The sequence below is a fragment of the Sarcophilus harrisii genome, chromosome 5, assembly GCF_902635505.1.
Source record: "Sarcophilus harrisii chromosome 5, mSarHar1.11, whole genome shotgun sequence".
Taxonomy (NCBI): domain Eukaryota; kingdom Metazoa; phylum Chordata; class Mammalia; order Dasyuromorphia; family Dasyuridae; genus Sarcophilus; species Sarcophilus harrisii.
In genome coordinates, this window is record NC_045430.1 from 99,141,341 (window position 1) to 99,213,429 (window position 72,089).

The 72,089-nt window shown below is 34.5% G+C and overlaps 1 protein-coding gene across 2 annotated transcripts; it reads right to left on the reverse strand.

Moving 5' to 3' along the window:
• Positions 1-5,134: 5,134 nt before the first annotated feature.
• Positions 5,135-46,673, reverse strand: AMN1 (antagonist of mitotic exit network 1 homolog). Of its 2 annotated transcripts, none has more exons than XM_003772368.4 (7): positions 46,482-46,673; positions 28,853-28,985; positions 25,557-25,701; positions 18,566-18,783; positions 17,971-18,027; positions 8,309-8,420; positions 5,135-7,175 (listed from the first exon to the last, which is right to left on the reverse strand). In XM_003772368.4, the coding sequence occupies exons 2-7, from the start codon at positions 28,967-28,969 to the stop codon at positions 7,102-7,104; spliced, it is 723 nt and encodes a 240-aa protein (XP_003772416.2). In that variant the 5' UTR covers positions 28,970-28,985; positions 46,482-46,673; the 3' UTR covers positions 5,135-7,101. The 2 variants fall into 2 exon arrangements, with proteins under 2 accessions (XP_003772416.2, XP_012407058.1); XM_012551604.3 differs by having other exon boundaries at positions 46,462-46,672.
• Between the last annotated feature and the right edge of the window lie 25,416 nt (positions 46,674-72,089).

Genomic DNA, 72,089 nt, shown 5'->3' on the forward strand with positions numbered 1-72,089 from the left:
AAAGAGTTAAGCTGGAATCCTCTCTTTGCAGAGGTTCCAAAGATGCCAGCCTTATGCCTGGCATGCCAGGACCCTCTGTCCACTGGAATTCTGTTTCTGGTGACCTTCTTATCTCTTTATCTTTACCTATTTCCTTAACTATACTTTAACCTTACTTCCAAACCCCATAATAAACCTCTTTTATCAATCTAGCTTTTCAGGCCTATAAATTCCTTTATTGGGAACTCACGCTGCTTCTAGACCTCATTTAACTCCGTATCCTTGTGCCGAATCCAAAGGGGTTGCAGGGGAGCTCTATTTAACTCTCTGTACCCCAAACCTGCCACTAGACTTCAATTAAACCCTAATTTCATTTAGGTACCCCATATCTAGACCCCATCAATTACATAATTGGCAATGAATTTTTGATGTAAATAAAATAAAAAAATCTGATTCGACTTATTCAATAGGTGTGGTACAAAGAATTGCCACAGCCCAAATAAAATTTGTAGTTTCTAATATATATCAGTTTTATAAAGAACTTCAAGAGCAAGTGAGGAAGCATTCAGGTAAGTATAATATCTTGCATGTCCACTTTCATAGAGGACTTTCAGGTCCTACTTTTTATCATCAGGCTGCTGAAGCTTTATATTTGCAATTTGGGATAACAAAAGAGGAAGCTAGGAACATAGTAAAAGCCTGTACAGCTTGCCTTCCTTTCTACGCTCCTACACTACCTCCAGAGAAAAATCCTCATGGTTTGAGACCCAATGCTTTATGGCAAATGGATGTCATTCATGTTAAGAAGCAGAGCATCCATGTAAGCATGGATATGCATTCTCAATTCCTCATGGCTTCACTCCAATATAGGGAAGCAGTTAGGCATGTGATCAGCCATCTTTATCATTGTTTTTTCATTGTAGGAATCCCACATGCACTTAAAATAGGTAATGGACCAAATTATACATCTTCTGCCTTTAGTCACTCTGCCTTGAATTTGTCATTGCTCATTCCATCGGCATCCCATATAATTGTACTGGCCAAGCCATTATTGGACAGGCTATTTGTACCCTCAAGATGCTCCCATCTAAACAAGAGAAGGGAATGTTGGGATTTGCATGACTCTTTACACGACTCAAGTAGGCTTGCTTAGATGTGCCAATACATACATGTAATTGCCTGCAATTTTCATATTCTTTGGATCTTAATCCAGCAATGTGCTTCTGGTATATGCAGAAATTATGGCTAACAGATTGGCTGACAAGGACATGAGTCCTCTCTCCACAGTGATGTGGAAAGGCTTAGATGGCATCTGGAAAGGCCTGGGTTGGGTCAAGGTTTGGGGTCTGAGGTATGCTCTTGTCATTCCAGATGCAGACCCAACAGCAGAGGAATGGATCCCAACCAGAAACATCTGGGACCTGGAGAACCAAAAAGAGAAGGACCAGACAACGAAGGTGTCATTGCTGCCGCTGGTGCAGAAGGATTGGCCAGATGTCAGCAGCCTTTCAGATGCTGAAGACAGCCATGTCCCTCCTAATCATTGTGGCACATGCAACACCAGTGTAGCAACTGAATTGGACTTCCCTGGTTGATGTGCAACATCTAGAGATTGACAGAACTGGACAATGGGCTTGTGCGCTTCTCCCATGGCTACCCAATTCATATGGTGCTCTAGGGAGAAGTTTCATCCTGTTTTCCACTTGTAGACAATGACACTAAATTAGTGGGTGAAAAACCAACACACCCACCTGTCAAAGTTAGTGAGGCAGAGCTACAGGATATGACTTTTCTTGTATACACTTTCCTCTGTGCTTTTCTTTATTAGATAACAAAGGGTGTATACAACTGAAACCACAGATTTATGTCTTGAAGTCCTTGAACATGACTTTCGTGAGTGGGTTGAACACCACGTTATCCTTTTTTGGTTTTGGCCCGTTGGGCCTGGTTCTTACTATTTTACTTTTGTTTGCCTTGTTCTGTTATATATACTCTGTAATCTCATTGATTAAGCAAACTATTGTTGATGTTATAGTTTGATGGGATGAGCGGTGCCCACTATACAAGAAAAGGGAATTGTAAGGGTCCAGAGAGGAAACTCGCACACCACAATCACAGAGCAAACTGCTTCTCCAGATTGGAGGGAAGCCATGAGGAATTGAAGTAAAGAGACCTTAATGTCATGTCTGAGACACCTGGATATGGTTTCTGTGAACAATGTGGACCACCTTGTGAGTGGAAGCTCTGGTTGCATTGAGAGAGCATCATCAACGGGAGACAAGCCCCTCTTAGGGGCTGTGTGTGTGACTTCATAGACCATATATAAACAGCGGGGACCAGGAGGAAGTAGGTAGAGTTCAATGGGAGTTCAACAGGAGTTAGTGGGAGGTCAGTAAGAGTGTAGGCGGGGCAGGATGTGAACATGTGGAAGAAAGATCTTGAGCTTGTGAGCCGCTGTTTTTGGGTGTTCTGTTGGACATGAGAACCCCTGCTTGGAGAAGCGGTAGCCAGAGATTTCTGAAGACCTTTGACTGGGGTAAGATTGGTAAAGAATCACTGTACGAGACAGTGGCCAGGGATTTTCTGAAGATCTGGGAACTAGGCCAGACTAATAACTAGTAATCTCTGGATGAGAGGTTACAAGCCCCAATTTGATGGGCATCTCCTCAATTTCCAATTCCTTGCCACACAGAAAGACCTACTACAAATGTTTTTTGCACATATGTATCCTTTCCCTTTTTTTGTGTGGGTGGGATTTCTTAATCCCTCAGTGTATTTCTTCTGTTCATTATTTCCAGGTTTGTTTTTTTTTTGCACATAACTTGTTTGTACAAGTTTGTGTTTTCATATTGTCTCCCTTGTTAGACTGTGTTAGTTCCTTGAAAGCAGAGCTTATTTTGTTTTGTTGTCTTTTTTTGTGTTATCAGTAATTAGCACAGTGTTAGCACATAGTAAGGGATTAAACAATATTTACTGACTTTTTATTTTTATTTAAACTCAGTTCAAACGCCATCTTCAACAAGGATCCTTTCTTGAGAACTAGACAGCACTCGACCTAAAGTCAATGCGTCGAGACTTCAAACAAGCCAGAGATACTAGTGTTTTTTTGTTTTGCCTTTCGATCTTCACACAGCACCTGGCACATAATAGGCACTCAATAGTGTTTACTTATGGATCATGATAAAATCTGCAACAAAAGAGTTCATGCAATCATATTAACATATTACAGTGTTCCTGATGACAAAGGAATATTGGAGGTGAAAGGAATCATTTGAGTTGGCATCTTTGAAAAATATGGTAAGTTTTGATGTTTCTGGTAGTAGGAAAAGAAGTACTGTTGAGTAAGGGTCAATAATTCTTCATAGTGTTTTCCCTACCCCAAAAGATCTGGCTTTATTAACTATAAGGTACTTTTTATCTTCCAGCCTATGAAGGGAATTATAATTTTTATATATATTGATATATGTGTAATGAATATACTAGTGATTTAGATTTTTTGGAGTTACCAGTTTCTCGGCAGATTCTGACTTGGGAGTTAGAGTATCAATAATGTAACTTAAAATTATCAATCAATTCTTGACAATACTCTTAGAACCACTACATTCTAATGCCTCTGTATGTTAAGTGAAATGAATCAAAGACTGTAGTATCTGTTCCTGTCACAGAAAGAGCTCTGATCCTGTGCCCCACTAAGTAACAACCCTCAAGATTTGAAACAATCATTTAAAATTGTTTCCACAGCACTTGAGAACACCTGTTGTCATGTACTTGTGGGCTTGGTAGGAAACCGCTCAGGCCCTGGAAATGACTTCAACTTTTGAAGATTGGTTCTCTACTCTGAAAGTAATTAATTAAACCACTAACTTGTTTCCCTGTCTCTGGGACTTTATGCGACTCCAGCTATTCCTAGGTTAGAGTCCTGTCCAGATTGCATTTAAAATTCTATTAACAACACTAACTATATAATTCTCTCAATTAAATACAATTTTTTTCATGTTAAATATATGTATACATATTTATACAGTATGCTCCTGTACAAGAAAAAATGGATTTAGAAAGAAGGCAAAAATAACCTGAAAAGGAAAACAAAAATGCAAGCAGACAATAATAGAAAGAGTGGAAATGCTCTTGTGGTCCACACTCATTTTCATAGTTCTTTCAATGGGTATAGCTGGTTCTCTTCATTACTGAACAATTGGAACTGATTTAGATCATCTCACTGTTGAAGAAAAACCATGTCTATCAGAATTGATCATCATATAGTATTGTTGTTGAAGTATATAATGATCTCCTGGTTCTGCTCATTTCACTTAGCATCAGTTCATGTAAATCTCTCCAGGTCTCTCTGAAATCATCCTGCTGGTCATTTCTTACAGAACAATAATATTCCATAATATTCATATACCACAATTTATTCAGCCATTCTCCAATTGATGAGCATCCACTCAATTTCCAGTTTCTAGCCACTACAAAGAGGGCTGCCACAAATATTTTGGCACATACAGGTCCCTTTCTCTTCTTTATGATCTCTTTGGGATATAAGCCCAGTAGTAACACTGCTGGATCAAAGGATATGCACTTTTTTGAGCATAGTTCCAAATTGCTCTCCAGAATGATTGGATTCATTCATAATTCCACCAACAGTGTTGATAATCAATGCCCCAGTTTTCCCGCATCCCCTCCAACATTCATCATTATCTTTTCCTGTCATGTTAGCCAATCTTGAGAGGTATGTAGCAGTATCTCAGAGTTGTCTTAATTTGCATTTCTCTGATTAATAATGACTTAGAGCATCTTTTCATATGGCTAGAAATAGTTTCAATTTCTTCATCTGAAAATTGTCTGTTCATATCCTTTGACCATTTATCAATTGGAGAATGGCTTGATTTCTTATAAATTAGAGTCAATTCTCTATATACAAAATATTTTTTCAATCAATAAAAATGATCATTAACTTTCCTGGAAAATAAGAAACAAAACAGTAGAACTCAGACAAGTTTATGAAAAAAATTGCAAAATAAAACCCAAATATCTTGTATGTTCCTTTTAAAAAATAAGTATCTTATAAATTATTTTAATTGCTTGGAAATTGCTTGGAATTTAATTGCATAATTTGGATTATGCAAATTATCTAAAATAAAATGTAGACTTATTGTATATTTGGCATTTAATTTTATTGTTTTAACTTTCAGAACAATATCAAGCTCAAGAAAAAATCCAACCCTATCCATTTTAAACATTTGTACAAAGACATTATTTTTGTAATAACAATGTCAACTAATATGATTTGTAAAGTAACCAGTGGTGACTATATAAAATAAAAAATAATGCTGAATACAAATCTCTTCAATCAAAACATTTATAACAACTTGTACCATATATTGCCATTCTCTCTACTCATCCTTCCCTTCCCCCCCCAATCTTTTATATTTTATGCTTAAATGAAACAGGGAAGAGCTTGACGTAGTACAGAAGTTTTATGTTTAAAGAAGACAATTCCATAAAGTTTCCTCCTTAAGGAAAAATGCTTATCTAAACATGTACAAATAAAAAGAATCCTACTTTCAGATCATTGGGATAAATTAGTAGTTCATAATGCCCTTTCAATCCCTGAATAACTGAAAAAAAGATTTGTGATGACATTTGATCTAGATACTTCAATTTAAAGAAATATAAGGTTAACATTTTATTTGGAAACTACATATTGTCAGTATATAATCACATGGCTCCTTTTTCTCTGGAAAGAAAAAGTTCCTTTCTGAATGTGAAGAAGTAAAAAATAAATTTCAAAGTAACAGAAAATCACCCTTCCAACCTCTTAAATTTTAGTTCTGTAGTTAAAATATAGTAAATTCAGTTCACCTTCCTCTCAGTAGCTTAGTTTAGTGACTTCACTTCTCATCTATATTTATGGAGGGGAAAAAAAAAGGTCATCATGAGTCATAATTTTAGAAACTTAAATTGTGGCATTGATGATACTGAAAAACAAGTCAACCCTAAAGTTCAAATTTCCTCCTAACTCATGGTGGCTTTTTCCTTCCTAGTTGGTTGTTTTTGGTAAATTATGTTTAGGAACCAAAATAGCAGTTCATCTATTGAATAGTGCTCAAATTCCTATAGGATAAAGTAGGTCATGGAAAGTCAATCACCACTGTTCCTGGATTTCCTCAGACATTAGTTTTGATGAAGGCTTACCTTCCTGTACTCTGGTAGTTGCTTCAAATGTTAAAAATAGCATCAATTTTTTCCCTAAAATATTCTTATAAAGCTCTACCTTAATTCTTTCCAAAAAAGAATCTAAAATATCTTCCAGTAAGAAGACAAAACAAACAACAGGGTATTTTCTGCTTTCTACTAAATATGAAGCAGACCAGAAATCTTTGAGGTATTACTTCATTCAGTCTTTCTGAGTCTAATCATAATGATTTTCTTTCAAGTATCCCCAATTTTTTTTTAACAAGTTCATCAGTTCTAAGAAAATAAACTGCAAATATTTGAGGAAGAAAGCCAAGAAAGACTGAATAAATCAAATCATAGGATGGTGATAGAACCAAATTGATACCACACTTCTCTGCTGAATGATAGGTTAAATTCCCTATTACTAAAATGTTTGTTTTCTGTTTGGCTGAAAGACCAATTCAAAAGAAAATGTTCAGGGTTTATGATCAGATTTGCTATTTGGCAGATGGGCCCTTAACCATTAAAAAGGTGGGAATAAGAAGAGATTTAATTAATTAAATTACTTTATTTTCCTAATGGTCATTCATCAATTATTTAGGAATGAAAGAGAAGCAGCAGGGAAAATTGATCATTTTTAACCTGTATATATTTCACATGGGGTTTTACTGTGTAAAAAAATATAAAAACCCAAAGAATGAGAAAGGTCATAGTCACAATAGTAATACCTTTTAAAAAGTAGTGACTCCCTAAAGAAAAAGAAATGGCAACAGTATTGTTTGAATTTTGGAAGAGTTTAGTTTTACCATCAAAGCAAAATTTTAGCAGATCCACAGTTTAAAAACCCCAATAAATCAATATGGCATGCTTGGAATAAAAATGGAAAGTCAATCTCCAAAGTCATTTCCAGAAAAAATTGCAAAATCATTGTAATTTTAATAAGCATCAATAAACAGTCCACGTTACTTGTTTGATTTTGTTCGGGCCCACTAACCGCTCCAGGACTTCTCTGGAATGATCTATAAAAGAAAATCACAATGAATAACCCATAGTAAATGAAGATACATGAAGATGATACAGAGCCTATTTCATGGCAGATTTGTAGAAAAGCTAAACTGATAAAAAGAAGTTTATTATTAGCATTGGGAAGTCAGCCTTTGCTATGCTTGAATAGAAAGACTAAATTCCTTACTGGCAAGGTCCTGGTAGAGGGTTATAAAGTTTCTAATGGAGGAGTCCTGGCAGAGAGATAGAGAATTTCTAGCAGAGAAATCCCAACAGAGAGGTATAAAGTCTTGGTAAGGAAATAAGTAAGAAAGATAAAGAGAGGGTAATGCTGAAAGAGAATATCATTTCAGTGGGCAGAGGTTTGTGGCAATGCCAGAGAAAAAGTTTCCTTGGCATGACATATTAGGTCCTCTGCAAGGACTGAGCTTAAAATTGCCATTTTTATAAGGAAATCTGAGACAGAAGTTTCAACCAAATAAGATTCCCTCAATGTTGTCACTGCCCCCAGGCCTAGATGAGACCACTTATTGGGAATGGTTTTGAGCCAACAATAGGAGTCAATATAAATCTAGATCTCCAGCTAAATGAGATTACTTCAACTGGTCCCACCAAGATAAACCACTTTATCTTGGTTCCCCTGGGGTGGGTCTCACAGTGGCAGGGTTCAAGGAGAATTTCTCCTTCAGGGAGTTTCTCAAGTGCTCTTCCTCATGGCTCATTTCCAAAGTCAGAGAGAAAAAGAAAGAGTTTCAGGGCTCCCCTCATCAACATGACACTGACCTACACAGTTTACCCTTGATAACTAAATTGTAATAACAGTGAGACCAAAACAAACAAAATAAAGTTAACCTAGAGACTCTATAGAACAGATATGAAATAACTGTAGTTAGAATTAAGCAGTTAAATATGGTAACTGTCCATCTCCAAGATCATATAAGACCGATGAAATATATTGGAAAGTGACTTACAAAAGTTTTCAAACACCATTTATTCCAATTTATTTATTTTATAGGACACAAATATTGGGTTTCAATCCTAATGTTACATGTAAACTTGACAAATATTTATTACAAAACTTGAAAAATGAAAATAAATAATTCCTGAAGGCCAACAAAAAGAAGCGTTCATGCAATAGCAAACTAACCTGTTATTAAAGGGCATTCATGAAAGAGTAAAATATGTATCTGAGGGCAGCAAGTAAGAACAGCTTCAACGGCACCATCAGTCAGATTTACACAATGCCCCATGTGAATCTCCTATAAGGAATAAAAATATTAAGAATAATGACAAAATTAGAAAAATGAAGTATAATCCAATGTAGTAATTTGTGGGAAAAGATAACTCTTCAATAAAAGCTAAGGTATATTAGCATTTTTTATTTTACCTATATTTTTTATTTAATAAAAGTTAAGACTAAATAAGTGTAAATGCAGCAATAGGTAATTCTTCCTATATGTGTACATACAGGATTTATAGACTTAATTCCAATGAAATATTCAGTCAGCAATAATGTTTACAGTCATTACTGACTTCATTCAAAAATATTTTTACAATCATACAAACTGATAATCTAATTATATATTCTTTTCATGACCAGTAATTCATAAATAAATAGATACTCGGTACTAAGAAGATCATGAGTGTGTAAATAACCTTTTTACAGATGAAAAAAAAAAAAAACCCAAAACATAATGGTTAACAAATACTCAGTTGTTAATAACCAGATGTGCTACAAAGGGAATATTTGTACATCTTCAGTACCATACAAATTAACCTACTAAAGGATTATTTTATTGAACTAGGAAAAAAAAATCATGAAATTTAGTCTAAAGAACAAAAAGAATCTCAATGGAAAAATGAAAAAAAGTGAAAAAGAAGGAAACCTCAATTTTTAACCGAATTTGTTTTTCAGTTGTTTCAAGTCATGTTTGACTCTTCATGACACTATATGAGATTCTCTTGGCAAAGAAATGAAGTGGTTTGCCATTTTCTCCTTAAATTCATTTTACAAATGAGGAAACTGAGGCAAACAGAGTAAAATGACTTGCCTAGGGTTACAAAGCTGGTAAGTGTCAGAGGCTGGATTTGAACTAAGCTCTTCCTGACTCCTGACTTGATATTATTAGTCAACAATCCCTCAAACTATATTACAAGGCAGAAATCATCAAAACAATTAAACACCCACTAAAGATAGAGGTTAATTTGTGCAACAGATGAAATACACAACATTTATAAGCAAATGAGTTCAGCATTATACTTTTCAATAAACTGAAAGACTATAGCTAGTGAAGTAAGGACTGAGAAAAAAATTCTGAGAAAACCTGGAAAAGTCTGGCAGAAATTAAGAATAAACCAACATCTCATACCATACATACATACAGATACATGAATGGATACACAGATACATGATAGATATAAAAAGTGGCATAAATAAATTAAGAGGATAAGGCAAGAAATTACCTTTCATATTTATGGGTAAAGAAAGAGTTTATAATCAAAAATAAAGACCAACATAGAAGACAAAATGGACAACTTTTCTTGCATAAAATTTAAAAGCTTTCATATAAATAAAATTAACACAGTTAAAATTAGATTAGATATTCATGCTATATCAGTAAAACAATCAAAAATTATTTTATAGAGCTGGAAAAATTAATAAAATTCATCTGGAAGAACAAAAGATCAAAGATATCAAAGGAATCAATGAAAAGCAACTATGAAAGAATGTGGTCTAGCCATACCAGATCTGAAATTCTATTATAAAGTGGTGATTATCAAAACTAGTACTAAGAAATAGAGTGGTGGATCAATGAAAAAGATTAGGTACACAATATTCAATAGTAAACAACCATAATAATTTAGTGTTTAATAAACCCAAAAATCCAAGCTTTAAGAATTAAAAACTCATTATTTTATAAAAATTGCTTGGAAAACTGGATAAGGAAATTAGGTGAACATCAAATAGTTTTATCTATCAGATACATAGATCTGGATAGATTAGGAAAGAATTTAGTATCAAAGAAAATACAGAGTGTGTAACAAAATGTAAAATATATAATTTTGATTGTATAAAATTTAAGTTTTTGCACAAACAAAACCAATGTAACCAAAATTAAAAAGAAAACAGAATATATCTGGGGGAGGGAATTTGCAAAAAGTATCTCTGATAAAGCCCTCATTTTTCAAATATATAGCTGTATGGCTCAGAATGGTGAGTGTTCACCATTTAATAAAAAGTTTATTGTACATTTTCATGAGAAGCAGGCGGCCCTCCTGTAGAACAAGCAATCAAAAGGAGGAGGCACCTTTTGGGACAGGTTTTACACTTTAAATAGTCCCTAATGCAAACACCCCTCCCACTACTGACCATCATCCTCATTGACTGAAGCTCTTACATTCTAAACGAGGGAACTACCCAAGAAATTGAACTTGGCCAATAAGTACATAGTTGCCCATATTTGATTGAAGTAGGGAGAAAATTATGTCATGGGAGGATAGCAGGAAGGGGAGTCAGTGCTCAAGGACTTTCAAGCCTATTCCAACGCTGAAGTAGATGAAGCCTTACTCGATTTTCACAACTGTCTTGAGAGATCTCACCCTCATCTCATTCATAGGTAAGTAAGTCAAATTTTTAAAAGTACAAGTCATTCTGAAATTGAGAAATGGTCAAAGAATATGAACAAGTAGTTCAAAAATAAATCAAAGTTACCTATCGTTATATTAAAAAAAAATCAATCACTTTTGATTAGAGAAATGTTCATTAAAATCAATAATATATCATCTCTCAACTCTTAGATTGGCTAATATGACAAAAAAGGAAAATGACAAATATTAGAGGTAATGTGGGAAAACTGGGACACTAATGCACTGTTGGTGAAGTTGTAAACTGACCCAACCATTCTGGAAAGCAATTTAGAAATACACTCAGTGGATTATAAAACTATGCATACCTTTAATCCAGTAAAATTACTTTTAAGTCTATATCCTAAAGACATAAAAAAAGGGGGGAGGGGGGAGGAGAAAAGGATCTATTTGACTAAAAATATTTAAAGCAGCTCTTTTTTATGCTTGCTAAGAATTGGAAATTAAAGGGATAACCATCAATTGGGGAATGGCTAAACAAGCTATGATAAATCACTGTGATGGACTATTATTGTGCTGTAAGAAAAAAAAATAATTTAAAAAAAAAAGATTTTTTTTCAAATACAATATTCAACAAGAAGCCTTTTCTAATTCTCCAACCAGTTAAATGACCACTCTGCATATAACTACTTTGTATATACTGTCAAATGAATATATACATATATATATATATACTTTGTATTTATGCTTTATATTTTTTATGTGCACTTATTATCTTTCATATTAGAGCATATTTTTTATGTGCACTTATTATCTTTCATATATACTGTCAAATGAATATATACATATATATATATATACTTTGTATTTATGCTTTATATTTTTTATGTGCACATATTATCTTTCATATCTTTCATATGAGCTCTTTATCAGTAGGAATTACTTCATTCTATTTGTATCCTCAGTGAGTAACACAGTACTTGGAACATAGAAAACACTTAAGAAGTATTGGTTTATTGTTGAATAGGAACAGTATGCATTGAAATTTACATAATTACCATCATTCTTTTTTGTATATCATTCTAAAGGAATGAAACAATGAATGAAAAAGAATTTGTTAAGCACTTGTGGCAACTCAAATAGAAAATCATTCAATTTCCTCATCGTTTCTTACAGCACAAAAGCAGGGGTAGCCATCCTTATCTCAGATCAAACAAAAGCAAAAATTGATCTAATTAAAAGAGATAAGGAAGGAAACTATATCTTGCTAAAGGGTAATATAGACAATGAAGCAATATCAGTATTAAACATATATGCACCAAGTGATATAGCATCTAACTTCCTAAAGGAGAAATTAAGAGAGTTGTGAGAAGAAATAGACAGCAGAACTATAATAGCGGGAGATCTCAATCTTGCACTCTCAGATTTAGATAAATCAAATCACAAAACAAATAAGAAAGAAATTAAAGAGGTAAATAGATTATTAGAAAAATTAGGTATGATAGCTCTCTGGAGAAAACTGAATGGTGACAGAAAGGAGTATACTTTCTTCTCAGCAGTTCATGGAACCTACACAAAAATTGACCAAATATTAGGATATAAAGACCTCAAAATTAAATGCACAAGGCAGAAATAGTAAATGCTTTCTTTTCAGATCACAATGCAATAAAAACTACATTCAACAAAAAGTTAGGTGTAAATAGACCAAAAAGTAATTGGAAACTAAATAATCTCATCTTAAAGAATGATTGGGTGAAACAGCAAATTATAGGCACAATTAATAATTTCAATCAAGATAATGACAATGGTGAGACATCATACCAAAATTTGTGGGATGCAGCCAAAGCAGTAATAAGGGGAAATTTTATATCCTTAGAGGTTTACTTGAATAAAATAGAGAAAGAGAAGATCAGTGAATTGGGCTTGCAACTTAAAAAGCTAGAAAAAGATTAAATTAAAAAAACCCCAATCAATTACTAAACTTGAAATTCTAAAATTAAAAGAAGAAATTAATAATATTGAAAGTAAAAAAACTATTGAACTAATAAATAAAACTAAGAGTTGATTTTATGAAAAAACCAATAAAATTGATAAACCTTTGGCAAATCTGATTAGAAAAAGGAGAGAGGAAAATCAAATTAGTAGTCTTAAAAATGAAAAGGGAGAACTTTCCACCAATGAAGAGGAAATTAAAGAAATAATAAGAGGTTACTTTGTCTAACTTTATGCCAATAAATTTGATAACCTAAGCAAAGTGGATGACTACCTCCAAAAATATAGGCTTCCTAGCTTATCAGAGGAGGAAGTAAATTGCTTAAATAGTCCCATTTCAGAAAAAGAAATAGAACAAGCTATTAATCAACTCCCTAAAAAAAAATCCCCAGGACCAGATGGATTTACATGTGAATTCTACCAAACATTCAAAGAACAATTAGTCCCAGTGCTTTATAAATTATTTGAAAAAATAGGGAATGAAGGAGTCCTACCAAATTCCTTTTATGACACAGATGTGGTACTGATACCTAAACCAGGTAGGTTGAAAACAGAGAAAGAAAATTATAGAACAACCTCCCTAATGAATATTGATGCTAAAATCTTAAATAAAATATTAGCAAAAAGACTACAGAAAATCATCCCCAGGATAATACACCACGATAAAGTAGGATTTATACCAGGAATACAGGGCTGGTTCAATATTAGGAAAATTATCAGTATAATTGGCCATATTAATAACCAAAGTAACAAAAACCATATGATCATCTCAATAGATGCAGAAAAAGCATTTGATAAAATCCAACATCCATTCCTATTAAAAACACTTGAGAATATAGGAATAAATGGACTTTTCCTTAAAATAATTAATAGCATCTATTTAAAACCAGCAGTAAGCATCATATGTAATGGGGACAAACTGCAGCCATTTCAATAAGATCAGGAGTGAAACAAGGTTGCCCACTATCACCGTTACTATTTAATATTGTATTAGAAATGGTAGCTTTGGCAATAAGAGTTGAGAAAGAGATTAAAGGAATAAGGATAGGCAATGAGGAAACCAAATTATTATTCTCTGCTGATGATATGAAGGTATACTTAGAGAACCTCAGAGATTCTACTAATAAGTTATTAGAAATAACCTTTAGCAAAGTTGCTGGATACAAAATAAACCCACATAAGTCATCAGCATTCTTATAACACTAACAAAACCCAACAGTTAGAGTTACAAAGAGAAATTCCATTTAAAGTAACTACTGATTATATAAAATATTTAGGAATCTATCTGCCAAGGGAAAATCAGAAACTTTATGAGCAAAACTACAAAACACTTTCCACACAAATTAAGTCTGATCTAACCAACTGGAAAAATATTAAATGCTCTTGGATTGGGCAAGCAAATATAATAAAGATGACAATACTACCTAAACTAATCTATTTATTTAGTGCTATACCAATCAGACTCCCAAAAAACTATTTTGATGACCTAGAAAAAAATAACAAGGAAATCCATATAAAAGAACAAAAGGTCAAGAATTTCAAGGGAATTAATGAAAAAAATCAAATGAAGGTGGCCTAGCTCTACCAGAGCTAAAATTATATTATAAAGCAGCAGTTACTAAAACCATCTGGTATTGGCTAAGAAACAGACCAGTTGATCAATGGAATAGGTTAGGTTCAAAGGACAAAACAGCCAATAACTTTAATTATCTAGTGTTTGACAAACTCTGAGACCCCAGTTTTGGGGATAAGAATGCATTATTTGACAAAAATTGGTGGGAAAATTGGAAATTAGTATGGCAGAAACTAGGCATAGACCCACATTTAACACCATACACGAAGATAAAGTCAAAATGGTTTCATGACCTAGGCATAAAGAATGAGATTATAAATAAATTGGAAGAGCATAGGATAGTTTACCTCTCAGACCTATAGAAGAGGAAGGAATTCATGACCAAAGAAGAACTAGAGATCACTAGTGACTACAAAATAGAAAATTTTGATTATATCAAATTGAAAAGTTTTTGTACAAACAAAACTAATGCAGGCAAGATTAGAAGGGAAACAATAAACTGGGAAAACATTTTTACAGTCAAAGGTTCTGATAAAGGCCTCATTTCCAAAATATATAGAGAATTGACTCTAATTTATAAGAAATCAAGCCATTCTCGAATTGATAAATGGTCAAAGGATATGAACAGACAATTTTCAGATGGTGAAATTGAAACTATTACCACTCATATGAAAGAGTGTTCCAAATCACTACTGATCAGAGAAATGCAAATTAAGACAACTCTGAGATACTACTACACACCTGTCAGATTGGCTAGAATAGGGAAAGATAATGTAGAATGTTGGAGGGGATATGGGAAAACAGGGACACTGATACATTGTTGGTGGAATTGTGAACATATCCAGCCATTCTGGAGAGCAATTTGGAACTATGCTCAAAAAGTTATCAAACTGTGCATACCCTTTGATCCAGCAGTGTTTCTACTGGGCTTATACCCCAAAGAGATCCTAAAGAAGGGAAAGGGAGCTGTATGTGCCAAAATGTTTGTGGCAGCCCTGTTTGTAGTGGCTAGAAGCTGGAAAATGAATGGATGCCCATCAATTGGAGAATGGTTGAGTAAATTGTGGTATATGAATGTTTTGGAATATTATTGTTCTGTAAGAAACCACCAGCATGATGAATACAGAGAGGATTGGCGAGACTTACATGAACTGATGCTGAGTGAAATGAGCAGAACCGGATCATTATATACCTCAACAACAATACTGTATGAGGATATATTCCATCAGAGATGGAAGTGGATTTCTTCGACAAAGAGAAGATCTAACTCAGTTTTAATTGATCAAGGATGGACAGAAGCAGCTATACCCCAAAAAAAAAAAAACCCACTGGGAAATGAATGTAAACTGCTTGCATTTTTGTTTTTCTTCTTGGGTTATTTATACCTTCTAAATCCAATTCTCCCTGAGCAACAAGAGAACTGTTCGGTTCTGCACACATATATTGTATCTAAGATCTATTGTAACCTATTTAACATGTATAGGACTGCTTGCCATCTGGGGGAGGGGGTGGAGGGAGGGAGGGGAAAATCGGAACAGAAGTGAGTGCAAGGGATAATGTAAAAAAATTACCCTGGCATGGGTTCTGTCAATAAAAAGTTATTAAAAAAAATTCAATGTAATGAACTGATGCTGAGTGAAATGAGTAGGAGCAGGAGATCATTATATACTTCAACAACAATACTATATAATGATCAATTCTGATGGACGTGGCCCTCTTCAATAATGTGATGAACCAAATCAGTTCCAATAAAGCAGTAATGAATTGAACCAGCTATACCCAGCGAAAGAACTCTGGGAGATGACTATGAATCACTACATAGAATTCCCAATCCTTCTGTTTTTGTCTGCCTGCATTTTTGATCTCCTTCACAGGTTAATTGAATACTATTTCAAAGTCTGATTCTTTTTATACAACAAAATAGCTGTATGGACATGTATACATATATTATATTTAACTTATATTTTAACATATTTAACATGTATTGGTCAACCTGCCATCTGGGGGAAGGGGTGGGGGGAAGAAGGGGAAAAGTTGGAACAAAAAGTTTTGCAACTGTCAGTGCTGAAAAATTACCCATGCATACATCTTATAAATTAAAAGCTATATAATAATTTTTTAAAAAAGGAAAAAACATTCATTGTAAATGTGTGGAATGGAGATAAGGTAAAGAACTTCCAGGAATGTTTAAATTCCTTTTCTGTATTTTATTTTTCATTATTTCTATGTCTCTGTGACCTGCATAAGCATGTTGAATATTAGCCAATATTTACTTAAACTTTAGATATATTTACTTAACCTAAAATGATGACATTTATCATTGTTCAATGTTATCAATTTTTAAACTACTAGGTAAATGCTGTTAGCTTGGTAATCTGAATTTGAAGGTCTGATGTATGGTTCCTCTCGGAACCAGGGAATCTGAAAGAATTCTGTTCTAATCTGTTTTTGGCACCAATATTTAACATTCAAGTAGGGGAGAGGGCACCTATTTCTTAATGCTCCCCAACCTATAATGTAATCCTTTGAAATCAAACCTATAAAAACTGTATATCTTTCCTAAATCTTTAGCCCTTCTACTGTGAGCTTTCTCTCTCTCCTCATGGTGGAACTGCTCATTCTCATGAGAATCTATCAATAAACAACAACTTTTCTGCTTTTTACTTCAAGAAGTCTCTGAGTAGTTATTTTTGGATAAGTATTCTATCCCTCACATAAGTATCACTTGTATAAAGCCCTTGTTGATCATCTTACTTGCTGGTGTTTTCTCTCCAAAAATAATCTGGCATTCATTTTGTATCTATTCTGTATATATTTCCATCCATAAATGTTGTCTCCCTTATTAAAATATAAAGTCTTGGAGAGCAAGGAATGTTTCACTTTTGTCCAAGTATCCTAAGAGTTTTAGCAGATTACATGGCACATAATGAATGCTTAATAAATGCTTATTGTTTGACTAACTGGGTGGATCATGAGGAATTATGCGATCTATATCTTTCAGCTGATAATTGAACTGATATCAAATATTAGTTGATAATAACTGATCAAGTTATTAACTTGATAATCAGTTATTAACTTGATAACTGATTATAAGTTAATCAAGCTATGATTAACTTGATAAAGTTAATCAAATTAACTTTAATTGAGTTAATTGAAATTAACTTTACTTCAGTTAAAACCTGAATTCTAATTTTTTAATGCCTTCCTAAATTACTTCTGCTAAGTGGCTATCAATAGAAAGAAAATTAAGGAATCTCATGATAGAAAACATAACACCAATAAACTAGAACAATACTCAAAAATTATACTTGGTATTTCCCACCTCCCACATACTCCAGTCTCTCTGTAGTCAGTCTCTCTCAAACCTGAATATTAAATTTCATTGATCATAACTTCCTTTGGCAATAAACTGGACTTTCCCCCCCACCCCCAGTTTATTCCATAGTAATTATAAATTCTATGAATTAATTGTGCTCAAGGAAGACAGAGGTAGGTTAACTGAAGAAATATCCATAGTGTATTATGAATTGCCATATTTCTTATATTTGGCTAGGAAGATATTTAGCTTATAATCAACTCTCAAAAATCATTTTTCAAGTACCACAATTCATATAAATTTTGCTATTAGGCATTGTTTTATCAGCATATTTTAAAATTACCTCTAATTTCTTAGCACATAGTCCACTAACAAGTGAAACCACACCACTGTCAGTTACCTAGAGAGATTGAAAGAAAATGATGTTATAAATAAAGAACATGGAAATAAACTCAGCCATATCTTAAGCCATATCTTTTCTTTAAAAAAGGAAAGAAGGGAAAAGGGAACAAGCATGCATACAGCATCTATTATGTGCCAGGAACTGCATTAACCACTTAAAAAATATCTTCTATGATTGCACAACAACCCTGACAGAAAGCTTCTGTTATTATTCCCATTTTACAATAGGAGAAACTGAAGCAAACAAGCCACTTGGCTTGGACAAAGCACATACAGCTAATAAGTGCTTTACCCACTGTCTCACTTAGCTGTCCAGAAATCATTCTGGAAAGTTTTATTTCACTTTACTGAGAAAACGTATCATCTAAATACATTCTCTTTGTTTAAATTTATTTTAGAGGTTAAATTATAAGCACAATTACTTTTAAAGCTTAAAACTAGAGAAAAATTAGAAATAAAAGAATAATATATAAATCTTAAAAACTGGATCAAATGATTACGTATAAAATATACTACATAGTTATATTATTATTTACCTGAGTAGCAGAAAAGTCAATACTCTGTAAAAATGAACAATTCTCTCCAAGGGCTTGTAGGGACACATCAGTAATACCTGAGCAACCACCTAAGTCAACTATCTTCAGTAAGCGACAATTGAAGGCAAGAGCAAGGACACCTTCATCTGTGAGATTACAGCATCTTTTCAAAGAGGCTTCAGAAAGGAATGAACAAGATGAGGCAACAGCTTTTATTCCTAATGGGAAAAAAAGTATATAAGGTATGACTATAAAATAATATGACTGAATTTTAAAAATTCAAACATTATAATTTAGATATCCAAATAAATGTAATCCCTTTCAATGAAATTACCTAAGAGGTTATCCATTTATTCAAAGGAAGATGCCACAACTAAAAACATTAAAAAAAAAATTAAAACCTTTACTTAGGGGAATATTGCAGATACTGAAGCATTCTTTTGAATATCTTCAATATTCAAATGAAGTAACAAATTTTAATTTTTTAAAGAGTGGAAATGATTTTTTTTTGAATAACCAAAGCTTATTTTAAGTTAAATTTGGTGAATAAGGTGGTTGGTCATAGTGAGTAACATTTCCTGGTTAAAAAAAAATTAAGAATGATATAATAAAGTAACTGGATTGATTTTCTTTGATGGTAATTCTAAGAAGGTTATTTTAAAACATTTTTTTTGTTTTGTTTTGTTTTAGCACTGTAATAAATAAACAGTTTTCCAAGGTGACAAGTATGAACAGGACAACAATAAATCAGATGCTCAAGTTCTTATAGGTTTCTTTAAAAACAAAAGCAAATAAAACCCATTTATTTTAGTAGTTTACAGTCATATTTCTAATACATAGAAGTGATAGATTTTAAATGGAGAATGAGAAATATATTTTTGTACACAGTCTCTGAATCTGTTTTCCTCGACTATGCATATTTCTTACAAGAAATTTGTTTTTCTTTTTTTCCATTGGAGCAGGGAGTGGGAAGGAGAGAATAGATATCTATTATTTTTTTTCAAATGGGGTGGGGGAAGATACAAATGTGAAATACTGCATATACTTTCAGAAGATGTCATTGCATTGAATGTGTGTTGGAGACAGCTCAAACTGAAAGCTAATTGTTAAATTTTCAATGTATTTACAGAGGAAATCATGAAATGCTACAAATCATGATTTAATTTACTGTTTTCTTGACTGTCCTTGATGGAGAAAATGTTAATAATGCAAGTTAAACAATGCAAGTTAAAGTTCAAAGTGTGTCAGTACAATTTTTTTTTTGGTCCAGAGAACCAGTTGTTAAACATTATTAGACTTCCTTACCTATTTTACTTAGCTACAAGAAATCTCTTATATGATGGGAATAATCTAAATGTTTATATTGTAAAAGGAAATATGTAACAATAAAACTTTAAAAAAATAAAGTATATTTCAAATTTAGTATGTTAGTTCAAATATTGCTCTACTTTGCATAGTGCAAAGAATGATGACTCTAGAGTAAAAAAACAAAAACCTGGGTTTAAATTTTTTTTTTGCTAACATTTACCACCTACACATGATTTTGAACAACTCACTTAACCAATTTGGGTTTTGTTATGAAACTTCAGATTAGATGGTTTCTGAGGTATCTTCCCTTAGAGATTTATGATCCTATAATCCTATGAGTGTCACTTTATTATAAGAATCCTTAATAATAATTCTAATTGTCCTACATGGGTTATTAAAAACTTAAAATTTGTCCATACTTTAATCTTTGAAAAATAGACAAAAGACCTGTTTAAATTCAAGTTCAAAGTTATTTATAAAAAAGGTAAGTACCATTGTATTCATATTATTTATTTACTGACTTTTCCAACCCCACACTCTTGCTTGCATTTGATGAGAGTAAAACTCTTTATGACCTGAGTGAGCCCTGTAAAATTATGCAAAATAACCAAAAAAAAGTCTCCTTTGATCTACAAACCCCAAAAGTCTTGCATCCTCTCGGAGCAAGATAAGTTTTCTTGAGGGAAGTCACAATGCCAGGCAAGATTTCACATTCACCTGAGATTTCTCTTAAGACTCATGCATAAAATGGGTCTTCAGAAAATGACTCTTTGCAGATCACTTCTTTCTTGACAATGATATGTCTGCCCATTAGAATCCCTCTTGATGTTTCTTTAACAATAAAACTTTTTACCATAGTCTTTGGGTTTAGTAAATTCCTTCTCTCCGAACTCAAGTCTTGGAGAATGGACCTCTCCCATTCTTCCCTAACCTCTCCATCAGTACCCTCATCCCTCATCACATTCACTGTCAGACTCAATTCTGGGACCTATACTCTCCCTAGTTTTTAACTCTATACTATCATTTCTCTCTGACTCAATTCTAAATGTCTGGTAACTTTAACTACTATATTATATCTCCCTTTCCATGGGTACTCCTCCTGTGGCCTGGAATGGCCCCAGCTTTTTTGAAAATGCCAATTATGTGCCATTAAGGTCTTGGAGTCTGGTTGATGTGAGGAATTGAATACACTGTTGTGCCACAGTTCTCTTTAATTGTCCTGACTCAGTTTACCTAACTGGTTCTGCCTCTGTTTGCCTAAATTGTTCTGCCTCAGTTTCCTTAAATGTTCTGCCTCAATCCCCTTAGTTGCAAAACTCACCTCCAGTTCATTCGGGACCATTTGCTCTAAAGTTATAAATTGTTAATGTAAGACTCAAGATAAGGGGGAGATCAGACTTCCTGGCTCCTAACTCCTTCTTGCCCTCAAGAATTTATGGCACTACTCCCCTCTAAATATTCCAAAAGATAAGACAATCCCAGATGCCTCATTGACATCTTTACTTCTGTTTATTCAGGCATCCAGACTCTGGCTTCCTAGTTTTCCCCCCTTGTCAGAACCATATTGATAGTCTGTTCCCACTCTCAATGTTCTGATTCTGCCCCTGCCTTGGTCTAGCCCTGTAGCTGAGCCATATGTATATATATGTCATTGAGAACTCACATTCACCAATAGATACTTTGAGATGAGAATCCTGTCCAGTCAGTTATATTCTCCAATTAATAAAATATTTAAAACTCTCTAATCTCTATCTTGCCTCAGTTTCTCTAGCATTACAATACATTCAGGTATATAGGTAAGGAAGTGCTACTGCACTTGTATATTATTAACTCATCATATGACTTCCACAAAAAAAAAAAAAAAAAAAAAGGAAAAAGACTATATTTAGTATGCCTGACTATGTTTTGCCATGGACAAAAACTTCTAAAAGGTTTGTCCCAAAACTGACCACAAAAAAAAAGAGAAGGATATATTTAGCAGTGAACATTTTTTTTTTTTGCTTTTATATTTTTGCTTGTTATCTGGATCCAGAAAGACCATATGAAAGTTGGATAAGGTTTTATTTAGATCAGAGGAAATAAAACATATGGAGAAAAAGGAAACTATAAAGTACCTATGACATATTATTTTATATCCATATATACTAGCAAAAGGAATAACAAGCTATAAGGTTGTAAAATTAAAGGAAAGAAAGATAAGAAAAGATTAAGGAAGGATCATAATAATGGGGTGCAGCTTCTAAAAGAAATGTAGCAGCAATCCTGAGGCTCCCTGACCTTATTAGTTCTACTGTTCTAACAATCTGCCAATGATCCTGAAGTCACTTGGCCTTAGGAAGACTGACAGATAACAATTTGTTGGTCAGTGATAGCAGGATTTCTGAGACAAATGATGAGGTACATACCAGACTACTCCTCAAGTCCGTCCACCTTTAAACCATAAAATTCAATATTGAGATGCATACCAGACTACTTCTCAGTTCTACCTCTGTCACAAAATTAGCATATAACTGACATGAAGAACTGAATGTCACTTTCTTTTCCTATAAATTTATCCTTTTGCTCCTAGTTTTTTGCTAAATTCTTTTGGAAATTAGCCTGCTTCAATTGGTGTTACAATATTAATAAACTTTGCCCCTTTACTTGGACATGGGTTCAAGCCTGCAAATTCTTTTGAGGTACCTCATGACACTGGTCTGCAACCCTAACTTTTTGGGGTCTCTTAAACCTCAACAATAATTTTAGGAAGGGGACAAGTAAAAAGCTTTTATAAAAAGACAAATCAGGATGGGAGTTTTCTAGGTGATGCAACAGATAAGAGGTTTTATTGCTCCACACTCCTTAGCTAGATATTCAGTTCTTTTTATTGTTCTAAATCTATCAGACATGCAGTTTTGAGTAGGTCCTGGGTTGTGACTTATCAATAGCATACTCAAATAAGGGTAAAAGAAAATACAGGACTGGATTCCAGAATTATGGGGAATAGGAGATGTAGATAGGAGTGGGGAATCATAATAAGGAAATAAGGCACTTATTAACAGGCTATGTAAACCCAGACAATAGAGAAACAGGGGAGAGAACAGCAAAATGAGAATAGGGGATAAAAAGTGTGTTCTTTGCTTTAAGTAGTGTGCCTATACCTTAGATACCCACTCTTGTAAAAACATGAAATAAAATATTTCCTGACTTTACCAATGCGTGTGTGGAGTTCTTGGTAAGATTTTTTGTTTCTTATAGACCATGAATATCCATGAAAGACCAAGAAACTACCCATAAATAGATAGCTTTATTTTATTAATACCTTTAAAATGTAAAGTCATAGGTCAGAATCACAGAATCTCAGAATTGGAAAATGCTTCTGGGGCCATTTATTCTACCTGTAGCTGTCCAGGAATTTATTCTATAACATAACCAATCAGTGATCATAGTGAAGAATGCCAAGGTCATGATTCATAATTAGTTTTAAAGAATTCAAGGAGATTCTCTTATAGTCACAAAAGATTTTCTTAATGCCATAACTAATGGACTAATCTCTAAGATAGTCTAGAATTAGAAGTTTGGAAGAGCTTTATACACTAAAAATTGGGGGCTTCAGTTTTCAGGCTAATAGCTTACAAGATTGTAAAGTGATAAGGAATAAGCCAAGATGTCTTTTGGCAAGATTTTGTTTTTTAGGGAAGGAGACAGATAAAATGTCAGGATGTAATTTTTTCAAACAAGAAGTCAAGATGGAATTTTTACAAGGAAAAAATAAGGAGCACCACATTTTATTGCTCCACATTCCTTAGCGAGAGCAGTTTTGAGTAGACCCTGGACTTTGACTCATCATTTCTCCCATTTTTGTCTTTTGGGAAGAGGAAATTCTGGTGACAAGGTTGGTGATACATCAATAGAATCTCTGCTTAAAAATCATGTGGATGCACCCATTATATACCAAAAGCAGCTCATTTTTTGATAGCTCTAATTGTTGGTAAATTTTACCTTATATAACTTCCTCTCTTCAACTGCTACCTTTTGCTTTTAATTCAGCCCTCTGGATCCCTTTAGGAAAAAAAAATCTAACCATTTTGGAGGTTATGAGTGTCACTTTATTATGAACTTCCTTGATAATAATTCTAATTGTCCTCCACCAGTTATTCAAAATTTAAGTTTGACTATACTTCAATCTTTGAAAAGTAAACAAGGACTTGTTTAAATTCTAACCTTCCCAACCCATATTCTCCCTTGCAAAATTGAATTCTAGGACCCAAACTCTGTTTAATTTTTATCTGAAGTATCATTTCACATGAGGATAGCATCCTCACAAATCTTCCCTTCCTCAGTTCTTCCTTTTCAAAAATTGAATGTTTATGTACTCTAAACTAATGATTATTTTTATTAATTAATTTCTATTTCTTCATCATCTTCAGTTTTGCTTTAGACTAGGCACTCAACCTGGGGTCCATGAATTTATTTTTTTGAAAATTTGGTAACTGTATTTCAATAAAACTATTTTCCTTCCTAATCCTATGTATTTTATTTTATGTATTTGTCCATGACAATTAAAAAAAAAAGTCAACTGCTCCTCTAAATAGATTCTTCTTTCTTCACTCCATAAAATGTATACCAGTTCTCCTTGGGTCCACTGCAACTTACATACTCAGGGTGAGACATACTCCATTAAGCAGTTGATGTATATCTCTGAAAAATTGGTCAGTAATATTTATATGTAACATTAGACAAAGAGAGAGGGAAAATAGCTGAAGAGAATATTGTCGATAGTTACAGGAGGTAAAAAGGAATGTGTTGGTGAAAGGGGATTATATATCACTTGTGAGATATGATAAAGGAAAGAAGATGCCCTTGGCATGTTGAAGTACTCTTCTTTTTTAAAAATAATTATGTTTGGTATCAGTTCCATTTGTTCAATAATGAAGAGAACCAGCTACACCTAGCAAAAGATCTCTGGGAAATGAGTGTGAACCACTACATAGAATTCCCAATCCCTCTATTTTTGTCCGCCTGCATTTTTGATTTCCTTCACAGGTTAATTGTACATTATTTCAAAATCCGATTCTTCTTGTGCAGCAAAATAACTGTATGGATATGTATACATATATTGTATTTAATATATACTTTAACATATTTAACATGTATTGGTCTATCTGCCATCTGGGGGAGAGGGGGAGGAGAAGAAAAGGTTTTGCAATTGTCAATGCTGTAAAATTACCCATGCATATAACTTGTAAATAAAAAGCTATGATAATAATAAAAAAAAAGGATGAAAACAAAAAACAAAAAGAAATAATTATTATCTTTGGTGTTGATTAGGGGAGGAAAAAAGACATATAGGAAAACCAGTATTGTTGAGTAGGTTACAAAGTTCATGCAGAGGTCATATATGGCAGTGAATGCAGAACAAAATGGAATAATTATGTCAATTCTTAACCGACTACTCTTAGATCTTTTTTATTTGTTTGCTGAGCCAGTTGGGATTAAATGACTTACTTAGAGTCATACAGCTAGGAAGTGTTATGTGTCTGAGACTACATTTGAACTGGTCCTTCTGACTTCAGCGCTGGTGATTTATCCATTGTGCCACTTAGCTGCCCCTACTCTTAGATCTTTTTCAAAAAATGACTCAACAAAGGGAAAAGAATAAGTCAATAATCATAATCAATTTAACCAATATTTAAAAACATACCTTCTGAAGTTACAGAAATCCTGTTTTCTTTTGAGGAATTTAAATTTAATTTCTTCAGTTTCCTGCAGTTACAAAGTTGTAATAATGCAATATCTGAAATATCACAGCTTCGGAGATCTAGAAACTCCACTTCAGGGTGCAAAATCTATTTTTAAAAAAGGAATTTTTCATTAAACCAGGTATTTAGATAAATTTATAAATTCAATTCTGGAGATATTCCCCTCAGTTTCATGAGACAATTTTATGTGTGTGTGTGTGTGTGTGTGTGTGTGTGTGTATGTATGTATGTATGTGTATATATATATATATATATATACACATACATACATACATACACACACACATATAATTTTAAAAGATTAAAGTTTTTCTTTCTTTGTTCTCTAACCTCGTTAGTAAATGTTACATGTAATTTCTTGTACAATTTCATTTGTTATATCTATAGACAGGATCCCTAAAAATGGGTAAAGAGAACATAAAAAAATTATACTGCATAATCCCTCAACTTACATTTTTATATAGGTAAAATCAGATTCAAGTTAACATTAATTTGAGCATAAAAATTTGAAGATAAAAAGTCACAAGAAAAAAGACTGATAGGATGCATGAAGGTTTAGAAGAGGGATGTTTTGAAATCTTTTGTTTTGTGATATAGGAGTTAAATGAAAGAAGGCCTTTCCTAGAACAAAGAGTGTTTGGCTCAAATCCCATCTGACACTAGAATCTTACTCTTTCTGACCATTTCCTCATCTATAAAATAGAAATAATATCTTAGTAACTCACAGAATTGTTGAACAGTTCAAATAGGTATTTAGAGCATTTTACAAACCATATATATGTATATAAGTTTGATAATGTTTTTAAATTTAACAGGTGGCCAAAGCCATCTTCTTTCCCCTCTTCCCATCCAGGCTTTCTTCCCAGTTATTGACTAGACAAAAGTAACGGTATTGCAGAGAAAGAAATCACCTCAATTCTAGCAACTCTACAGAAATCGCACTTAATATTAATTTCCAAGCCTATTCTACATCTTTTCTATCACTTCCAGGCCTTCCCCACTGTTAAACTGGATTCTGTTCCTGGGTTATTCAGATCTAACCTAATTTGCTTTATCTTGCTGTTACCCAGACCTTCACATCAATTTCTGGATTACCCTGAACTATATATGCCGTGGAACTGTAGTGGTACTCTTCTCCTTGGATGGTCTTGATTTTGTGCCTCCAATTCTTGGCATATAGTAAGCAATTACTATTTTATTTATCTGCTAACTACAAGGTAGAAAAACCAATGATTGGAATCTAAAAAATAATCTGTCTACTACCATCAAAGCAATACAGACTGAAACATAATACCAAGATGGTAAGGTATGGCGCAAAGTTTTTTAAACTACAGGTTGTGACCTCATCACACAATTGAATATGAGGGGTGCAAAAAATCTGGCAACAGGAAAATGTATTAAATATTCTGCTAAAATTTGATTCCTTATGTAAAAGCATGTCCATCTCATTAGAATGCAAATGTGTTTTCATCTTTAATAAGTGGTAAAATTATATGTATACCAAAGAATTGCTTTAAAATAAATCTCTTAAAATATTTAGAAGTCTACCTGCTAAGACAAAATCAGGAACTACATGAACACAATTACAAAACACTTTCCATACAAGTAAAGTTAGCTCTAAATAAAAATGACAATCCTACCTAAATTAATCAACTAATTCAGTGTGTACCAAATGCCAAGAAATTACTGTACAGAACTAGAAAAAAATGATAACAAAGTTCATCTGAAAGAACAAAATTTTGGTCAAGAATTTCAGAATTTCAAGGGAATTGATGAAAAAAATGCAAATGAAGGTAGCTTAGCTATACAGAACTAAAACTATTATAAAGCAGCAGTCCTCAAAAGTATTTGACACTAGCTAAGAAATAAGTAGTTGATCAATGGAATAGGTTAGCTTCACAAGACACAATAGTCAATGACTATAGTAATCTAATGTTTGAAAAACCCAAAGATCTCAGGTTTGGGTTTGACGAAAATTGCTAGGAAAACTGGAAAATAGTATAGCAGAAACTAAGCATTGACCAACATTTAACATCCTATATGATTTAGACATAAAGGGTTATACTATAAGGGTTATATATATATGTGTGTGTGTGTGTGTGTGTGTGTATGTATGTATATATATATATATATATATATATATATATATATATACAATTAGGAGAACAAGGATAGTCAGTCTGTCTCTCAGATCTGTGGAGAAGGAAAGAATTTATGACCAAAGAACTAGAGTACATTATGAAATGCAAAATGGATAATTTTGATTATTAATTTAAGTTAAAAAGTTTTTGTACAAACTAAACCAATACAGACAAGATTAGAACAGAAAATTGGGGAGTTCTGATAAAGGCTTCATTTCTAAAATACATAGATTTGATTCAAATTTATTAGAATGCAACCCATTCTCCAATTGATAAATGGTCAAAGGATATGAATAGCCAATTTTCAAATGAAGAAATTAAAACCATTTTAGTCATATGAAAAAATGCTCTTAAATGACTATTGATCAGAGAAATGCAAATTAAGATAACTCTGAGATAAATCTCTAACATAGCAACAATAAGATTATGTGATGATCGACTGAATGGCTCTTTTCAACAATGAAGTGATTCAAGACACTTCAACAATGAAGTGATTCAAGACAATTCCAGTAAACTTGTGATGGAAAGAGCCATCTGCATCCAGAGAGAAAACTATGAAAACTGAATGTGGATCACACCATAGTTATTTTCACCTTTTTTTTATTGTTTGTTTGCTTTGGTGTTTTTTCTCATTTTTTCCTCTTTTGATATGATTTTTCTTGCGCAACATGATTAATGTGGAAATATGCTTAGGAAAACTGCTCCTGTTTAATGTGTATTTTATTACTTGCTGTCTAAAGGAGAGGGAAAGAGGAAGGGAAGAAGAAAAATTGGAACTCAAGTTCTGCAAGGATTCTTAATATTGAAAACTATCTTTGCATGTATTTTGAAAAATAAAAAAATATTATTATAAGAAAAGAAAAACTTGGCACTGGTTCAGAAACAAGTGGAGTCTAATGAACTTCATGAGGTGAAGGAGTTAACTAAGAAGTCAAGAAATCAACTAAAAGAAATGTAGGAGTAGTCAGCAAATATAAACATTTTGTTGAACTGAAAGAAAAGCTGATGTTCAAGTAAATTTTTTAAAGTTATTATTCCCAGTATAATTAAATCTAATATATAATTACTTTAACTTCAAACAGTTTATATATTCTTACCTCACTAATATTGGAATCTGTTATTCGCCCTTGAAAACTCATAATTTTAATCATCTTATCTTTTATATTGGGAGGCAAAAGTTTAATATCTGTGACATATCTGGAAATATTCTTCATCAAGCACCAAATGCATCTGAAATATAAATAGAAAGACAAAATAAACTGCATCATAATTTTCACTTCTATTCCTACAAGATATAATAGCACATGCCCCTTCTATACAGTATATTTAAATATCTTGTATCAATAGTTATGCTTTTATCTGAATACATTTCTATTTTATTAAATACTCAATCTCTATACTACATCATTGTTGTTTCTACTTAGTCATTTCAATCATGTCTGATACTCTGCAATATCATTTGGGATTTTATTGACAAAGATGTTGGAGAACTTTTTTCCATTTTCTTCTCTAGCTCATTCTGTAGATGAGAAACTGAGGCAAAGAGGGTTAGATGACTTTCTGGAATTAACACAACAATTAGGATTGAGGCTTGAATTTGAACTCAAGAAGTTTTTCTGATACCAAGCCCAGTAATCTCTCCACTGCATCACCTAGATATCAATACATATTCTTTCTCCAAATCTATATTTTCCAGTATTCAAGTTTACTACATACTAAATATTTAATAAATGTTTGTTGATTTGCTTACAACATATTTCTTTAGTCAACTTTCCTTCAATTCCTCAGCTGCCTAAAGATTTTTGTCATGAAATGGTTAGTAAAGTCCCCATTTAGTCATCTCTTTTCTAAGTTTTTAAGATACATTTCATTATACTACCGTGATATTTTAGAATCAGAAGGTAAAATAACCATCAAAAGAATTCACTGATCACCTCCTGAAAGATATCCCAAAATTAAATCACCAAGGAATATCGTGGCTAAATTTCAGAACTATCACACCAAGGAAAAGATATTGCAAGCAGCCAGACAGAAACAATTCGAATACTGAGGAGTAACAATTAGAATTACCCAGGATCTAGCAGCTTCTACCTTAAAGGATAGAAGGGCCTAGAATCTGATATTCCAAAAGGCAAAGGAACTTGTATTACAACCAAGAATAAGCTATCCAGCTAAAATGAGCATTATCTTTCAGGGAAGAAGATGGACATTCAATGATATAGGTGAATTTCACCTATTTCTAATGAAAAGACAAGAACTGAACAACAACAACAACAAAAAAATGTTCTTCAAACCCAGAACTCAAGAGAAGCATAGAAAGGTAAAAAGAAAAGAACTCTTGAAAACTATATTTCTGTTATGAGTATACTAAGAGAATGCAGGTATAATTTGATCTTATTATTATAATATGAAAAAGAAACTAGAGGTGGAAAGGGGATCATACTGAAAAAAGAGAAAAAAAAGGTTAAATAAGGGAAATTACATCTTATGAAGAGGCAAAGAAAACCCATTATAATTGAGAGAAAGAAGCGAGGGGGATGAGCATTGTGTGAATCTTACTCTCATCAGATTTAGATCTAAGAGAGAATATCAGACATATTTGGTTTCACAGAGAAACTTGTGTCACCTTATAGGGAAGTAGGAGGGAAAGGGGGAAAAGAAAAGGAAAGACTAATACAAGGAAAAACAAAAGAATTAGGAGAAAGGTATAAAAAAGGAGGAGGGGCTCTAAAGAGGGAAGACTGCTTGAGGGAGGTGGTCATCAAAAGTAAAATACTGGAGAGGAATAAAGGGGGGGTAGAAAAGAGAAAGGTATAACAGGGTAAATAAGATGGCAGAAAATACAGAATTAGTTATTTTAACTGTGAATGAATGGGATGAACGCTCCCATAAAACAGAAATAGATAGCAAACTGAATCAAAAGTCAATCCTACAATGTTATTTACAAGAAACATATTTAAAGCATAGTGATATATACAGAGTGAAGGTAAAGGGCTGGAGCAGAATATATTATGCTTCAGGTGAAGAAAAAAAAAGCAGGGGATGCAATCCTGATTTTAGATCAAGTAAAATCATAGATAGATCTAATTTAAAGAGATAAGGAAGGAAACTATATCTTATTAAAGGGTATCATAGATAATGAAGCAATATCAATACTAAACCTATATGCATCAAGTATAACATGAAAATTCCTAAAGGAGAAGTTAAGAGAGACGCAAAAAGAAATAGATAGCAAAACTAGACTGGTGGGGGATCTCAACCTTGTTCTCTCAAAACTAGATAAATTGAAAGACAAAATAAATAAGAAAGAAGTTGAGAAAATAAACAAAATGTTAAAAAAAAAAAAGTTAGGTATGATAGATCTTTGGAGAAAATTGAATGGAGACAGAAAGGAGTACACTTTCTTCTCAGCAGCTCATAAAACTTACCTCAAAATCAAATGCAGAAATGCAGAAATAATAAATTCATTTTTTTTCAGATCATGATGCAATAAAAATCACATGCAATATAAGGCCAGGAGAAAATAGACCAAAAAGTAATTGGAAACTTAATAATCTCATCCTAAAGAATGAATGGATGAAACAGCAAATCATATACACAATTAATAATTTCCTCCAAGAAAACAACAATAATGAGAAAACATACCAAAATTTGTGGGATACACCCAAAGCAGTAATAAGGGGAAATTTTGTATCTCTAGATGCTCACTCACATAAAATAGAAAAAGAGAAAATCAATGACTAGGGCTTGCAACTAAAAAAGCTAGAAAAAGAACAAATTAAAACCCCCCAATTAAATACCAAACTTGAAATTCTAAAAATAAAAGAGATTAATAAAATGGAAAGTAAAGAATGATAGAATTAATAAATAATACTAAATGTTGGTTTTATGGAAAAAAAAATCACAAAATAGATAAACCTTTAGTAAATTTGCTTAGAAGAAGGAAAGAGGAAAATAAAATTGTTAATTTCAAAAATGAAAAGGAAGAACTTTCCACCAATGAAGAAGAAACCAGAGCAATTATCAGGAGTCACTTTGCCCAACTTTATGCCAATAAATTTGATAACCTAAGTGAAATGGAGGAATACCTTAAAAAATATAGCTTGCCCAGATTAACAGAGGAGAAAATAAATTACTTAAATAGTCCCATTTTAGAAAAAAGAAATAGAACAAGCTATCAACTCCCTAAGAAAAAATCCCCAGGAGCAGACAGATTTACATGTGAATTCTACCAACTATTTAAAGAACAATTAATTCCAATAATATATGAATTATCTGAAAAAATAGGGAACTAAAGACTCCTTTTATGACACAGGCTGATACCTATATGTTACTGATACCTAAAGCAAGTAGGACAAAAACAGAGAAAGAAAATTATAGATCAATTTCCCTAATGAAATATTGATGCAAAAATCTTAAATAAAATATTAGCAAAGAGATTACAGAAAATCATCTTCAGGATAATACACTATGACCAAGTGGGATTTATACCAAGAATGCAGAGTTGATTCAATATTAGGTTAGCATAATTGACTACATCAATAACCAATTAACAAAAACCATATGATTATCTCAATTGATGCAGAAAAAGTATTTTATAAAATCCAACATCCATTCCTATTAAAAAATACTAGAGACTATAGGAATAAATGGACTTTTCCTTAAAATAGTCAGTTGCATCTATTTAAAACCATCAGCAAGCATCATATGTAATGGGGATACACTGGAAGCATTCCCACTTAGATCAAAGTGTAAAACAAGGTTGCCCATTATCACCATTACTATTCAATATTGTATTAGAAATGCTAGCTTTGGCAATAAGAGAAGAAAAATAGATTAAAGGAATTAAGAATAGGTAATGAGGAAACCAAATTATCACTCTTTGCAGATGATATGATGGTATACTTACAGAACCCTAGAGAATCAACTAAAAAACTATTAGAAATAATCCACAACTTTAGCAAAGTTGCAAAATACAAAATAAATCCACATAAATCTTTAGCATTTTAAACTGGGAAAACATTTTTACATTCAAAAGTTGCGATAAAGGCCTCATTTCTAAAATATAGAGAGAACTGACTCAACTTTATAAGAATTCAAACCATTTTCTAATTGATAAGTAATCAAACGATATGAACAGATAACTTTCAGATGAAGAAAATAAAACTATTTGTAGTCACATGAAACGGTGCTCCAAATCACTATTGATCATAGAAACGCAAATTAAGACAACTCTGAGATACCACTACACACCTTTCAGATTGGCTAACATGACAGGAAAAGATAATGACGAGTGTTGGAGGGGATGTGGGAAAACTGGGACACTGATACATTGTTGGTGGAACTGTGAACAGATCCAGCCGTTCTGGAGAGCAATCTAGAACTATACTCAAAAACTATCAAACTGAGCATACCCTTTGACCCAGCAATGTTTCTACTGGGCCTGTATCCCAAAGAGATCTTAAAGGAGGGAAAGGGTCCTACATGTGCAAAAATGTTTGTGGCAGCCCTTTTTGTAGTGGTTAGAAACTGAATGGATGCCCATCAATTGGAGAATGGCTGAATAAATTATGATATATGAATGTTATGAAATATTATTGTTTTCTAAGAAATGACCAACAGGATGATTTTTAAAAAGCTTGGAGAGGATCTAAAATTATATTATAAAGCAGCGGTTACCAAAACCATTTGGTATTGGCGAAGAAATAAACTAGTTGATCAGTGGAATATGTTAGATTCAAAGGACAAAACAATCAATAACTTTAATAGTCTAGTGTTTGACAAACCCAAAGACCCCAGCTTTTGGGATAAGAACTCATTGTTTAACAAAAACTGCCGAGAAAATTGGAAATTAGTATGGTAGAAACTAGGCATTGACCCATACTTAACACCATACACCAAGATAAGATCAAAATGGGTTCATAACCTCGGCATAAAGAATGAGATTATAAATAAATTAGAAGAACATAAGATAGTTTACCTCTCAGACCTGTGGAGGAGGAAGGAATTTATGACCAAAGAGGAACTAGAGATCATTATTGATCACAAAATAGAAAATTTTGATTATATCAAATTAAAAAGCCTTTGTACAAAACGAATGCAGACAAGATTAGAAGGGAAGCAATAAACTGGGAAATCATTTTTACATTCAAAGGTTCTGATAAAGGCCTCATTTCCAAAATAGAGAGAGAATTGTCACTAATTTATAAGAAATTAAGCCATTCTCCAATTGATAAATGGTCAAAAGGTATGAACAGACAATTCTCAGATGAAGAAATTGAAACTATTTCTAGCCATATGAAAAGATTCTCCAAGTCATTATTAAAAAGAGAAATGCAAATTAAGACAACTCTGAGATATACACTACACACCTCTCAGATTGGCTAAGATGGCAGGAAAAGATAATGACGAATGTTGGAGGGGATGTGGGAAGGCTAAAACACTAATACATTGTTAGTGGAATTGTGAATACATCCAGCCATTCTGGAGAGTGATTTGAAACTGTGCTCAAAAAATTATCAAACTGTGCATACCCTTTGATCCAGAAGTGTTTCTACTGGGTTTATATCCCAAAGAGATTTTAAAGAAGGGAAAAGAACCAATATGTGCAAGAATGTTTGTGGCAGCCCTCTTTGTAGTGGCCAGAAACTGGAAACTGAGTGGATGCCCATCAATTGGAGAATGGCTGAATAAATTGTGGTATATGAATATTATGGAATATTATTGTTCTGTAAGAAAGGCCAGTAGGATGATTTCAGAAAGGCCTGGACAGACTTACATGAACTGATGCTGAGTGAAATGAATAGGACCAGGAGATCATTAGATATTTCAACAACAATACTGTATGATGATCAATTCTGATGGACGTGGTCTTCTTCAACAATGAGATGAACCAAATCAATTCCAATAGAGCAGTAATGAATTGAACCAGCTACACCCAGAGAAAGAACTCTGGGAGATGACTATGAACCACTACATAGAATTCCCATTCCCTCTATTTTAGCTTGTCTGCATTTTTTATTTCCTTCACAGGTTAATTATACACTATTTCAAAGTCTGATTCTTTTTGTACAACAAAATAACTATGGACATGTATATATATTGTATTTAACTTATAATTTAATATATTTAACATGTATTGGTCAACTGCCATCTGGGAGAGGGGGTGGAGGGAAGAAGGGGGAAAATTGGAACGGAGAAGGGGGTGGGGGAAGCAGGGGAAAAATTGGAATAAAAGATTTTGCAATTGTCAATGCTAAAAAATTGCCCATGCATATATCTTGTAAATAAAAAGCTATAATAGTTAAAAAAAAAAAAAAAAAAGGCCTGGAGAGACTTACTAAGTGAAATGAGCAGAACCAGGAGATAATTATATGCAGCAATAAGAAGACTATATGATGTTCAATTCTGATAGACATGGCTCTCTTCAATAATGAGATGATTGAAACCAGTTCTAATTGTTCAGTGATGAAGAGAGCTATATACACCCAGAGAGAGGACTGTGGGAACTGAGTGTGGACCACAATATGGCATTTTCACTCTTTCTGTTGATGTTTGCTTGCATTTTGTTTTTTTTTCTCAGTTTTTTTTCTTCTTGATCAGATTTTTCTTGTGCACTAATATAATTGTATAAATATGTATACATATATTAGATTTAACATATATTTTTAATATATTTAACATGTATTGGATTACCTGCCAAATAGGGGCTGGAGTGGGGGAAAGGAGGGAAAAACTTAAACAGAAAGTTTGGTAAGGATCATTATTGAAAAATTATTCATGCATATGCTTTGTAAATAAAAAGGTTTAATAAAATTTTAAAAAGAAAAAGAAAAAAAGATACATTTAATTTTCTGTATTTTCTTCCATTTATTTATCTATCAAAAATGATACAGAAAAAACCCTTGGTCAAAAAGATTATTCAAATAGTATAATCTAAATATTGAATAGAGCAACTAAGTGGTACAATGGATTGATCAGTGAGCCTGGAGTTAGAAAGACTCATATTTCCTGTGTTCAAAGCTGGCCTCAGACATGATCCTGGGCAAGTCACTTAACCCTGTTTGCCTGAGTTCCCTCATATGCAAAATTAATTGGAGAAGGAAATGGCAAGCCTCTTTAGTATTCTTGCCAAGAAAATCCAAATAGTGTCATGAAGAGTGGGATACAACTTAACAGTAAAATAGTTAATGTGTTTGGAGTTAGCTTTATAAATAGGTAGGGTATAAAACGGTAAAACTTCATAGTTTCATAGTAGGATTTTGATGACCCCCAAAAGTAATGTACTAGAAAGGATACCAGATTATTACTTACAAACTTTATTACTTACTTCTTTTGCTTTCCATTAAACCATATGCAATCTGACTTCAGACCTCATTTTTCATATGAAATTACTCTCTCCAAAGTTGCTAATTTAATTAGCAACTAACTTAATTGCCAAATCTAATAGCTTTTTCTCAGAGCTCATCCTTGACTTCTCTGGGGCATTTGATACAATTGACTATCATTTCTTCCTGGATTCTCTTCTCTCTGTTTTTTGTAAACTGCTTTCTCTTTGTTCTTCTGTCTAATTTTCTCACTCTTCTTTACTAGTTCATCATCCATGTCATATATCTGTGAATATGCTGACACTATACTCAAACTCTTGATGACTTTTATCAGCTTACATGGATTTAATTATCTACTCAATCAATCAATAAACATTTATTAAGAGACTATCATATGACAGACACTGTGCTAATTGCTAGAGATACAAAAAAAGGGAAAAAAACAGCCTTGCCCTCAAGAACTTTATAGTGAAGGAGACAACCTGCAAACAAATATATTTAGAGCAAACTATATATACAGGGTAAATAGTAAATAATTAAGAGAAGGAAAGCACTGAAATTAACAGAGATTGGGGGAAAGCCAGAAAAAGACAGGATTTTAGTCAAGCCTTAAAGGAAGCTAAGAAGAGCAATAGGTAGAGCAAAGGAGAGAGAGTATTCTGGGACTGAGGGTGGCCAGTGCCAGGAGAGTATCTTGTTTTCAGAATACATAGGATGCCATTATCATTAGATCAAAAAACATGTGTCTGGAAGTTAAATATAAGACTAAGAAGGTAGGAGAGGGGTAAGGTTATGCAGGGCTTTGAATGACAAATAAGGCATTTCAAATTTGATCCTGCAGGTAACTTAAGTCACTTAAGTTTTTTGAGTGAGGAATGAGGGTAAAAAAATCATCTTAATGGCTAAATGGATGGATTGGGGTAAAGAGACTTGTACACCAAGCAAGCTATTACAGTATTTCAGAAATGAAGTGATAAAAACCTGCACTAAAATACAGTAGTGTCAGAGGAGGGAAGAGATTATATTTGAAAGATGTTACAAAGGTAAAATTATCAGGCCTTAGCAATAAATTGGATGGGGGTGTATGTAGATTGAGAATCCTTAAGGTCCCTTCTTACCCTGATCTGCTCTATTTCAATAGATCTATGAATTTGTCAATACAGATATTCCCTGCTATAATGTAGATTACAACTCAATTTGAGTGACTCATGAATGTTTTCTCAGAAATGTACCAGTATCTGAAATTTCTGCCATAAGCAGAATTTTTCAGGGACATTTTAATTAAGATAATAAATAGTAAACTGAGAAGCTATGGGACTTAGAGGACGGACATTCCTTAGAATCAGGAAGACCTGAGTCCAAGTCCCACCTCTGATACATATTGGCTGTGTAACCCTAGACAAATCAAATACAGGGTATTCTGAGGAAAAGAGAAGGAACAGCATGTGCTAGGCTGTTAAAACACCACTACCACACCTTGGCCACCATCTCCCATCAGACCCTGATGGAGATAGCCCAGAAGCCTGGGAAATAGGAGTGCCCCATCAAACTGTCAGACCTGCTTCCCACTGAGCTCCTTTAGCCATTATTAAGGGAAGAGATAGTTCTATGAGGGAAGGGCACCTTCATCATTTCTTCATCTACCACAAACTACTGACCAACTGCCTCCAAAAGACATATAAATCTTAGGAGTGGCAGCACAACACAGTCCTGATCATAGCGATTACCCAGGAAAGCAACTCCTATAGAGTGTCCTATAGAGAAAGGGACAACCATCTTCTCCAACTACCAACAAATTGACATCCAGCACAGCCTGGCTAAAGCAGCAAGATTTCTTGACAGATGGAAGGCAACATACAAGCCTGGCAAATCAAACCACCATCACTATCTTGACTGTTATTTTAACTTGGATCCCAGTGAAGACATCTCAGAATCCTGAAGCCAGGAGCCTCGGGAATAGCACTACTTCCAGTCCAATGCTGATAGTTATTATCCTGGGAAGTAGCTCATATGAAGATACACCCTAGCTCTTTCAGACGCTACAACCATAGCTATTAAAGAGCTGGAAAAGAAATTTCTTGCCCATAAAATCCTTGACACCAATTCAATTAAACAATATTATTGGATAATAGTTTAACATCAGAAAATGATATGATTTTATGAGTGGAAATTATTTTTGCTGCTGTTCCCCTTTGAAAATAATGAGACTTTTTCATTTGACCTGCAGCTGAAACCTTTCATATATGGTGTGAGCTCTTAACTGACTCAATCATTCTGGAGAAAAATTTGGAAGTATACTCAAAGGGCTATAAAACTTCGATCCAACAATGCCATTACTGGGTCTATACCCCAAAGAGAGCAAAGAAAAAGGACATTTATATACGAAAATATTTATAGCAGCTCTCATTTGTGGTGACAAAGAATTGGAAATTAAAGAGAAGTACAACTGAGGAATAGTTGAACAAGATGTGGTATGAATGTAATGGAGTTTTACTGTGCTATAAGAAATGATGATCAGGATGCTTTCAGAAAAACCTGGGAAAATTTAACAAGAATTAATGCAAAGTGAAATGAGAAAAACCAAGAGAACATTGTACACAGTAGTTGGTCATTGTCCTTTGCTCTCCAAGAGGACCAACATGACATCAAGGACAAACTATAGTGTGTTTGACTGTGCCTGATCAGATCAATACAAGCTCAGAAGGCTTTAGCACAGGTAAGGCACAAATAGTCCAATTAACCATTTGAAGTAGAGGTGTCTCTAAATTACAAATCTTGCCTTTTGAATTACTACAATTCTGCTTTGCTGGACCTGGCCATCCTCAGCAATGAGATCAACAAAATCATTTCCAATGGAGCAGTAATGAACTGAACCAGCTACTCCCAGAGAAAGAACTCTGGGTGATGACTAAAAACCATTACATTGAATTCCCAATCCCTATATTTATGCCCACCTGCATTTTTGATTTCCTTCACAAGCTAATTGTACAATATTTCAGAGTCTGATTCTTTTTGTACAGCAAAATAACGGTTTGGTCATGTAGACTTATTGTGTATCTAATTTATATTTTAATATATTTAACATCTACTGGTCATCCATACCAATGGACTCAACATCCTGGAGGGGGTGGGGGGTAAGAGGTGAAAAACTGGAACAAGAGGTTTGGCAATTGTTAATGCTGTAAAGTTACCCATGCATATAACCTGTAAATAAAAGGCTATTAAATAAAAAAAAAAATTCTGCTTTGCTCATAGAGTATAGTGCTTTCTCTGATGTAGGCATGACATGCTAGACAGTCTTATGTTAGTGTCTCCCATGTCTCACAATCAATTCTGAAGTTCTTCAGAGACCTTGAGAATGTCTTTGCATCACTTCTTCTGATCTCTATGTGAGTGCTTGCCTTGTATGAGTTTTTTTTTTTTTTTATTTAATAGCCTTTTATTTACAGGTTATATACATGGGTAACTTTACAGCATTAACAATTGCTAAAACTCTTGTTCCAATTTTTTACCTCTTACCCTCCACCCCCTCCCCCAGATGGCAGGATGACCAGTAGATGTTAAATATATTAAAATATAAATTAGATATTGTGTGAGTTTTTGGTAAAATGAGTCTTTTGGGCAAATGTACTTTGGGCATTTAAACAACATGACCAGCCCCTCAAAGTTGTACTCTCTATTATAGAGCTGAATGTTTGGCAATTCAAGTCAATCTTGCAGGGGATCTTCAGAATATTTCTAAGACAATTCAAGTGGAAGCAATCAGTTTCCTGGAATGATGCTGATATAGTATCCAGGTTTCAAAGGTATATAACTATGAGGTGAGCATAATATAGACTTTCAGTTTGACAGACAATCTAATAATCTCTCCTCTCCCAAACTTTTCCTTCCGAGCTTCCCAGACACTGAGCTAGCTCTCTCAATGTACACAGTTAACAGCAATGAGATGAACTATTAATGACTTAGCTATTCTTAACAACACAATGATCTAGAAATCCAAAGGACTTATGAGGAAACATGCTATCCACATCCAGAGAAAGAATTGATGAAAGACAGAAGCATACTTCTTTTAAAAAACTTAATTGTTCTTTTTTTCATTGCAAAAGGGTCTGAACTTAATAAAACATTTGACATATAATTGACACAAAGAAATATAAAATTATATAATTATATAATCAAAGATTAATTTCAATGGACTCAAAGAACAAACTTTATTTTTTATATGTAGGAATGTAAACCCTATGTTTAAGACTGTCACTAATAATTGGGCAATTTGAAAGAAACATTGGGCTAGAAGTGAGTGTAATGTGATTCTAAAAAGCAAAACAATGCAGGAAAAAGCAAAAAAGACTAATTATCTTATATAAATTTAAAATGAGAGAAAGAATTGACACAAAGAGGAAGAATTGGTAGTTCTGGAACCCTACTCTTGTCCAGAGAGAGAGAACAATACATATATATCTAGAAGGATATAAAGGATATAAGAAGGTAGGGGAGAATAAGGGAAGGATTTTTAGAGAACCCTTCTCATACCAGATCTGAGTTAAAGAAAGAACAACATATGCATTTAGGAGGGAATAAAAGTTTTCTAAATGTATAAAGATATAAGAGGATGAGTACTAGCTCACCCAACTGGTATAAATAGCCATGTCATACTTCCCACTCTACTGTAGCATGGGATTTGGGCAGCAAAGATGGGAGAAGAGATGAAGAAAAGACAAAAGAGAAAGAAGACTCTAGTTAGAGTCTGCGGGACTCTCACCTGATCTTGTGAATCAATATAATCCATAATATTTGTAATTTTGAGTGGATAAATATTGAAATTTACATCTTACTATTGATTAGAATTATATCTTCTAAAGACAGAAATAACAATTATATAAAATTAAGAATCAATCAACAAATTTTATTAATGTTATCTACTATATGAAGTTCATTGCTAGCAAGTTTGTATAAAAAATAGTCCTGACTTTCATGGATCTTAGTGTTGGAAGTATGGAGACATGCCACAAACCCATGTAAATTTAATACAAAATATTATGGAAATCGTTTTTGGTTTTGTCGTTTTTCAAAGAAGGCCAATGACTTCTTGGGTGAGGTCTTGACTCACTCATGAACCAGATTTAAGGGAGGCTGAGTTATATAAATTCATCAGTCTTGGTTCTTTCTTCCTGAGACATTAAAGTCTACTGGCAAGATAAAAGTCAGGCTGATTTGCAGTGGCCCGGGATATAGTAGTTAACCTTGGAGTCTTTAATATCTGACCCAGTTCTAAGTGCTCTACAATGCCTGCTTTAGTCAACTTCATGGCTGAATGCTTGAGGTAGAGATTACTCAAATTCAGCAACTGGTTTGAGGATTGCTGATTACCCTCTAACTGGTTTAGACAATTTGACAAGATGGTTTACCAGGGTATGGCCACTGTGCATTCTACAGCTTTTTGGAGCCACAGATGAGAATTGGGTGAATCAGATGGACATCAAAGATTAATGAACAGCCCTAAAAAGAGCTTGGCAAGTACCAGAAGTACTAGTCTCCTTAAATACTCCATAAGAGAGTAGCATAGGAGCTAGGTTTTATAAACAAGAATAATCAACCCAGCAAAACTCAGTATAATCCAAAGCGGGAGAAATGGATATAAAATAAAATAGAGAACTTTTAAGCATTTCTGAAAATTTAGAATTGAATTAAAAATCCAACGTTCAAACACAATATTCAAGAAAAGTATAAAAAAATAAATATAAGTGAGAAATCACAAAGGGTTTATAATAAGGTTAAATTGATTATATTCCTAAATGAGAAAATGATTTATGTAATTCTTAAGAACTTTATCCTTATGAGGGCAGTTAGATAGAATCTTCATAGACAAGGGCATGGGTGTAAATTGACAATGTTGAAATGATCATAACTACCCAAAGATTCACTAGAAATAGAAGATTTTCCCCTTGGAAACAGTGTTTTCAAGCAGAAAAGATACTGATTGACAATATAAACCAGAAAAGACTAACCTGTCAAAAACAAAAGAGATCATTTATCTTAATAGATGCAGAAAAAGCTTTTGATGAAATATAATATCCATTCCTATTAAAAAAAAAAAAACACCAGAGAGCATAGGAATAAATGGAGCTTTCTTTAAAATGATAAGTAGTATCTGGCAGCAAGCATCATCTATATTGAGGATAAACTAGAAGTCTTCCCAATAAGATCCAAGGTGAAAGCAAGAATACTGATTATCACCAGCATTATCCAATACTGTACTAGAAATGCTAGCTATAGCAATAAATTTAAAGAATTAGAATAGGCAATCTATCACTCTTTGCAAATAAGAATTAAGAAAATACTAGAAAATCAACTCAAAAACTATTTGAAATTATTAATAGCTTTAATAAAGTAGCAGAAACAAACTCACATAAATCATCAGCATTTTTATATATTATCAATAAGCAGCAAGAGATAAAAAGAGAAATTCAATTTAAAATAACTATAAGACAATAAATATAAAACCTTCCTGTTTCTATAGTTTTCTTAATTTAGAGCACAAAAGTGCTAGATTGCAACTATATCACTCAGTTTCTCTTCTCTAGACGTTTCCAAATTGCTGAAATCACCTTTTATGCACATACTGGAAAATTTTGAGGATAAGAATCTGAGAGAATCCAAGCCAGCAGTCTCTTTGTTGATCATGTAATTGTGCAAGAATTTTCAAGGATCCCTGCTAACTACCACTAGCTAAGCCAACAAGGGTTTCAGTCAGGCATAAACATTATAATTTATTTATCCATTCAAAAGTGTGACACACATGATCAGAAAGTGATAGACATGTGTTTCTCACAATCCCAAAGATGACAGATAGATAGATATACAGACAAATAGTTTCTTCTCCTAGGTAGGTTATGAAAACAGATTATAAAGTGTAGAGCACTTAGACAGGAAAAGATATATATTTTTAGAAAAACTTTTAACACAGATTTTTATACCAGACCAAAGAAAAGAATATCTTCTTTATTAGTCTGTTAAGTTTCCTATTACTTGCTTTATTAGATTACAGTGAAATCTAATATCAGCAAATATAACAGAAAATGGAACCAGTTATGTTCTCCTAAAAACCACTTTTCCATCACCTTTCTAGTATGCCTTTCCCTCAATCTTATTCTCTGACCCAGTGACAGTGGTTTCCTTCCTATTCTTTGCACAAAATATACCATCTCCCAGATCCAGGGATTTTCTTTCTGTCTCTCATGCCCAGAACATTCTCCCTTAACTCCAGCTTTCCTGGATTCTTTCAAGTCTTGGGGAAAGTCCTGCCTTTTGCAAGAGACCTTTTCTGATTTTCCTCCTCTCTCTTTTTGTTAATTATCTCCAATTTATCCTTTATGTATCTTGTTTGTACATAGTTGTTTACTTGATGTCTTCCTCATTAGATTTTGAGTCCTTGAGAACAAAGAGTAATTTTTGCCTTTATTTGTAACCCTGGTGCTTAGCTTAGTGCTTAGCACATAGGTAACTAATAAATATTAGTTAACCTTCTGACATAAAAAATTTCTATTACAGAAATTAAGAGAAGGGAAAGATCCAACGATGCCAGTGTGCCCTCAGTCAAATTTATACCTGTTGAAGATTTTAAGCTTAAAAAGATCAACGTCTCCCATTATATCTAGGGTCATCTCCAGTCATCCTGATTTATATCTGGCCACTGGACCATGTTTTCACTCACATGAAAGTCAGAAGAACTGATACAAAGGCACTCTTGAAGAACTTAAGGTTTCTCTGAAGAACTTTGGAAAGGGGAGACATGGGAGATACTGGCAAAAAGACTGTTCAGCATAGTATGCACCCATCAAAGAAGGTGCTGTATTCTTAGGAGCAAACCAGAATTGAAGTGGTTCAAAAGAAACATGTGATACACAAATTTAAGAGATATCTCCATTCCAAATGTTTAAATGGACTATTTGTGCATAACTTATAATAGAGCTTTCCATGCATGTATTGGTCTGATCAACCATAGTCAGACACCTTGTACTTTTGCCCTGATATAGTGATATCAGTTTGGTCCTCTTTAGAGTACAATGAACAATAACTGTTTTCAAGCAGACAAACTATTACATCAATTTTCTTATTTGCAAAATGAGTTAGATGATCTCTGCCATCCCTTTCTAACATTGCCAGCTGAGCATGAGGTGTCTGCTTCTCTTAGTGGAAAAATTTCAAGTGTTTCTTTCACTTTAAGTGAAAGAACCCTCAGAGGATAAATTAGGCTTTTCAGTAAACCAGATCAAATGAGAGACAAGGCATCTCCTCTTTCCCAGTGAATGAATATGTTTTCAATATCACAGTTCTTCAAGATAAACACACATTTTATCTATTCTTCATTTGTAGGTCTTTCCAAGATTTCAAGAAAATTATTTCATAACAGTAATTTATACTTGTGGGCAACTAAGGTAGCACAGAAGACAGAGCACTGGACCTGGAACCAGAAAGAACTGGGCTCAAATTCAATCTTAGATAACTACTGTGTGATTCTGGGCAAGTCACTACTATTTGCCTCAGGTTACTTAGGTATAAAATGAGTTGGAGAAGGAAATGGCAAATCACCCTAGTATTTTTGCCAAGAAAACCCCAAACAGTGTCAGGAAGAATCAGACATGGCTGCACTGATTGAATGACAAGAACATAATTGTGTGTGGGTACTTCTGGGGGCAGCTAGGTGTACGGGGATAAAGCACTGAGTTTGAAGTTTGTTATCTGAGTTTAAATCTAGCCTTAGACACTAGTTATGTGACTCTAGGCAAGTCATTTTACCAAGTTTGCCTCAGTTACTCATCCATAAAATGAACTGGAGAAGGGAATGGCAAACCACTCCAGTATTTGTCCCAAGAAAACTGCAAATAGGGTCTGGAAAAGTCTGCACTTAACAACGTACATTTATTAGTCTTTGCTTTGCAAATCCTTAATATACATTTAACATAAATCCTTAACATACATTTATTAGTATCTCTCCAACCGAAAAAAACTCAGGGATTGTCTGATTTCTCTATTTCTATTTCCCCTCCTCCCCTCAGTGGAGTTGGAGTGCAGAGAGTACCACTCCAATGGGTTGGTCATATTCTAATGCCAATGTAGCTTGATAAAAGACTTTTATGTAGAGCCACACTGGACAAACCATTCAGAAGTTCGCTAGAAAAAGTGGCACAAAGAAAAAGCGAAATAGAGTGCCCTGTGTTCAAATCTAGCTGTGTGACCATAGACAAATTATTTAACCCCAATTTCCTTGCTGGGGGAAAAAAAACAATAAAAGATGTCTTTTTAAAAACTTCAGAACTGAATATAAGAGCATGAGAGAAGCTGCTATGCTCTTTTAACAAAGCAGAATTGAATTAGCTCAGAAGAAACATGATAATGCAAGATGCTACAAGGTTAAGAGAAGCAGCCTCACAAGTTCACTGGGACTATTTGCGTCCCACCTGTGGCAAAGCATCCGGAGCTTGTATTGGTTTGATCAGCCACAGTGGGATACACTGTAATTCCACTCTAAAACAGTGATGTCATTTTGGTCCTCTTCCAGAACAAAAGACAACTATCAATTTATATCCCCAGCATTTAGGACAGTGCTTTTGTACACAGTGATCGATTAATAGCTTAACTTCAGTTAAGTGACTAATGGATAGAGCAGTGGAGCTGGAAAACCTGAGTTCAAATCCAATCTCACTTATTAGCTGTGTGCCACTAAATAAAACTTGCCTTCTCTGTAAAGTGGAGATGATAATAATGGCATGACACCTACTTCCCTGGGTAGTTTTATCAAATGAGATAATATTTATAAATTACTTTTGCACCCCCCTAAGTGTTATGAAATGCTATTAGTAAGGGCTTCATTTGACCATTTTGAACCCCAAAGGGTAGAGAATACTGGCTTGGAAGGGTTCCTAATTTCGGATACCCTCGGAGGACAGCGCCCGGCACTTGGCAGGTGCCCAACAAACGCTTACTCAATGAGGGAATGAATGACCGAAATCCTGGGGAGACGGTCCCTTTTGGGGAGGGGGAGGGCACAAGCCTAGTTTGCCCGCGCCTGTTCGGAAAGATTCGGACCTTCCTTCTCCCTTCTTCCCCCAAACCTCAGATCTGGGAACAAACACCTCAGGGCCCAACCTCTGCAAAGCAAAAGCAAACACGGAACGCAGAGCGCACGAAGCCCGCGGCAACGGGGGCGCAAATACCGAACGGCCGCCCCAGGGAGCCAGAAGAAAAGCGGTTGGAGGCGGCGACGGGAGGCGGGACGGAATTCTGGGGAGGGGGCAGGGTCTGGCCTGGACCGCCGGGCTGCGGCAGATGGGCCTGGAGGGCAAGACGCAGTTATGGGGCAGGGGCGGGGCACTCACAGGTCCAGGAGGTGACTGACCCGTCGGGAATGAGGCATGGCGGCCTTCTGGGCCGGGCCGGGCCCAGAGCCTTCGATCCAATTCCCTCAACTCCCAAAGCGGCCAGGCCAGCCCTACTACTGCGGGCCTCCCATCCCCGGGCTCGGCTGACTCAACTGCGACATTCTGTCTTGAAGGCGGGAGCAGCTGGGGGAAAGGGGCGGGATCACGAAAAGAGTGGACGCTCTGCCCTCGTGATGCCTCATGGTAACTGTAGTCCAAAATTCTACACGGGCCAGTTTCCCTCCAAACAAATATGCCTCAATCTGCACTCACCTGTTTCTATCAGCAAAGTGATATGAAACTAACGGGAAGAAACATATTTCAACGGGAGTCTTCTGAAATCATGGTTGATTGAATATTACACTAATCAGAGTTTCCAAAGCTTTCAAAGTTATTAATCTTATAATGTTTTTATCAATTTAAGTTGCTCTCATGGTTCTATTTACTGTACTCCATCAGTTCATGCAAGTTTTCCCCAGGGGAATTACTTAAATAGTGAAGCCCCCTCAGAAAGTGTGCAGAACCTTCTTGCAAAACATTCACATTCCTAGGTGACCACGTGCCTAAACAATTCCTCCCATGACCCTTTAAAGATAAATGAGACAAAGAAGGATGAGGTGCCACAACTACCAAGATCTTCTTGCTTTCTCTCTGGATTTCCCCTACCCCCATGGTGGGGAGGAAGTACCTTTTGTTCCCCCTCTTTTGTCTTGTTGTTAAGCCAAAGTTTCTGAGTCAAACTGAAAGGTTGGAAGCCCTGTCAATATAGGAAATAGCCAGGGAGTGGGGTTGTAGTTAGGGATAAAAGTTTTGTACCTTGTTGAATTCTTTGTTACTGCCTGCACGATTTTTCTGAGCACCACATGGGAAGTACCCTGTCTCATGAGAAAGAAATTTTTTTTTGCCTATTTGAGTTTATTTTTTTTTTTAAGATGTCCCTGTGGAATTATCCCACATACAAGTTTCTCTGAAGCAACCCTTTATAATTCCTTACAGCACAGTAATATACTATCGCATTCATATACCATAAATTATTCCATCATTCCCTAAGTGATTCCCCACTCCCGCAGTTTCCAATTTGTTGCCTCTACAAAAAGACTACTATAATTTTTTTTTTGGTTACATGTGGATTCTTTTCCTTTTGTTTGATCTGTTTGAATTATACATTTAATATTGATATCTCTGGATTAAAGAAATGAAAATTTTAATAACTTTTGGGGCATCATTACAAACTCCTTTATAGAATGGCTAGACCAGTTCAAACTTCATCGATACTACCTCTATGGATCTGTTTTCCCAAAATCTCTTCAACATTTGTCATTTCCTTTTTTTTTCTAGCTTATTTAATGGATGTAAGTGTAATGTTCTTCTCTAAAATATAATGTTCTCTGGGAGCAGGTTTCTTGGGGGGCTTCTGGGAGCAGCCTTAGTTTCAGCTCAAAGTAATAATCATCTCAGCCAGGAATTAAAGTCCAAATCCTTTATTGTTTCTGTCAAAATCTTCTCTCCCTCACGTGGGGCTCAGCTAATTTTCTGGAGACCTTCTGGATCTTGCCTCTACTTTCCTCCGAAAGTCTCCAGCCAGCACAAAGATGGAAGTTGGAATAAATCTTTCTCTGCCTCCCAGAGTGGGCTTGTATGTCTGGCCCTGAGAGCTTCTTGCTTATATGTTGTACACTGAGTATATACCAATCATTATATCACTGGGAAACCATTATTTGGTTGTTGTACAACCATGTTGTAGGATTAAATTAATGCTAAACTAGATTTAATCACTGTCTCCTCAATTCCTATCAGTACTTAGTTTCAAGTTCTGGCCCATAACATCTCCTTGTAGGATCATATCAATCATACTGAACCATGCTAAATTAGATAATTATTGTCTCTATCAATTCCTTTGTCTTAGTACCTTGTAAGAATCCTAACATGTAAGGTAGAACTTCAGAGTTGTTTTAATATGTTTCTCTTCAGTTATTAGTGATTTTAGAGGATATTTTCAAATAACTATTGACAGCTTAAATTTCTTTCTCAAAAAATAATCCTTTCTTATCAGTAACATGGATTTGCTCTGTCCTCATTGGGGGGGTTATATTTTCCCCTTACCCCTTTCCTAAGATTATCCAGTTCCCTGAGATGTTTGGGAGAACCTCTTTTCTGCCCTAGGCTAGAACGGCTCCAACTGTGTCCTTCTTGCTTTAGGAGCTCAGCGACAGGCACCTCAATTCTGTTTTGCCATTTAATATTCAAGTCATATTTACTTCAAATATACAGCAAGAATAAATATACAGATTTTCCCAACAATACTCAACAGACTTATTCCTTTTCACCTCAATATATGCCTCAGTCTGCACTTACTCATTCACCTCTTTCTATCAGTAAAGTGATATGAAACTAATGGGAAGAAACATGAGCATAGGAAGAACATTGCTTTGAAGAAGGCGTGTGTGCAGATATGCAGGAATGCTAGGTGTGGTTGGTTTAGGCCTAGTGCTACCATTATTAGGCCTAGTTGGCTTGATGTGGAAAAGGCTACTATTTTTTTGATATAGTTTTGTGTGACAGCACAGATAGCAGTAAATAGAGTTGTAATTCCTCCTAAACAAAGTATAGTGATTAAGGCTGTTTGGTTGTTTTGTATGATAGGGTTAAATCGGATTAATAGAAAGATGCCTGCAACAACTATGGTGCTAGAATGGAGTAATGCTGATACGGGGGTGGGGCCTTCCATGGCTGAAGGTAGTCATGGATGTAGGCCGAATTGGGCTGATTTTCTGATTGCCAGCAATGATCAGTCCAAGCAGAGCTAGGATATCGATATTTGTTATGAAGATGTGTTGGATGTCTCAGGAGTTGTTGTTGATTATCAGGCATGCTATGGCTAGTATGAATCCAATGTCTCCAATTCAGTTGTATAGGACGGCTTGGAGGGCAGCGGTATTTGCATCAGTTTGTCGGAATCACCATCCGATAAGCATAAATGATATGATTCCTACACCTTCTCATCCAATGAACAGCTGAAATAGGTTATTTGCAGAGACAAGGATGATTATGGTGAATAAGAAGATAATTAGGTATTTGAAAAAGGGGTGTATATTTGGGTCTGTATGCATATAGCATATTGAGAATTCTAGAATGGATCATGTGACATATAATGCAATGGGGATAAAGATGATGGAGAAATAATCTAGTTTAAAGTTTATTGTCAGGTTGAATGTATTTATTGAGAATCACTGTCAGTTTGTAATTGTGGCTTCTTGTCCTGAGTGGATGAATAGGGTTAATGGAAGGAGGCTAGTAAAAAAGGCTAGCAGTTTGACTGTGTTTTTACACAATAGTGGGAAATTGCTGGTTTTGTGTGGGAGAAGTATGTTGTAGATTAGGGGGAAAGTAAGTATAATAATGGCCAGAAGTAGAGAAGAATTTAATAAATAGTTAATTATTTTTATTTGGAATTGCATCAAAATTTTTGGTTCCTAAGACCAATGTAGACTATTATCCTTTAAAAGTGAGAATGCCATGGAGTTTAACCATGGGGTCAAGAATTAGCAGTTCTTGTAACTTTCTCGGGCATATAAAGAGGTTTAAACTCCTAATTTTAGATTCACAATCTGATGTTTTTGTTAAACTATATTTGCAATATGTAATGCTAAGAATGAATTTGGGGCAAAGGGAAATAATAAGTAGGGGGAGGAGGTGTAGGGCTATTAACGTGTGTTCTCTGGTAAAAGTTGGTTTGATAGGGTGTATGTGGTGTGTAAATTTGCCTTGTTGAGAGGTAATTAGTATGTGTAGTGAGTAGAAGGCTGTGATGACTGTATTAATACCTAATAGGATGAGTGAAAAGTTAGATCAGGATAATGAAGTTATAATTACTATGAGTTCTCCTAGAAGGTTGATAGAAGGAGGTTGGGCTAGGTTAGCAAGACTTGCTAATAGCCATCAGGCGCATATTAGTGGAAGAATTATTTGGAGGCCTCTAGTTAGGATAAGGATTTGGCTGTGAATGCACTGGTAGTTTGTATTGGCTAGACAAAAAAGTATTGAGGAAGTGAGTCCACGGGTGACTATTAGTACGGTGGCACCTATGAAGCCTATAGGGGATTGTATGAAAGCTGCAATGATTACTAATCCTATATGGCTAACAGAGGAGTATGCGATGAGTGATTTGAGATCTGTTTGTTTTAGGCAAATAGAGCTTGTTATAATTATACCTCAAAGAGAGAGGATTATAAATGGGTAACATAAGGTTGTTGTGGTTGGTTCGGTGAAAACTGTAATTCGTATAATGCCATAGCCTCCTAGCTTCAGTAGAATGGCGGTTAAAACTATGGAGCCCGCAATAGGGACCTCCACATGTGCTTTAGGCAGTCAAAGGTGGAGGCCATATAGTGGTATGTTTACTATGAATGCTGTTATGCAGGCATATCAGAGTAGGGAGGTTAATATAGAGGTGTCTAGGGTGGGTGATACTAGTGCTATGGTAAGTATGTGAAGGGAGCCTAGGTTGTTGTGTAGATACAATAGTGCTACTAGAAGAAGGAGGACTCTTACTAGTGTATAGAAGAGGAAGTATAGCCCTTCATTGAGTCGTTCGTTTTGGCTACCTCATCGTGTGATGATAATGAGGGTGGGAATTAAAGTAGTCTCGAATAAGATATAGAATATGATGAGTTCGGATGAGGTGAAAGCTATGATTAAGGATAGTTGGAGAATAATAAGTGTGGTTAGGTAGATTTTTTTTTTCCTGTCAAGGGTTCATGGGCTAGATGGTTTTGGCTAACAATGATTATTAGTGGAAGGAGTCTGCATGATAGAATAAGTAGTGGACCTGATAAGGAGTCTAGGGAAAAGAGTTATTATAGTTATAGCCTAGGTCAGAGTTGTGATAGAACAGTTAGGCTTCAGACACTAATAATAAAACTGTGTGTGGTAATATTGATTCATACTCAGGATTTTTTGGAGTACCATGTTAAGGGAATGAGCATGAAGGTTGATGTGAGGATTTTTAGCATTGTAGCAGGTTTAGGTTTTGGACGTAATCATTACCGTGGGTTGCTGAGATTTTGACTAATAGTGCGAGGCCTACTCCTGCTTCATAAGCTGAGAAGACTAGCAGAATTAAAGGGGTTATAGACATTGAGAATATGTGGAAGTAGGTGATTAGGAGAGTTATAAGGATGAACAAGGACAATATTATCCCCTCCAGGCATAGGAGGGTGGATATTAGATGTGATCAGTAGACTAGGACTCCTGTAAGAGCTAACAGGAAGGCTACAGTTAGGTTTAAGTTAATGGGGAGCATAAGGTATTCATGGAGTAGAACCATGATTTATTGAGTCAAAATCAATTATCTTAGTTAGATTAAAAACCTATTCGGTTCATTCAAGGCCTTTTTGAAATCATTTGTATGTGAGACCTCCTGTGAGTAGGATGATGATAGAGTATGCTAAGATCCTAAGGGATCAAAGCCACATTCGTAAGGGCTAGATTTTTCTAGGTATAGGTAGAGTTGTGGTAGTCAGAAAGTGATGAGAACTACTATGGTTGCTAGAGTAGAATTGATTAGGAGAGTCAATATTAGGTTAATTATTTTTCCCTGGTTTTACCCAGAACTTAATGATTGGAAATCAGTAGTACTAATTATACTAGAAAAATAGGAACCTCATCAGTAGATAGAGACATACAGAAATAGTCACACGACGTCTACGAAGTGTCAGTATCAGGCTGCAGCTTCGAAACCAAAGTGGTGTGTGGATGTGAAGTGGTAGAATAGTTGTCGAAGGAGGCAAACAATTAGGAATAAGGATCCAATGATTACGTGTAGACCAATGGAAGCCGGTCGCTACAAAGAATGTCAAGCGGTAAATGCCATCAGAGATAGTAAAAGGGGCTTCATAGTTTTCTATGGCTTGGAGGGTTGTGAAGTATAAGCCTAAGGCAACAGTAATTGTTAGGGCTTGAATTATTTGCTTGTGGTCACCCTCTATTAGGCTATGGTGTGCTCATGTAATAGAGACTCCTGAGGCTAGAAGAGTGGCTGTATTTAATAGGGGGACTTCTAATGGGTTAAAGAGGGTGGATTGCGACAGGAAGTCAACAGCCTCCTAGTTCTAGAGTGGGGGAAAGGCTTGCGTGGTAAAAAGCTCAGAAAAAGCCTACGAAAAAGAAGATCTCTGAGGTAATGGAAAGGACTATGCCATAGCGTTGGCCTTTTTGGACAACAGGGGTGTGGTGACCTTGATAGGTCCCTTCTCGTACAATATCTCGTCATCATTGGAATATTGTTAGGAGTATCGATGTAATTCCGATGAAGAGAAGTAGTGTGGAGTGGAAGTGAAATCATATAATTATTCCTGAAGGAGGAGTGCTGATAGGTCTCCTGTCAGTGGCCATGGGCTATGATTTACTATGTGGTAAGCATGGGTTTGGTGGGTCATTAGGTTTCATCATATAGCTATGAGCTTATTAAATGATTATGTATTATCATGTAAGTACAAGCTTACTAGTAGGGTAAAGACATAGGCCTGGATTATAGCTATGGCCAGTTCTAGGATAGTAAGGAGGAAAAGGATGATGAGTGTGATTGAGGATAATACGATGTTAATGGATATGAGTGCTAGGGCAGCAGAGCCGATTAGGTGAATTAATAGGTAGCCAGCAGTGATGTTGGCTGTTAGTGTCTTCTTATAAGTGTGTGGTCATGAAAATATATGAGTTCTTCTATGATAGGGGAGGTAGCATCTTGAAAGCCCAGCTGTATAGGATATGGCATGATAAGATATACAGGGCTTAAACTTATAATTTAACTATGGCAAAGTTATGTAATGGTTGTTACTAATATCTTTTGGAGAAAGTCATAATGGTTATGGTGTTGACTTGAAATCAACTTTTTGGGGGTTCGATTCCTTCCTTTCTTGTTCACTTAAGCTTTAATGAAAACTGGTTGCTCAAATGTGTTGTATGGTGAAGGGCAGCCATAGAGTCACTCAATATTAGTAGTAGTTAGTTCTACTGAAGAAACTTCTCGTTTTGATGCAAAAGCCTCTCAGATAATGAGACTATTAAGATGACGGCTATAAGAGAGATGAAGGAGCCAAATGAAGATAGTACGTTTCATGCTGTGTAAGCATCTGGATAGTCTGAGTATCGTCGAGGTATGCCTGAAAGTCCTAGGAAATGTTGTGGGGACAAGGTTATATTGACACCTACAAATATGATAGAGAAGTGGATTTTTGCCCATATGTCATCTAGTGTCTAGCCTGTGAAGAGTGGAAATCCGTGGACTAAGCCTCCTATAATTGCAAAGACGCCACCCATAGATAGCACGTAGTGGAAGTGAGCTACTACATAATATGTGTCGTGTAGAACAATATCCAGGGATGAGTTGGCCAGCACGATTCCTGTTAAACCTCCGATTGTAAAAAGGAAAATGAAACCCGGGGCTCATAGTATAGCTGGAGATCATTTAATATTACCTCTGTGTAGTGTGGCCAGTCAACTAAACACTTTAACACCTGTAGGGATTGCGATAATTATTGTAGCCGATGTGAAATATGCTCGTGTATCAACATCTAGCCCAACAGTAAATATGTGGTGCGCTCATACAATGAAGCCTAGGAAACCAATGGTTATTATTGCTCAAACTATTCCCATGTAGCCGAAAGGTTCTTTTTTACCTGCATAGTATGTAACAATATGAGAAATAATTCCAAAACCTGGTAGAATTAGAATATATACTTCGGGGTGGCCAAAGAATCAGAATAAGTGTTGATACAGAATTGGGTCGCCTCCGCCAGCAGGGTCAAAAAATGTCATATTGAGGTTACGGTCTGTTAAGAGTATTGTGATGCTGGCTGCTAGTACGGGTAGTGATAGAAGAAGTAGTACTGCTGTGATTATTAAGGATCAAACAAATAGTGGTGTTTGATATTGGGACACTGAAGGAGGTTTTATGTTGATGATTGTTGTGATAAAGTTAATAGCCCCTAAGATAGATGAGATCCCTGCCAGGTGAAGTGAGAAAATAGCTAGATCTAGGATGCCCCTGCGTGGGCGAGATTGCCTGCTAGAGGGGGGTAAACTGTTCATCCTGTTTCAGTGCCTGCCTCAACTGTTGAAGACGCTAAAAGGAGATGGAATGATGGTGGTAGCAGTCAGAAACTCATATTATTTATTTGGGGGAATGCTATATCAGGTGTTCCGATTATTAAGGGGACTAGTCAGTTACCAAAGCCTCCGATCATAATGGGTATTACCATAAAGAAAATTATTACAAAGGCATGGGCTGTGATGATAACATTGTAGATTTGGTCATCACTGATCAGAGTGCCTGGTTGGCCAAGTTCTGCTCGGATTAGGAGATTTAGGGCTGGGCCAATTATGCCTGCTCAGGCGCTGAATAGTAGATAAAGAGTTCCTATGTCTTTATGATTTGTAGAGAAAAGTCATCGAGTAATGACCATAGGTAAAGTGGCCGAGGATAAGCATTGAACTGTAAATTCAAAGACAGAGACTAGATATCTCTTTTTACCAGCGTCATAAATTGAAGCCAAATGTTGAGGCGCTTAGCTGTTAACTAAGAAGTAGGGGGGATAGATACCCTCCAGTTTAGAGGTAAAGGCAGTTTATTGAGACTGCCCCGGGACTCCCCGCCTTTTTTTTCTTACAAGGTGGGGAGTCTCTGGATGTCTGCAAAGGCTAGGTGATTTAACACCTGCTTAAGGCTTTGAAGGCCTTTGGTCTAGCTTGAACCTAAACCTTTAAATAGGCTCTGAAGTATATATTACGTTGAATTGCAAATTCGAAGACGTAGCTTAAGTGCTGCCAGGGCTTATTTGGAGAATTTAGCTTAATTAAAGTGTTTGATTTGCATTTGAGTGATTCAAGGTAAAGTCTTGTAGTTCTTAGTTAAGAGAGTGTGATGAATAGCGGGGTTAGGGGAAGTAGCAGGGCTGAGATGACTGTAGCTGTTGGAATTAGTGCGGTAGTTTGTGTTGAGCTACTGTATCATTGTATTTTGGAGTTGTTGGTAGATGGAAATATGATAAGGCTTGATGCATAGATGATTTGTATATAGAAAAATAGGACAAAATAAATATGTTTACATTTCTAGGTATCTTTGGAGTTTCACTATCTGAATTTAGAATACTAAAGAAAAGTCTGGGATTAAAGCTTTTAAAATGCAAGAATTTCCTTTATATACCCACCAAACTTTATTTTTTTCCAAGGGAGCAAGGTGATTTACAGAATAGAAAGTATTGTCACTTATTCTCTCAATGAGAGGCAATTTCTTTAGCAATTCTCAATAACCAATAAACTCACAAGTCCAGTCCTTATCCTATTTTTAGTTACTTTTAAAATAAAGTATATGTTATTAGGTCTGAAATTACAATTTTTTTCCCAGTGTCAAGCAATAAACAGACTTCATTTAATGTCAAAACAGAAATAGACATCATGTTAGAAGATAAATAGAAAACAGTTGTAGTAATGTTCCTGGAGTCTTTCTGGTCTGAAATATATTATATGCTCTCTTGTAGAATATTTGACCAACAAAGGAATGAAAAGGAGTTTAAAATCTTTAGTCTCAGTGAGACATATTCCATTTGAAAAGAAGGGACTTCCATCTAGTCTGCTTACCCCACCACATAAGGACAAATTTGTTTATTACTTTTCCTTTGTTGAAGGAGCAGTAGAAAAGGTCTAAAACTATGATTGCTATCTTCTACATATGGATGGTGTTCACCATAGTGGGAAAATTATTATATATTATTAATAAATAAAAGAGGAAAGCATCTAGGGGAGGCAGCTAGGTGGTGCAATAGATAGAGCACTAGCCCTGAAGTCAGGAGGCCCTGAGTTCAAGTGTGGCCTCAGGCACTTAACACTTCCTAACTCTGTGACTTTGGGCAAGCCATTTATCCCCAATTGCCTCAGCAATAATAATAGTAATAATAATAGAAACTATCTAACCCAAAGCTTACAAAAGAACTCTGGTTGACCTCAGAGATACTGAAGGAAGCCAAATGGCTTACTAAAGTTATAGGAATGCTTAGATCCTACCCAGGGCCTGTTTTGGGTTCAACCAAAGCCTGTGTTTTGATTTTGTCTTATTATATTGAATGTTTATAATTATCTGCTGATTAGACATCTCATGCTGCCTTTTCCTGGAAATTGCCTACAACCAGGCTTATCCTTATACTTTTATGTGAACTTTATATAAAGTAAAATTCACAAAGAGGAAACCACACTTTTTTCTGATTATCTAATGAATGAGGAATAAAATTCTTTCTAAAATTTTTGTTTCTTTTCCACTGACACCATTCCCTGATTTGATCCATACAATGCTTCTGTATAACTTCTACCTCACTAAGATCTTTTTTATTATATGATTTAAAAAAAATTTACACATTAAAATATATTAAATCCAATATGTATAAACATATTTATACAATTCTCTTGCTGTACAAGAAAAATCAGATCAAAAAGGAAAGTAAATGAGTAAGAAAACAAAATGCAAGCAAACAACAACAAAAAGAGAGTGTTATGTTGTGATCCACATTCAATTCCCACAGTCCTTTTTCTGGGTGTAGATGGCTCTCTTTATCACAAGATCATTGATACTGACTCAGTCATCTAATTGTTGAAAAGAGCTACATGCATCAGAATTGATCATTGTATAATATTGATGTTGCTGTGTTTGATGATCTGGTTCTGCTCATTTCACTTAGCATAAAAGTTCATGTAAGTCTCTCCAGGCCTCTCTAAAATCATCCTGCTGATTGTTTCTTATAGATCAATAATATTCCATAACATTCATATATCATAACTTATTCAGCCATTCTCCAGCTGATGGGCATCCACTCAGTTTCCAGTTTCTTGACACTATGAAAAGAACTGCCACAAATATTTTTGCACATGTGGGTCCCTTTTCTTCCTTTAAGATCTCTTTGGGATATAGGCCAATAGAAACACTGCTGGATCAAAGGGTATGCACAGTTTGATAACTTTTTGATCCTAGTTCCAAATTGCTCTCCAGAATGGCTGGATGTGTTCACAGTTCCACAATGTATTAGTGTCCCAGTTTTCCCACATTCCCTTCAACATTCATTATCTTTTTCTAACATCTCACTAAAATCTTGAACTCTTCCCTAAGTCTTACAAGCAGATTTTTACTTTGTTGGAATCCAGGCCTCCAAATCATTTTGAACTCCTTCATGCCATACTATTGAGTGATAATAGCAATTCCCTTTCTAGCTCTCTTTCTACAAGCTGATCTCCATTAGAATGTCAGGCTTAGTTGTATTTTATACAACTTTGTTTAGCAGAGTGCTTTACCTATAGCAAGCACATATGTATTTGTGTATGTGGTTTTTATACATTTAACATGTATCAAGGGGTCTCATGAACAAGTTATTATACTAGGCTCAAGGGGAGAAAGAGACAACAAAAACATTCAGTTCTTCTTCTCAGGAACTTTTCATTCTAGAGAGAATACCAGAGGGAACCAACAGTCTTTGGCAAATATATAGATACAAAGTTGAGGAAGAAGAAAACATTGTCATCGGTAAAGATAAAGGAAGGTGACACCTGATTTTGATCTGAAAGATAAGAATTCTGACAGGCAGAGATTACAAGGGAGTGCAGTTCAAGCAAAGTAAAATTAGTTTGTGCAAATACATTTAAGTGAAGATGAAATGTTCAATTTTGATACTAGGACTCCAATTTGTTTGGAGTTCAGAAAATGGAATAATATGAAATATAGTTGGTAAGGTATGTTGGAGCCAAATTGTGAGAAAACTTGAATGATAAGACAGTTTGTATTTAATCTTAGAGCCAATTGTCAGGAACACTCATCTTCCTGAATTTAAATTTGACCTCTTACTCTGTGACCTGAGTAAGTCACTTAACCTAGTTTGCCTCAGTTTCCTCACCTATAAATTAAGTTGAGAATTTGAATCTACAATTTGATTTGAGATACTCCAGTATCTTTCTTAACCAAGAAAGCCCCAAATGTATTCCTAAAGAGTAGGACACAACTGAAAACAAGTGAACAACTTCCACAAAATGTCTTTGAGCTAGTCGTATTGTATCTTAAAATTGTTACTTTGACAATTTTATGAAAGATTAATTGGAGAAAGAAGAAACAAGTTTCATTCCAGGTAAGAAGCCACTAAGGCCTAAAGTAGGATGGTACTTTTGTGAACAGAGAAAAGGACAAAGGCAAAAGTTTCTTGTGAAAGAACCAATAAGATATCAATTTATTGGATGTAAGAGATTGTGAGGAATCTTAGTGAGCCCCAGCCATGATCTTTGTGTAACTTTTTGCTGAGAACATGAGGACAAATTTGATACAAATGCCAGAAGGCACAGGAAGGGAAGGCCATTCTCCCTGTGTGTTAAAGACTTTTCTTTGTAGCTGACGTGTTTGCTCAGAAACCTGGCCAGTTCCTTGAGTAAAAGCACCAACCTAAAGGAATGAATAAACTATTCTCCTTGTCAAGTTCCTAGAGATGAAACTACCTCACATCTAGAAGGAGAGTCTGGAGAGTCATATATCAAACAGGAATACTTAGCAAAGTGCCTCCTTTCCTCTTAGCCTATAAAATCCCCTTAGTAGGAAAGGAAACTTTGGAATCTCATCTGTGAGGACCACCTGGGACCTTCCTACTCCAGAACCCTGAATGGCTGTGACTTGGGGTCCTCCTAGCCAAAAAACTCAGGTGTTAGTGCTGTCCCAGAATGGTGATGTGTGCTATTAATTTGTTTTTTTATATTATTTTTATTGTCAAAGTGATAGTTATGTCTGCTAGTTGTGCATTATATCTTGTCATTAATCAATATTTTGAGCAGTAATAAACTTACACTCACTCCCTTTATGGTTAAGAATGTGGATTCCAAACCCAGATTAACTTTAAAGGGATGAGGGAGAAAAAGGATGAAGAGTGACTAAGGCTACAATGGGATAAATGGGAATATTTCAACAATAACTGGGAAATTTGAAGGAAAGGAGGGGTAAAAGAATTTGTAGTGCCTATGTAATATCCAGATAGAGAGATATTGCAGCTAAAGGATAAAAAAGATATAACAATATAATAGGTAGCAGCTAAAGTTTTTAGACCAAAGAAAGGATATGGAGTCAGGAAAATATGAGATCAAATCCTGCACTTAAAAAGTTATATGGTCCTATGAAAATTAATCTTTCTTAGCCTCATTTAACTCATCTGTAAAATGAACATAATAATAGCATTTACTTTAATTATTCCAAGAAGATAAAAGATTTGAACATTGGTATCTAAATGACCACTAAGTATTAGATAGTTTTCTTAATTTTTATATAGTTTCTAGTTTATCACCATTAAAATCTGCAAGGAAGAGAAATTGAGTTACAAACTTTCCAAGCATATTGATTCATTTAGCAAGGCTAGCAGTTGCCAATAAAACCCCTCAGTGGCCAGGGACACAAAGCAGTCTTTTATATAGTTGCTGAAGATATAGGGTGGCTTATGTTTAACCTGATTTGCAGGAGGGGACTTATGTCAGGACCGATGGCAAGAGGAAAAATACGATGATATTTATCATTTTCTAGAAAGTCTAATGCTAAGCAATCCATGACTTAAAGCCAAGCAGATCATCTTATGACACCAAGGATTCATCTCCTTCTTCCTGGCTTCTAGGGCAAAAGTCCAAGCTGTTGCCTTTGTGTGAAATGGAGATAAAGTGAAGAATTTCCAGGAATGTTTAAATTCCTTTTCTATATTTTATTTTTCATAATTTCTATGTCTCTGTGACCTGCATAAGTATGTTGTGTGTTAGTCAAAACTTTAGATATATTTACTTAACCTGAAATGATGACATTTATCACTATTCAATGTCATCAATGTTTAGATTATTAGTTGAATGTTGTTAGCTTAGTAATCTACATTTTGAAGGTCTGTTGGCATTCATGTCTAACATTCAATTAAGGGGAGAGGGCACCTATTTTCTTAATGCTCCCCAACCTATGATGTAATCCTTTGTAACCAAACCTATAAAAACTGTATATCTTTTCTAAATCTTTAGCCCTTTTACCGTGAGCTTTCTCTCTTTCCCTCCTCATGGTGGAATTGCTCATTCTCATGAGAATCTATCAATAAACAACAACTTTTCTGCTTTTTACTTCGAGAAGGTTCTGAGTAGTCATTTTGGATAGGAGTTCTATCCCTCACACCTTGAAAAAGAGGGAAGTTAATACTCTTTTAAATAAGTCAAACCATCTTATAAACTCTGTTTAAAAGTTAAACTGTTTTTAAAAATCAAAGTAATTCATAGGTACTGATCCCAGTGATTACAACTAAACTACACCTCTTGTTTATTAATCAATTAATGATTACTAAGTAATAATCATTTCAAAAATTATATCAGAAAGCTATAATTGTAATTTACAGCTACCAAAAGGGAAAGAGGTCTTTGATTTACATAATCTTTTCTCTTTTCATGGTCAAAGAGACTTAATGAGAGGGGGCTATAAAGTGAAAACTGTATAACTACTTTTTTCCTTTGCTTTAGGCTTAGTTCTTCCAAACTAGCTGCTTTCCTTCATTGCACTAAAACAATAAGGGTTATAAATCTTCAAGAGGAAAAATAACTTATCGAAATCCCATTGACTTGAAAAACTTTTGTGAAATTTAATTCTTATTTTTCCTTTAAACAAATTCTATAGAATCATTCCTCAAAACTCATTAAGTTGTTTCATAAAGGAGTAAGTTCCTGGAATTATCCAAAGTTCCAGTTCTCCCCATCTTAAAATGACTAACCTCTAAATTTCCAAATTCTACTAGGGTATTCTTAGTTTCAGACTTTTATAATTTGACTTTATTTCTGTAATTTCAATGTGGTCAAGGCTGAGATGACAGGAAAAAAAAGCGTCAGGTTTTTTTTTCTCTTTTTTTTCTTTTCTTACGATCTTCTATAGAAACTCTAATGTGGCAGTCCATCCTACTTACTGGGACAATTGGTTCAAGTATGAAACTTCATTAATCATGCCCAGAATTGTAGTGCTTGAGCAGTTTTTTGGGCTGGCTTCATTTCTCTTTTAGAAATCTAACAAAGTAACAGAAACACAACCCAATTAAGACAAAGATTTCAAAACATTTTATAAGACACAAAGACAAAATGATAAAACAGACATGTAAACAGGATAGATTTTTTTTTTTCTCTCTAGGAGGAGATAGACAGAAACCATCACTTAAAACTGCCTGGCAAAATAAAAAATTCATGTGGGTGTTGCAGCGAGTATTGGGGAACACTGCCTTAATCCAAAGGAAGAGTTAGGATCACAGGAGGTATTGGGGCCTCCCCTCAATTCCCAGTAAGACTTAAGGTGGCACTCATTTTTCTAACATCTGGGCTGGATGGAGGTCTAGTGGTAAAGAACTGGGGTGGGGAATCCCCTCTGATCAGAGACACAGGTCCAACATGAAAGAATTGGAAAACCTGGAAAAGTCTAAATGGCAAAAGTGATCTTTATTGGCACTGAAAAGCCAGCTTTGTCTTAGTGGCAAAAGGTCCTGTTAGGAAAATAACTATAGAGAGCCAGAACTCTGGAGAAGCATACTTGAAATAAGGTGTTAACTCAGAGGAATTGATAAGATAATGGTTATCTAGTTTAGCATGGTGATTAATAGTCCTCTAGTTCAGTATGATTGATTTAATCTTAAAACAAGGTGTTAACTCAGTGGAATTAAGATAATGATTCTCTAGTTTACATGTACTTAGTACTTAGTATAGTTCTACAAGTTGACACCTATTTTAACAACATTGACACCTATGATGTCATAAAGTATACAAGGACCCACAAAGACTGGAAAAGGAAGATTCCATCTTTTATCAGCCTTGTGGTGGCTCTCCTGCACTCCTGCATTCCTCCACTGAAAGCAAGACCCATTCCAGAAAACCTCTAGAAAGCTAACCAGAACACTACAGTTAACATTGAAAAGAGAATGTCATCAGTTGGAGAATGGCTGAATAAATTGTGGTATATGAATATTATGGAATATTATTGTTCTGTAAGAAATGACCCACAGGATGATTTCAGAAAGGCCTGGAGAGACTTACACGAACTGATGCTGAGTGAAATGAGCAGGACCAGGAGATCATTATATACTTCAACAACAATACTAAAACCATTACATTGAATTCCCAATCCCCATATTTATGCCCACCTGCATTTTTGATTTCCTTCACAAGCTAATTGTACAATATTTCAGAGTCTGATTCTTTTTGTATAGCAAAATAACAGTTTGGTCATGTATACTTATTGTGTATCTAATTTATATTTTAATATATTTAACATCTACTGATCATCCTGCCATCTGGGGGAGGGGGTGGGGGGTAAGAGGTGAAAAATTGGAACAAGAGGTTTGGCAATTGTTAATGCTGTAAAGTTACCCGTACATATAACCTGTAAATAAAAGGCTATTAAATTTTAAAAAAAGAAAAAAAGAAAAGAAAAGAAAATGTCTTCACAGTGGGCAAGAGTCCTGGTAGGCAGCTTTGCCAAAGGAGTTTCATTGGCAAAGCATAATCCTACTTTGGACTTCTGCAGACCTAGATTTCCAGTTGAAAAGAGAGTACTTATCTTCAAGTTTCAAGCCACTCAATAGGAATATCAGGCCCAGATCTCTAACTGAGTGAGAACATTTAATGTGAGCTACTGGGAGTGGTCCTGGGCTAATTTTCAATTCAATAGAGGGTGCAGTTACTCAATAGAGGGTGTAATTAGTCCCCACCAAGATTTCCTACAGGATGAAACCACTTAACTGACCTAAAGGGTGAGTCTCAATCAGAGGAGAGTTTCAGAGTTCACCCCCACTGCTTCCCCCCAAAAGTCAAGGGGGACACTTTCAGGGTTCACCCCTATCAGGCTGATTGCAAAGATGGCAAAACTAAGTCAGTCTTTAATCAAATCCATGTACTCTTGGCTTCGCTTTTCATTGTTTTAAGCTGGTACTTATTAAAAGTGTACTATTCTGCAAAGTGATTTTCTTTCCTGTATGATCTAATTTTTTTTTAGAAAGCTAATTTTGTCAAGATCAAATTATCCTATGTTGATTAACAATATCAGGGATTTTCTTTAGTCAAATTATGCCACTTTTTAAGAAACAAACAAGTATCTGCTCCATGGAATAAATACATATGCCTTGCAACCATGTTTTTGGCAATTAATTCTTAGATACTGAGTTTCCCATATTACAACCAAAGGTCACTACCAAAGAGGTACCTGTTCTGAAGATATTAATAGACTTGTGTGACTCAGACAGAGAAGTATCTCAATTCTAGTTTTCAGTTCACTCTAATGCTTGTAGAAGAATAAAAGAAAATATAAGGCCTGTCATAGCAAAAACAACTGACCAAGCAAGTAGAAAAAATTTAACAATCATTGGACTATCTGAAAACCATGACCAAAAAAAGCCTAGACATTATATTTCAAGAAATCATAAAGAAAAACTCAGATTTCTTAGAACAAGAACACAAAGTAGACACAGAAAGAATTCACTTGTCATTTCCTGAAAAGAAACCTCAAAACGAAAACTCCTAGGAATATTCAAATTCAGAGTTTCACTGCTCACTTCCTAAAAGTAGCTTCAAATGGAAAACTCCTAGGAGTATTATACTTCAAATCCAGAGTTTTGCAGTCAAATAAAAGCCATAACAAGTAGTAAGAAAGAATTCAAGAATCAAGGAGGCATAGTAGAGATCACACAAAATTTAGCAGCTTCTACATTAAAAGAGCAAAGAACTTAGAACATAATTTCCAATATAGCTTTATAATTAATAATAATTTATCCAGAATCATTGGGTATAATCCTACAGGGAAAAAATTTTTTAATGTAATAGAGGACTTGCAAATTTTCAGAATTGCAAAGAAACTTTCAAGTGCAAGCACAAGTATCAAAAAAAAACAAAACAATAAAAAGTAAAAAATGAACAAACAATAAGGGATTAAACCAGGATAATCTAGTTATATTTTAATATGGGAAAATGATACATATATCCCTTTAAAGCCTATTATTACCAGAGAGGTTATTCAAGAAGTCTAATTAAACAGAGGGAAGTGGTTCTGTTATATTTTGATGATGGAGTGTAAGAAGAATAATTGAAGGCAAGTGAAAACAAACTTAGGGAAAATATATCAGAATTGGGGTGATAAAATCAAAAGTCCACATAATACTTTTTTGTGGTTTTAAAGAAGAGGAACATGGACTGGATAGAGGAAGGACAACAAATACCAACTGAGGAATGGCTTAAAAATTATAACATAATTTTGATGAAACACTATTGTGATATAAAAAATGATGAAGGGAATAGTTTCAGGGAAATCTGGTATTGTTATGAATTGATGCAATATTAATTATATAGAACAAAAAGAACGATATATACAATAATAAAAATATTGTTAAGATTGACAATTTTGAATGACTTGGGGACTCTAATAACCAAACATGATTTTTGGGAACTTATGAAAATATGACCCATTTGGTAAGGTATAAGAGTACAGAATGAGAAATATATTTTTGACCTGAGAAACATGACAATTTGTTTTGCTTGACTTTAAAATGTTTGTTACAGGGGTTTTGTTTTTATTTCTCTCAGTTGAGGAGGGAAAATAGGTGGAAGGAATAAAAAGCAGGGTTTTGTTGATTGAAAAAATTTTCTTAAGTAAAAATAACTTAGAATAGAATAATAAGCTATGATTATGGAAGGCTGTAAGGGAAGCATACTATTCACTTCCTGAAAGAGAAGTAATGGATTTACATTTTTGAATATGCCACATGAGAGAATTTGTTTCACTTGACAATGCATATTTTAAATAACTTTTATAGATGTCTTCTGTTTCTTATACCACAAAAGTTATCCTTTCCCTTTTGGCTTCTCAAAGAATTATTCCATATAGTATTTTTAAAAATAGTTACTAAAAATAGTATTTTTAAAAGAGGAAAAAAATCAATAAAATTGATCAAACACTGTGAAAAAATCCAAAGTAAGTGTAATGGATAATATCCATGTACTTCCTACTTCCACAAAAGGATGATTTGAGGCTATCTTCTCATATCCCTTCATTCAAGTCCTGCTTGATTTTTGTAATTTGTTACATTTATTTTTTCATTTTTGGATATATGTACCATTTGGACTAGCTCTCTGGATCTCAGTAACAGCCTGAGTTCTTGGTCTTAGAAAAGGAATAATGAGGCAGGAACCCATGTGGATGGTCAAACATAAAGTCAGTTTATTTCAAATTCTCTCAGCCTTAAATACCTTAGTACAATTATATCACCAAAGCACACTAAGCTTGTGCTAACTATAAGCACCTTGCTATTATTATGTAAATGCCTCTTTAGTACAAATATCTCTGCTTCAATTAGAACACAGGTTGTCACACATCCCTGACTTCTCAGGAAGGCTGAGATGCCTCCAAGGGGAGATGAAAACTGATCTAAGACATTGTCAGCAGGTTCCCTCTGGGCTAAAGGGTCTTATACCTCATCAAGAGTTCCCCCACTGTCTGTAGCCCTCTACAGATATTCTTTCCATTTACATAATTGTAATGTTTATATTGTTTCTCTTGGCTCTCCTTACTTTACATTCAATGGATATTTCCATACTTTTCTTTATTAAACATATATATCAATTCTTTTTTTTTCTAGCTATACTTGCATATTAACTTTTTAAATACACATTTCTTTATGAATCATGTTGCGAGAGAAAATTCAGAACAAAAGGGAAAAATCATGAGAGAGAAAAAAATAGAAAAAAGAAGTGTTGTTTTATGTGTTGGTTTACATTCAATTTCCATAGTTCTCTTTCTGGATACAGATGGCATTTTTTTATCCAAAGTTTATTGTGATTGCCTTGGATCAATAAATCACTAAGAACCAGTATTTCATAGTAGATCTTGCTGTTGTTACTGTGTACAATGTATCCCTAATTCTGCTAGTTTCACCCAGCATCAGATGATGTAAATCTTTCCAGGCCTTTCTAAAACCAGTATGTTCATCATTTTTTTTTACATAATAATAATATTCCATTAATCTTCATATATTACCATTCCCCATTTGATGGGCATCTACTCATTTTCCAGTTCTCTGCTCCAATAAAAAAAGCTGCTACAAATGTTTTTGCACATGTGGGTCCTTTTCCCTCCTTTATGATTTCCTTGGGATATACACACAGTAATGGTACTCCTGGGTCAAAGGGTATGAACAATTTGATAGCCCTTTTAGCATAGTTTCCAACTGCTCTCCAAAATGGTTGGATTATTTGCAACTCCATCAATAATGCATTACTGTCCCAATTTTCCCACATCCCCCCCAACATTTATCATTATCTTTTCCTGTCAGCCAATCTGAGAGCTATCAGGTGGTACCTGAAAATTGTTTCAATTTGCATTTCTCTAATCAATAGTGATTTAGAATTACATTGCAAAGAAGACTGTTTATTTCAGAGTAAGGATACTGTGCCTCAAATGGCTACTAGTTTGACATTAAAAAAAAATTAAATGACCAAAACCCACCAATTTTGAAGCCACACACATAATGTCTCCATTATTGCATTTGACAAAATCCCAACTTGTGGTATTTTGAGTGTATAAACAGTCTAGTTTATATTTACCGGAATATTTCTACTGATGCAGCTCTTAAGAGGGGGGAAATTGTTGACCTGTTTTATTTGTCTGATTTAAAATGTCTGAGAAACAAAACTTTCTTTGTTTTCTTAGGCTGAAACAGAACAATTTTCAGAGATTTTGGCATTTCCTCTCCTTTATAAACATGCTTAGCAAACTGCAACAGTTACTACAGTTTGGTAAATTATTATGTTAACAATTATGACATCTGCAATGTTTTATAAAGCAATTAATTTAATAAAATCACTTTTGTGAGAACTTCAAAAAAAATAGTGATTTGGAGCACTTTTTAATACAACTATAGCTGGCTTTAATTTCATCATCTGAAAATATCTTGTTCATATCAATTGGGAAATGACTTGTATTCTTATGAATTTGACACAATTCTTTATATATTTTAGAAATGAGACCTTTATCAAAAACACTAGATGGAAAAAAAAAATCTTTCCCCAGTTTTGTACTTCCCTTTTAACCTTATTTGTGTTGGTTTTATTTATGCAGAATGTTTTAAATTTAACGTAATCAAAATTGTACATTTTGCATTTTATGATATTCTCTAATTCTTCTTGGGTCATAAATTCCTCCCTGCTCCAAAGATTAGATAAGTAAATTATGCTTTGCTCTCCTAATTTGCTTATGATATCATCATTTATGTCCAAATCAGACACCCATTTTGACCTTGTTTTGATATGGAGTTTCATAAGTCTATGCCAAGTTTCTGGTATATTATTTTCCAGGGTGTGTGTGTGTGTGTGTGTGTGTGTGTGTGTGTGTGTGAAATAGTGAGTTCCTATTCTAGAAGCTGGAGTTTGGAGGTTTAACAAATACTTGATTACCATAGTCATGATTATTGTATTGTGTGTCTAAGCTATTTACTGATCCACTACTCTTTCTCTTAGCCACTACCAAATGGTTTTAATGACTGCTGCTTCAGTTTTAGGTCTAGTACTGCTAGGCCACCATTCTTTGTAAATTTTTTTTGTCATTAATTCCATTGATATTCTTCCCCTTTGTTCTTCAGATGTATTTTGTTATTATTTGTCATTTTATTATATAAGCTCAGCCTACCTGTGAACAACTGATATTTTCCCAATTGTTTATATCTAACTTTATTTGTGTGAGAAGATTTTTTAACTGTTTATATATTTTTTAATGTAATTGCTCTTTCCATCTCTTGCTGCTGGGCTTTGCCATTAATTTATAAAAATGCTGGTGATTCCTGTGGGTTTATTTTATATCTGCAACTTTGCTAAAGCAGTTAATTCTAGACATATAATCATATTGTCTGCAAAGAATGATAGTTTTGTCCCTCATTACTTATTCTAATTCCTTAAATTTATTTTTTTTCTTATTGCTAAAGCCAACATTTTATTTATTTATTTTTGTCTATAAAGCATATGCATGGATAATTTTTCCAATATTGACCCTTGCAAAACCTTTTGTTCCAAATTTTCCCCTCTTTCCCCCCACCCCCTCCCCTAACTGGCAGGTAGTCCAATATATGTTAAATATGTTGAAATACATGTTAAATCCAATATATGTATACATATATATTTATACAGTTATCTTGCTGAAAAAGAAAAATCAGATCAAGAAGGAAGGAAAAGAAAAACTGAAAAAGAAAACAAAATGCAAGCAAATAACAACAGAGAGAGAATGCTATGTTGTGGTCCACACTTAATTCCCACAATCCTCTCTCTGGATGTAGATGGCTCTCTTCATCACTGAACAAATGGAACAGGTTTGAATCCTCTCATTTTTGAAGAGGGCCACTTCTATCAGAATTGATAGTCATATACTCTTGTTGCCATGTATAATGATCTCCTGGTTCTGCTTATTTCACTAAGCATCAGATTCATGTAAGTCTCTCCAAACCTCTCTGAAATCATTGTGCTGGTCATTTCTTACAGAACAATAGTATTCCATTGCATTCATATACCATAATTTAGTAAGCCATTTTCTAATTGATGGGCATCCAGTTATTTTCCAGTTTCTTGCCACTACAAAGAGGGCTACAAATATTTTTGCACATGTGAATTTCTTTCCCTCCTTTAAGATCTCTTTGGGATATAATACTTTTTGAGAATAGTTCCAAACCGCTCTCCAGAATGGTTGGATCAATTCATAGTTCAAGTATGTATCAGTGGACCAGTTTTCCCAAATCCCCTCCAACATTCTTTATCTGTCATCTCAGCCAATCTGACAGGTATGTAGTGGTATCACAGAGTTGTCTTAATTTGCATTTCTCTGATCAATAGTGATTTGGAGCACCTTTTCATGTGACTACAAATACTTTTAATTTCTCCATCTAAAAATTGTCTGTTCATATCCTTTGATCATTTATCAATTGGAGAATGGCTTGAACTATTAGAAACTTGAGTCAATTCTTTATTTTAGAAATATTTGGAAATCCTTTGGATGTAAGAATGTTTTTCCAGTTTATTCTTTCCTTCTAATCTTGTCTGCATCAGTTTTATTGTACAAAAATTTTTAAACTTAATATAAGCAAAATTATCTATTTTGTGATCAATAATGATCTCTACTTCTTTGGTTACAAATTCCTTCCTCCTCCACAAATCTGAGAGGTAAACTATCCTATGTTCTTCTAATTTGTTTATAATATCATTCTTTATGTCTAGATCATGAACCCATTTGACCTTATCTTGGTATATATATGGTGTTAGATGTGGGTCAATGCCTACTTTCTGCCATACTAGTTTCCAGTTTTCCCAGCAGTTTTTGTCAAATAGTGAATTCTTATCCCAAAAGCTGGGGCCTTTAGGTTTGTCAAATACTAGATTGCTATAGTCATTGACTATTTTGTTCTGTGAACCTAACCTATTCCACTGATCAACTTCTGTATTTTTTGGCCAGTATCAAATGGTTTTTTATTGACTGCTGCTTTATAATATAGTTTTAGATCTGGTACAGGTAGGCCACCTTCATTTGCTTTTCTCGTCATTAATTCCTTTAAAATTCTTGACCTTTTGTTTTTCCAGATGAATTTTGTTGTTATTTTTTCTAGTTCAGTAAATTAGTGTTTTAGGAGTCTGATTGGATAGCACTAAATAAATAGATTAGTTTAGGGAGTATTGTCATCTTTATTATATTCGCTCAGCCTATCCAAGAGCACTTGATATTTTTCCATTTGCTTAAATCTAACTTTATTTGTGTGAAAAGTGTTTTATAGTTTTGTTCCTTTGGCAGATAGATTTCCAAATATTTTACACTATCAACAGTTATTTTAAAAGGGATTTCTCTTTGTATCTCTTGCTGTTGGATTTTGTTAGTGATATATAAAAATGCTGATGATCTATGTGGATTTATTTTGTATCCTTCAACTTTGCTAAAGTTGTGGATTATTTCTAATAGTTTTTTAGTTGATTCTCTAGGATTCCCATCATATCATCTGCAAAGATTGATAATTTGGTTTTCTCCATTACCTACTCTAATTCCTTTAATCTCTTTCTTCACTCTTATTACTGAAGCTAGCATTTCTAACACATTATTGAATAGTAATGGTGATAGTGGACAACATTGTTTCACTCCTGATCTTATTGGGAATAGTTCTAGTTTATCCCCATTACATATAATGCTTGCTGATGATTTTAAATAGATTAAAGCCAACATTTCTAGTACAATATTGAATAATAGTGGTGATAATGGGTATCCTTGTTTTACCCCTGATCTTATTAGGAATGCATCCAGCTTTTTTCCATTACAAATAATGCTTGCTGTGGTTTTAGATAGATTTTGCTTTTTCATTTATTTTTATTTTTGCTGAGGCAATTGGGCTTAAGTGACTTGCTCAGGGTCACATAGCTAGGAAGTATTAAGTATCTGAAGCCAGATTTTAACTCAGGTTCTCCTGGGTTCAGAGCTAGTGCTCTATCCACTGTGCCACCCAGCTGCCACTTTTTCTTTTTATTTAAAGGAAAACTGCCTTTATTCCTATGCTCTCTACTGTTTTTAATGAGAATAAGTGCTGTATTTTGTCAAAAGCTTTTTGATATCTATTGAGATTATTATATTACTTTTGTTATTGATATAGTTGATTATGGCAATAGGAATTCCCTGCATTTATGATATAGGTCCCACTTGGTCATAGCGTGTTATCTTGCTGATAAATTGTTGTAATCTCTTTGCTAATATTTTATTTAAAAGTTTTGCATTAATATCCATTAGGGAAATTGGTCTGTAATTTTCTTTCTCTGTGTTGGTTCTTCCTGGTTTAGGTATTAGTACCATATTTGTGCCATTGAAGCAATTTGACAGGGCTCCTTCTTTACCTATTTTCTGAAATAGTTTACATGTTATTGGACTTAATTGATCTTTTAAGTGCTTGGTAGAATTCACTTGTAAATTCATCTGGCCCTGGAGATTTTTTCTTAGGAAGTTCATTGATGGTTTATTCAATTTTTTTTTCTAAAATGGAACTACTTAAGTAATTTATTTTCTCTTCCATTAATCTGGCCATTTATATTTTTGTAAATCTGCATCCATTTAAATTAAATTGTCAGACTTGCTGGCATACAGTTAGGCAAAATAAGTCCTAACTATTGCTTTAATTTCTTTTTCATTGGTAGTAAGTTCATCCTTTTCGTTTTTGATGCTGTTAATTTGATTTTTTTTCTTTCTTTTTTCTAATCAAATTAACCAAATGTTTATCTATTTTGTTGGGTTTTTTTTCATAAAAGCAACTCTTAGTTTTATAAATTAGTTCAATAGTTTTATTAGTTTCAATTTTATTAATTTCTCCTTTGAATTTCAGAATTTCTAATTTAGCATTTAATTGGGGTTTTAAAATTTGTTCTTTTTTTCTAGCTTTTTTATTTGCATGCCCAATTTGTTGATTTCCTCTTCTCTATTTTATGCATGTAACTATTTAGAGATATAAAATTTTCATTAAAAGCTGCTTTGTTTGCAT

Bases quoted from the DNA above. Each gene is read 5' to 3' on its own strand.
- AMN1 (XM_012551604.3), bottom strand. From the start codon at position 46,499: ATGCCTCATTCCCGACGGGTCAGTCACCTCCTGGACCT. The intron at 8,421-17,970 runs GTAATTTTAAAA...TATTCCTTATAG, and splicing joins TATGTGCTAAGAAATTAGAG to GAGATTCACATGGGGCATTG. The intron at 7,176-8,308 runs GTTAGTTTGCTA...TTTCTTTTATAG, and splicing joins TGAATGCCCTTTAATAACAG to ATCATTCCAGAGAAGTCCTG.